Source organism: Schistocerca gregaria, chromosome 6, assembly GCF_023897955.1.
Source record: "Schistocerca gregaria isolate iqSchGreg1 chromosome 6, iqSchGreg1.2, whole genome shotgun sequence".
Taxonomy (NCBI): Eukaryota; Metazoa; Arthropoda; class Insecta; order Orthoptera; family Acrididae; genus Schistocerca; species Schistocerca gregaria.
The window spans coordinates 355,839,103-355,911,191 of NC_064925.1; positions in this window are offsets into that span (position 1 = coordinate 355,839,103).

Genomic DNA, 72,089 nt, shown 5'->3' on the forward strand with positions numbered 1-72,089 from the left:
CTTGTCTACGTACATGCTGCGAGCTCACATTTGTCTTCGTCGGATGAAGGTTCGTAAAGAAACTCGCGCAGACACGGGGTGCGGATGAGGGTTGCAGCAGCAACAGCGACTGGCTCGGCGCTCGTGAAGGACTAGCCGTCGGACGGAAATGAGAGCCGCGGAATTTAATCTCTGCCCCGGGTGCCGCGGCATGCGCTCCTGATCCACGGCTTCTGCCAGGAACAAGTGGCGGCCGCGACGTTCCGCTGCTAGCTGAGCTGAGCGCCCGTCCAGACACCCCCTCCCCCCCCCCCCCCCCCCTGCCTGTCGCCCACTTCTGTTAATCTGCGAACTCTTGCGTCAGTCGTCGCAGAGCTGACGCCGAAACACGAGCACGAAGCATTAGGGTCGAGGCGTATTAGCGACTAGCTCAGACCGCTAGAGATTCATTTGTTTACAACGAAATTAAATACAGATTATCTACAAAAACTTACAGGTGTACCTCGATTCTCTTATCCAGCTCGGAAACTATAATATGAGCTGCTGCAAGTCCTTCCATGAACAGTTAGTTAAGATGAAACAGCCTGCTCTGGCTTGAGCGTTCCCGGAGCACGTCACAATATGATTCAGTGTAACCGACATTCACAACCACCCTTTATTTCGTTCCATAACCGCAGATGATTCACAGATTCCAGTCCCCATTCAGTACACTCCTCCAGACGACAGTGCCACTTGCGCTAAATTGAAAGAGACATATCTATTAATGTCAATTAAAACCAATTAGCACTGTACAAAAACAGAAGCAACAAACTAACATATAGGGCAAAATCTGAAACGTAACACTTAACTAAACGGAGTAGTAGTAAAACATTGTGGAAAGCAAGATATTTAAGACCAATGCATATTAACTATGCAAAAGCGCACTACTACAAAGCAGGGCAGAGACGTTCAAAGAGGGATTCGAAAAATTTGGAAAGTTTTGATAAAGTCTTATGGGACAAAACTGCTGAGGTCATCGATCCCCAAGCCTACACACTACTTAATCTAAATTAAAATAACTTATACTATGGACAACACAGGCATCCATGCCCGAGGAAGGACTCGAACCTCCGACGGAGGGAGCCGCACGAACCGTCCAAGGCGCCCTAAACCGCGCTGCTACCCCGCGCGGCGAAGAGGGATTACACCGTAGAATATTTTTTCAGATTTTCTTCTCTGACTAGTACTATAATAAAAGTTAAGAATACTTTCTCATTCCATTTTTAAATGATGGCATTCATTTTTTTCGTGCTTCAATCTTTTTCTGAAATCACGAAAGCTACTCCGGAAAAGGTTTTTTAAGATGTGAAAAATGTTGCAAGTTGCAGCATTGTTTGTTCTAAACTAAAATCCTTCAGGTGAAATTCAAAAGAGCTGCAACGAAGAAAATATGGTCAGTGCCATTTTAAATTGTCGATTTGTTAAATTATTACTTAGTTACAAGTGAATATTTATAAGCGAATAATCTCTAAGTGAAAACACATTAATTATAATTATTTTCAGAACCCAGTTACAAGTTAAATATAATGTGGGTAAACTGGTGCCACTTCGGGAAACAACGCCCCTTTTATCTTTGGTTATACCGACCTCCAATGTTATAAAAGTGTCAACTACATCTTTGGGAACTGAGAGACATATCAACCTGGATGTCTCCATCAAAACGACGTCGTAATACGTTATTAGAGGCAATAAGACATGGTACACATATACAATGATGCCTTTAGTTCTTTCTAGTGATTTTGAAGACTTTAAAAAACTGATTACTAATATTAATAAGTCAATATGTATTCTTTTCATACTAATACGCCATACATTTGGTTTCATTACTAATAAATAGCAGTAACTATAGAACTAAAGATCTTATAGTGCAAATTATTTTTTCAGATGACGCTCTGGACCTCTGATAACGAGCTACGCAAAAGATTGTGATGCACTTGATGAGGCTGGCTGTAACATTGAATATTAACCATAATTAATACAAACTAGTTTCTTGATGAGTTAAATTTAAAAAATAAATGTTTAAGAATGAAGACTCAAAGATATGTAAGTCATTCCTCATTGACTGACGGTGATGCATTAAGCTCCGGAGCACCCTCTCTCAATCCTTTATAACTCGTGGCTGATTAGCTATTAGCATCAGTTACAGTAACCGAGTCATCCACAGCGGGTCAAGTGCCATCGCCGTCAGTCATATGGGTAAAGATTCATCTGTTTAGAGTATACTTTTATAACATCGGCTTCTCTATGTAATACAGCACTCTTACTTTTGTTATTACAGTGCAAACGCCGATAATGATCCATAATTAAAGGACAGGAACAGGTCAGAAGTTAACACTGGCTGCGATCAAGGCTGCTTCTAAATAATTTTAGAATGGAAAGATTTGGTTGCGCCTACCTGGTTGGTAAGCTTGATTATTACAAGGATCGTATAAAGAATTTCAGACATTTACGGCATAGAATTCATTGTTCATAACCATTTGAGTTGGTCAGTTTGTGAACTACGACTGAAAATGGAGAAAACAGACTTTCGTGCTGTTACTGAACACCTTCATTTGAAGCGCCGGATACAACCCAAATCGAAATAGAACTGGATGAAGTGAACTGAGCACCATCACTGAAGACCATTTACGTCTGTATTAATTAATTTAAATGTGCTCGGACAAGCACAAAGATGGATCGCGTTCCTGCCATCCAACTGAGGACACCACAAAGGAACCATTTACAAAACCCAAAGTACTTTAATACAAGACAGCAGATTGAGACTGTACGCAACCTCAGCTGAGCGAGTGGCTGACATCCTGCATGGAGAACTGACTATGAAGAAGCAGTTTGCTAAATGGATCTCGCGATTGCACACAGTCGACCAAAAACTTATTTGAAACGCTTCAGCTCAATGTCTAACGATGTTCAGTCGCAATCCACAATACTTTTTCCACCGGTTTGTGAATGTTGTTGAAACCTGGGTTCTTCATTACACACCAGAGTCAAATCGGCAGTCAGAACAATTGACGAAGGCTGGTGAAATAGCACTGAAGAAGGTAAATAACATTTTGTGAACTGGTAAAGAGATGGTCATTGTTTTTTAGAATTCCCAAGAAATAATCCACATGGATTACGTGGGAAAAAACAAAACCATAACTGGATCCTACCATGTTACATTGCTGGGTCGATTGAAACTTCTGTTGTCTGAAAAAAAAAGGTTGGCACACCAAAATGTGCTTTTTCACTAGCACAACGTACCATCTCACACATCAGCGCTAACAATGGCGAAAGAGCACGAACTGAACTTTAAATTGGTTCCTCATCCACATAATGCACCAGAGTTAGCTCTAAATGAAAACTTCCTGTTCCCTCAATCGAAACTTTGTCTTCCTGGGAAGATATTTTAATTAAAAGAGGAAATGACAGTTGTAGTCAATTACTATTTTGCACAGTTTGATAAGACGTATTTTTCCGAAGGGGTGGAAAAGCTGGAAGATTGCTGGATCAAGTGCATTTCCGTCAAAGGAGACATTTCGAAAAACAAGTTGAGATTTTGCACAACAAGCATTTTCTCTTGGTTTTCTGCCACACTTATCAAGCCACCGTCTAACAGTGATAACGGCAATGATTCTAATGGCTTCAGAGATCAGTTATTATCAATATGAAATCATCATCAATACGTATGAATGAAGAAATCTAACGTAAAAACAATAAAAGAATGTGAATGAAAAATGGCAAAGCATGTACCTCGATTAAAACTACTAGAGTGATTGGTCGTGTTAAATATACGTAGCTTCCATACCCAACAACTGCTTGCCTATAATCTTCCAGCTCAGGACACCCCTGAAGACTCTGAAAATATACAGCCTATTTTCCGTATAAGAAGCCGTTTTATGTATTGACTAAATAACATTGGGCGACATCGTAAAGTTCAAACTGCCTACCACACCCATATAACGAAATGAGCACCGGTCCTAGGACGGCGATGTATCCGGCACGAGCTTCGACAGAACACACTGCTTCAGCGTGTCAGATTTCCTTAGTTACCCTCGTTCCATTCCGAAACCTAAAGTATATGTTTCACAGATTGCAGTTCCCATACAGCACACAATGTAAAGAAAAATATGGTTTCATGGCGTTAAACTATAGAGTAATTATCACCACTTGTACAAAATAAAAAGGAGACACACAAGGTTAAAATGGTTCAAATGGCTCTGAGCACTATGCGACTTAACAGCTGAGGTGATCAGACCCCTACAACTTAGTACTACTTAAACCTAACTAACCTAACGACATCACACACATCCATGCCCGAGGCAGGATTCGAATCTACGACCGTCGCGGTCGCGCGGTCCCAGACTGAATCCCCTAGAATCGCTCATCCACACCGACTCCAGAGGTTAAAATATAATAAAACAGCAATAATCTCTCAAACGAAACAGGAGAACCTGTATTTTTTATGGTAGATGTCCTACAGCCACTGTCATTATATTGGTAACACTTGGTAATGTGCAGGGATTGGGCAAAAATATCAAAAGACCAAAAACGCAAACACATTACCGTGCCCAATAAGGTGTAGGTAAGTCATCGTTATTCAAATTTTCCCTCGGTATGTATAATTATGGGTCCTGCATGCTTTTAAAGGTATTCTTGTATCATTCCTGCAAAACAGCATCAAGTTCAGTTAGCGATAATGGAGGTGAAGAGCGATCAAGTACTTTTATCTCCGAAGTAAACGACATAACAGGTTAATGTGGTGGCCGGGGGGGGATGTGACAGTTGATCCTCATGCTCACAGAAATATACTTGGGCCTTTATGAAAGGCGCCACATCGTTTTGGAACAAAGCACCAATTTTAAGGAACGAATATTGTACCATGGGAAGGACCTGATAAACGAAATCGTTCCGTGGCTGTAATGCGATCTTGCGGAGTAATCATAGCGCTCATAGAATGGCGCAGTATGGCTGTCCGAATTATTGGCGAACACCAGTCATATGTAGCACTAGTTCGAAATTGGAGGCAAGACTCAGCCTGCCAAATGACTTCCTTTCATTGCAACACAGTACACGTTTTTGGTTTCGACACCACGTTTTCCTGTTACGAGCATTTGTACCACTGATGAGTGGTTTTGAGGTTCCCTGCGTATGGATCTCCCTTCGTGTCGTTTTTGTTCCGATAGCGTTTGCGAGCGCGACATTCAGTTCTGCAAGGACAGTAGCACCTGTCGCCCTCTTATATTTGGTCACAATTCTCATCAATGACTGTCTGTCATGAGGGCTCACCATACGCTTCCGTCCAGATTGTGTCTTAGCGGATGAAGTTTTTCTGATTTCCCTGTGTGCGGTATAAATCTTCAGGACAGTGCCCCGTGATATATTGAATAAGCAGCAACTACCAAGCCGCGTTCGAGTTCACTTATCTCTGAAATAATGCGCTCACAATACACATAGTACCGTTCTAACCACGACTGGCAGTAGAAACCTAATGCGTACATTGAACACGAGCCGTTAGTGGTCAAATACAACAGCGCAGTTTGCATACATGGTTAGCATCTCCACCTATGTTTAGGCAGGCATTTCTCGCAACCCCTGTGTATAGCGTCCGCCGTTTAAGCGTTTTGACTTACTATACAGGGTGTTACAAAAAGGTACGGCCAAACTTTCACGAAACATTCCTCACACATAAATAAAGAAAAGATGTTATGGGGACAAGTGTCCGGAAACGCTTAATTTCCATGTTAGAGCTAATTTTAGTTTCGTCAGTATGGACTGTACTTCCTCGATTCACCGCCAGTTGGCCCAATTGAAGGAAGGTAATGTTGACTTCGGTGCTTGTGCTGACATGCGATTCATTGCTTTACTGTTTGGGCAGGCATCTTTGGTGATGTCTTGATTGGGACCCATGTTCTTCCACCTACGCTCAATGGTGAAACATAAGCTGATTTACCAAAATCCTTATTAGCCAATTCAGAAATATGGTACGTGCGAAATGCAATAACGTCTCTGTCATCAAAACTTTCAAGTCCAGCAACACTTGGTACTCCTGTACCACCACGAACAATGGCTACGGTAAACCAACCGTTACCATGACCAAACGAATCGTTTATATCTAAACTAAAATTAAGTATACAACTGACGAAAACAGCAGGACCATCCAGCAGAGCTTGTGCAGCGACAGACTTAACTGGAATTCGATTCTTCTTGTCTCCAGCTGTTGAAGCGAATTCGATGTTCTCGATGGTCTTGTAGACTGTTTGTTTCGAACGGCGAAGATATCGCCGCCGTACGCTGTGCGCCAGACAGGCGCGCTGCCAAGATTACGTAAGTTGGTCGGCGGGTTGCGTCAGACGCCTTTGTGGCGTGACATGCTGTTGCCTCCTTGAGCCCCCCGGTTATAGATGTACCCATGTCCGGTTCTCAGCTACGCTACAGATCAGTTTGCAAAATACTTTGTTCTAAACAAACAGTCTACAAGACCATCGAGAACATCGAATTTGCTACAACAGCTGGAGACAAGAAGAATCGTATTCCAGTGAAGTCTGTGGCTGCACAAGCTCTGCTCGATGGTCCCGCTGTTTTCGTTAGTTGCAGACTTAATTTTAGTTTAGATATAAACGATTCCTTTGGTCATGGTAACGGATGGTTCACCGTAGCCATTGTTCGTGGTGGTACAGGAGTACCAAGTGTTGCTGGACTTGAAAGTTTTGTTGACAGAGACGTTATTGCATTTCGCACGTACCATATTTCTGAATTGGCTAATAAGGATTTTGGTAAATCAGATTATGTTTCACCATCTTCTTTGTCATTGTATACTCGTAACAGGAGGAAAATATCTGTAAACGAATCTGTATTTATATGGGTTAAAGGCAAAGGTGTATGTGAATATGTAAAGCTTGGTGGTGATTGTACTCTATATTTTCATAAATAAATTATTTTGCAAACTGATCTGTAGCGTAGCTGAGAACCGGACATGGGTACATCTATAACCGGGGGGCTCAAGGAGGCAACAGCATGTCACGCCACAAAGGCGTCTGACGCAACCCGCCGACCAACTTACGTAATCTTGGCAGCGCGCCTGTGTGGCGATTTCGTACGGGATACTCTACCTGTGCTGCTAGAACATGTGCCTTTACAAGTACAGCACAACATGTGGTTCATGCACATGGAGCTCCTGCTCATTTCAGTCGAAGTGTTTGTACGCTTCTCAACAACAGACTAGGTGACCGAGGGATTGATAGAGACGGATCAATTCGATGGCCTCCACGCTCTCCTGACCTCAACCCTCTTGACTTTCATTTATGGGGGCATTTGAAAGCTCTTGTCAACGCAACCCCGGTACCAAATGTAGAGACTCTTCGTGCTCGTGCCGCGGACTGCTGTGATATAATACGCCATTCTCCAGGGCTGCATCAGCGCATCAGGGATTCCATGCTACGGAGGGTGGATGCATGTCTCCTCGTTAACGGAGGACATTTTGAACATTTCCTGTAACAAAGTGTTTGAAGTCACGCTGGTACGTTCTGTTGCTGTGTGTTTCCATTCCATGATTAATGTGATTTGAAGAGAAGTAACAAAATGAGCTCTAACATGGAAAGTAAGCGTTTCCGGACATATGTCCACATAACATATCTTCTTTCTTTGTCGTGAGGAATGTTTCCTGAAAGTTTGGCCGTACCTTTTTGTAACACCCTGTAGATGCACGACCAGCTTCGTTTTTGTTAGGTACCGTCGAAGGTGAATGTTGGCGAGAATATGCGCACCTAACTGTGGGATTAGAAGCCTCACACCTATAATGATACTGAATACGTCCCTGCGATCAAGATATATTCACTGGGTTCTGGCAATATGGGGGAAGTATATCCGCACCTTTTAAAAGGAATCATTGTGCCATCCGTGTAAGGCGTTTTAGAGAAATCACGGTTAAAGTAAACGTAGATATTCGGGTAGGAATTTGAACCGCAGTCCTCCCGAACTTGACTATGTCTCAGGAACAGCGATATCTTGCACGGTGTGTGTCAGGAACAATCCCCTAACATTGCTCCTAACTTCCAGCCACTGAGCGTCCGACCAACACACGTCTCCCCATGTCATTTAGTTGGAGATTTCTAGCTGGGATACTGAACATGAGCAGAAGTTCTAAGAGAACAGGCCTACTTGATGACTGCATCTGGAAGGTCATTTCCCGGACATACAGCTTTAGCCAAAAATACGTATTCAACAAACATAAATTAGCTTTCACGAACACGCCTACTTCTGATTCTATATTTCAGGTATAGTGTCATTCGATGACCTTCTCAGGATAGCTCGCTGGCTATGAAGTTGGTGATGAAACTTACGTGTGACTTGACTGTGGCATTCCTCATTTTGACCTACCTTCCTTTAGTACCCATGCGGAGACAGGCGGAAAAACCGATATTCTTTGCATTAATGACTAATCAACTGATACAGTCTCTCGTGTTCCAACAAGTTCTTTCCATTCTTGTCTGAAAAACATACATCTACTAGTGAGTATGGAAGCCAAATCCCTCACTTCGTCATTAAGCCACCTTTTCTAAAACCATTAATAAATCCGGAACCATATTATACACATACCAAAAAAACTTTTGCAACTCCCTGATTCCAAGAACTCCTGAAGATAGACGTTGACTGTGGAATCGTATCACAGTCCCTTTGACTGTTTAGAGATGTCACTAAACCCACCCAAAGATGTAAACAACCATGCCGCCGTTGGATAAGCAGCTGCCAGCAGCAAGTCGTATAGCCCTAGCTTACTTATTTGTTACATAGTTCAATTGTTAATTTCTGTGTGGTGTGGACAGGGTGGCTATTTAGGTGAGAAGGCCTCGGGAAAGTACGGGGTGGGCTGCAATCTCAAAGGGTGCATGGAAAATACAGGACGAGCTTGGATCAAGGAACAGTCGGAATTGTAGTTGTAAATTGTTGTAGTTGTGCTGGGAAAGCCCCTGAGCTTCAAGCGCTAAAAGAAAGCACAGAAGCAGAAATCGTTACAGGTACAGAAAGCTGGCTAAAGCCCGATATAAGTTCTGAAGAAATTTTTACGAACTCTCAGACGGTGTTCAGGAAAGATAGATTAGGCAGAATTGCTGGTGGAGTGTTTGTGTCTGTCAGTAGTGGTTAACTCATACGGTTATAATTGGTGGGGACTTCAAATTTCCCTCGATATGTTGGCAAAAATACTTGTTCAAAACCGGTGGTAGGCAGAAAACATCTTCCGAGATTGTCCTAAATGCTTTCTCCGAAAATTATTTCCAGCAGTTAGTCCACTATTCCACGCAATTGTAAATGGTTGCGAAAACACACTTGACCTCTTAGCCACAAACAATCCAGAGCTGATAGAGAGCATCATGACTGATCCAGGTATTAGTGATCACAAGGTCGTTGTAGCTAGGCTCAATACCGTTTCTTCCAAATCCACCAGAAACAAATAAAAAATAATTTTGTTTAAAAAAGAGGATAAAGTGTCACAAGAAGCTTTCCGAACTGACTAATCAAATGTAGACGAGATGTGACTCAAATTCAAAGATATAGTAGCAACAGAAATTGAGAGATTCATACCTCATAAATTGTAAGAGATGGAACGGATCCCCGGGGTACACGAAACAGGTCCGAACGCTGTTGCAGAGGCAACGGTAAAAGCATGCGAAGTTCAGAAGGATGCGAAATCCCGAAGATTGGCAAAAATTTACAGACGCGCGAAATTTGGCACCGACTTCAATGCGAGATGCCTTTAATTGGTTCCACAACGAAACATTCTCTCGAAATTTGGTAGAAAATCCGAAGAAAATCTGGTCGTATATAAAGTACACAAGCAGCAAGACGCAGTCAATACCTTCGCTTCGCAGTGCCGATGGTACTGGTACCGACGACTTTGTCGCTAAAACGGAGTTATTGAACGCAGCTTTCCGAAATTCCTTCGCCAGGGAAGACGAATGGAACATTCCAGAATTTGAAACACGTGCAGCTGCTAGCTTGAGTTTCTTAGAAGTACATACCTTAGGGGTTGCGAAGCAAATCAAATCGCTTGCTAAGGGCAAGACTTCAGGTCCAGATTGTATACCGATTAGGTTCCTTTCAGATTACGCTGATACAATAGCTCCCTACTTAGCACGCATATACAACCGCTTGCTGTATGGTGTGTCAGGTGGCAGTTGACGCTAAATAACGAAAGGTGTGAGGTGATACACATGAGTTCCACAAGAAATCCGTTGGAATTCGATTACTCGATAAATAGTACAGTTCTCAAGGCTGTCAATTCAACTAAGTACCTGGGTGTTAAAATTACGGGCAACTTCAGTCCGAAAGACCACACAGATAATATTGTGGGGAAGGCGAGCCAAAGGTTGCGTTTCATTGGCAGGACACTTAGAAGATGCAACAGGTCCACTAAAGAGACAGCTTACACTACACTCGTTCGTCCTCTGTTAAAATATTGCTGCTCGGTGTGGGATCCTTACCAGGTGGGACTGACGGAGGACATCAAAAGGGTGAAAAAAAGAGCAGCTCGTTTTGTATTATCACGTAATAGGGGAGAGAGTGTGGCAGATATAATACGCGAGTTGGGATGGAATTCATTAAAGCAAAGACGTTTTTCGGCGCTGCGAGATCTATTTACTAAATTTCAGTCACCAACTTTCTCTTCCGAATGCGATAATATTTTGTTGAGCCCAACCTACATAGGTAGGAATGATCATCAAAATAAAATAAGATAAATCAGAGCTCGAACAGAAAGGTTTAGCTGTTCGTTTTTCCCCCGCGATGTTAGGGAGTGGAATGGTGGACATATAGTTTGATTGTGGTTCGATGAACCCTCTGCCAAGCACTTAAATGTGAATTGCAGAGTAGTCATGTAGATGTAGATGTAGATGCATGAGCAGCGTCTATTAAACGGAGGGGGTCCGACAGCCGATTAGTGCGAGTCATTCCGCCAGGAAGGAGGTACACGGCTCTAATTGTCTGTAGTTCAACTATGCCTAGACAGTCAATACCGCTGTTCGATCTCTTCGCATTGTTACTTTGTGCCACGAAGGGCTCTCAGCAAGAGGTGTCCAGGCGTCTCGGGGTGAACCAAAGCGAAGTTGTTCGGACAGGGAGGAGATACAGAGAGACACAGGAACTGTCGATGACATGCCTCTCTCATGCCACCAAAGGCTACTACTGCATTGGATGGTCACTACCTACAGATTATAGCTCGAAGGAATCCTGACAGCAACGTCACCATGTTGAAAAATACTTTTCGTGCAGCTGCCAGACGAAGTGTTACGACTCAAACCGTGCGCCATTACTTGCATGATGCGCAACTTCACTCGCGATATCTTCGCATCCACTCCATACAGAGCGCTACAGATGGGCCCAACTGGCATTTCCTTCTCTTCACCGATGAGTGTCTTATATGCCTTCCACCACACAATCGTCAGAGATGTGTTTGGAGGCAAAGCCGTCAGGTTGAACGTCTCAGACACACTGTCCTGCGAGTATAGCAAGGTGGAGGTTCCCTGCTGTTTTGGGGTGGCCATGGAAATCGCTGGAATGGCTGTACGATACGTGAATGCTATCCTATGACCGATAGTGCAACCACGTCAGCAGCATATTGGCGAGGCATTCGTCTTCTTGGAGAACAATTCGCGCCCCATCATGCACGTCTTGTGAATGACTTCCTTCAGGAGAATGACATCGCTCGACTAGAGTGGATAGCATGTTCTCCAGACATGAATCCTATTGAACGTGCCGTTGATAGATTGAAAAGGGTCACTCGTGATGTCCATGGATAGGGCCATCTTCGCAACCTCCCCATGCAGAGCGCTACAGATGGGCCCAACAACATGGCGAATGAACCGCTCTTCTCCAATGAGTGTCGCATATGCCTTCCACCACACAATCGTACCACCAACCACCCTGAGGAATATACGCCTAGTCGCCGTTGAGGTGTGGGACAATCCGAACCTACAGTTCCTTGATGAACTTGTGGATAGTATGCCACGGCGAACACAGACATGCATCAAGGCTACTAGGTATTTGGTGTACGTATGTGTACAGCAATCTGGACAACCACCTCTGAAGGTCTCGCTGTATGGTGGTACAACATGCAATGTGTGGTTTTCATGAGCAATAAAAAGGGCTGAAATGATGTTTATGTTGATCTCTATTACAGTTTTCTGTACGGGTTTCGGAACTCTCGGAACCTTTTTCATGCAAAACTTTTTTGTGTGTGTATCTTAGATCTAGATGTATAGTGCAACTAAATACCTACCGATGCGATTGGCAGCTTCCCTTGTCTCCCTCAATTTTTGTGATGTATGATTCGCTTTATCATAATATTTGCTAATTGCACGCTTACTTATCATTAAATTAATTTTGGTACTGACACTACATTATCATTTATAGAATTACAGTTAATTTCACTACTTATTTACATTGTTAAGCAAAATATTAGTTCTCCTAAAGAAAAGTTGGATGTAAGACAGGAAACAGAAAACTACGGACAAACTTACAAAACTCGATCTCTTTCCATAAATGCATTATTGCGCCAACGTTAAACTGGAGGCAAAGAAAGCATGTGAAACACTACTTAAAATAAACACAACAATTGATAAATTGCAGAAAGTTAATATTATTGCTACTATGTGAAAAACAGGGATTGCGTATTTTAGCCACATTTCTCGCCTGCCTAATGCTACACCCCTGAAATTATTTTCTTCTACTTTTGGAACAATAAGACAAACAACTGATTTAAATAGGTCAAAAGGAACGAAGAAATTATTGTCTGCTAGGATCTAAACTTATTCATTGCAGACTCTGCAGCAAAATGTTTTATTTTAGTGTCACAATCTAGGCTTAAAATGTGTAAATAAAGAAATATTACCTGGTGACAGTAATACCATCAGGTGAAACGACAAATGAACAAACATCTTCACAGATTAAATATTTCGCTGTCCAAAAGCTTAACAATCTGTTTAAGAACACCTATTTACGGATGTGTCGCAAAATGTTTGCTAACCTAGCTTCTACATCTACATTTATACTCCGCAAGCCACCCAACGGTGTGTGGCGGAGGGCACTTTACGTGCCACTTCTGATTCGTAATTTTCTACCGTAATATTGGATATTTACTCTCAAACTGTTCGTAATAATTATTTCAACGAGTATAGTTAGCTTTTTAATGGGACGTAAATCGTAAACGGAAACTAAACAGAAATTGCTAAATTTCGCGACCAACGTGATTCGTTCAGAGGAATCAGTTTCATGCATCTTTACAACGTGATTGCTTTACTTACGAATTAGTTCGTTTTATGTTCTTCCGACCAATAGTTTGAGAACTATGTGAAGCTACCCACCCGTACACATCGAACTGTCAGCCGATATACAGCGGGATCAGGGAAGGCTGAAAGGCTTGCAGCAATGTCGCAAGCTAGGTTTCCAGAGAAGTAACTATGAAAAAAACAACTGGATGCGATACGACGTTTCCGAGTTTATTCGCACTGAGATTATCCAATCAGGACTCTGCGCACGTAAATTCAAGTGGCACTCCCAGTATCTACTGCAGCCTACATCCTTCTGAATCTGCTTCATGTATTCATCTCTTGGTCTCCCTCTACGATTTTTACCCTCCACGCTGCTCTCCAATACTAAACTGGTGATCCGTTGATGCCTCAGAATATGTCCTACTAACCAGTCCCTTCTTCTTGTCAAGTTGTGCCACAAACTTCTCTTCTCCCCAATCCTATTCAGTACCTCCTCATCAGTTACGTGATCTACCCGTCTAATCTTCAGCATTCTTCTGTAGCACCACATTTCGACAGCTTCTATTCTCTTCTTGTCTAAACTATTTATCGTCCATGTTTCACCTCCATACATGGCTACACTCCATACAAATACTTTCAGAAAGGACTTCCTGACACTTAAGTCTATACTCGATGATAACAAATTTCTCTTCTTCAGAAACGCTTTCCTTAACATTGCCAGTCTACATTATATATCCCCTCTACTTCGACCATCATCAGTTATTTTGCTCCCCAAATAGCAAAACTCCTTTACTACTTTAAGTGTCTCATTACCTAATCTAATTCCCTCAACATCACACGATTTAATTCGACTACATTCCACTATCCTAGTTTTGTTTTTGTTGATGTTCATCTCATTTCCTCCTTTCAAGACATTACCTCCGTTCAACTGCTCTTCCAAGTCCTCTGCTGTCTCTGACAGAATTACAATGTCATCGGCGAACCTCAAAATTTTTATTTCTTCTGCATGGATTTTAATACCTACTCCGAATTTTTCTTTTGTTTCCTTCACCGCTTGCTCAAAATACAGATTGAATAACATCGGGGAGAGGCTACAACGCTGTATCACTCCCTTCCCAACAACTGCTTCCCTTTCATGTCCATCGACTCTTACAACAAGTAGAACAGAGAAAATTACAAGTCGCAGATATTTCAGAAAAACGTGATCACAAATTTGTGCAAGAAAAGTCTTGAACGAAGGAAGTAATAGTAGTACATATTTAGAAGGAAGGGCAGCAACAAGAAATTAACCGGGTATACGGTGAGCCCCGGCGTCTCTCTAGATATCGACCCTTGGGCTCTGTTTTGATCTTTGGTCGTCGGTTGCGAAAGGAGCGCGAGGGGGCTCGCTCTGGCGGACAGAAGAAGGGGTCGCTGGAGAGAAGTGAGAGCATCTCCTACCTCAGCAGTTCAACAACCGTAAATCTGCCATTTTTGTCTCCCTTGACCTAGAGAAAGCGCACGACCGCGTATGACATTCCGGTCTCCTTTCGAAACTCCAGACTTACGCACATCCTATCAACTCTGTCCGCCTCATAGCGCCCTTCCCCTCCTATCACCTTTTCTATGTCATAACATCAGTTCCCATCCCTTACACCCAATTGCAGAAGCGTCCCAAGGTTCTGTTCTCTCCCCCTCCTTCACCTCTTACACAATGCTGACAATATGTCGGAAAACCAGTCCAAAGTTGCGAATTTCACTTTTATATTCAGTCAATGACTAGTTTGCGGCCAGAACCCTTAATCAAAGCACTATAACAGGGTCGAAAATGGTATTTCCGAAAAACAAAAACATGTCAGAAATGTGCAAACGAACAGTTACAGAGCATAAAGTTTGCTCGTACATTTTCTCATGGTCTTGCATTTTCCTAAATACCATTTGAAAATGGGTCCCGGCCGAAAACTAGTGATCGAGTGAATAAAAAAAGTGAAATTTGCAAATTCGGGCTTGTTTTTCGTAGCTCTAATTAACAGAAGTCGCTGACCCACAGGAATTCCAGCGTGCTGAAAGTTCATATACACCGCTGATATGCCCAAATCAACTCCTCCCATCCACATCCTTCATTATGATGGTGACACCATTTTCCTCGCCCTCTGTCCTACGCTCCAGAAGGCCCAACGATCCCTCCTAATCCATCTCAAGCAGTTTACCCCACGATATAACCAATGGCTCCTTAAGATTAACATTTCCAAAACGCAACCAATAACTATAGAATGCACCACTCGCATGTTCTATCTCTCTACCATACTAAAATACCTTAGACTAACGTTCTACCGACACTTAACATGGGAATGGCACCTACTATCCATCCAACAGAAAGCCCACCACAGACTAAAATTACTAAAACTATTACCTGCTGAACATAGAGACTATGCCCTTCCACTGTCATTCACAAGTACATATCCCTGATTCGCCGTATTCTTTCTATGCAAATTCTGTGTGGCTCCCCGCACTTTGTAATTCCTACAAATGCCTCCAGATTCTTGAACGAAATGTGCTCATCCTCGCTTTTCGCATTTGCTTACCTTTCCCCCACGAGGATCCTTTGCCAATTCATCTGATTCCCACCTCTCCTCACTCCCATTGAACACCTCCTAATAACCAAAAAATCCGTAAGCTTCACTCTGAAACACCTGCTGTGTCCCCTTTCCTTTCCAATCCTAGTGTGCTGCCACACATCTATCTACACAGGCACCAGACCTTCAGCTGCACACCCTCCAAGCCCTGTCCCAAAGATATTTCAACTGTATTTCTTTCCTGGACCCCGATCATGAACTCCGCCTCGACATGTACCCATCCTAACAACTCAGATCCTTGATACCCTATCCCCCCCCCCCATAAGGACTCCCTCCTCTTTTTCTCCTACCACATCTCATTCAATTCCCCATCCTTGCCTCCGGACGCCTCCATCCCGTTTTACTCGCCAATCTACAGTTCCCAATACCAGTTGCCCCTCTATACCTGACCCTCACAGCACGTCTTTGTAGTCATTTCTTCCCGGTTCGCCATCCTCATCAACAACACCTTCCTAACTCCCTCCATACCCCTCCTTTTCCTCTACAGTCCACTGTCGCAGGTCAGGTCCTTTTCCAATTACAGTGAAGGTGCACGTTGCTCCGTTTTTGTTGGTCACTATCTGTTCTGTAATGCGCAGTGTTTTTCCTGGCCTTTTTAAATTCTTTTCGTGTTCACGTGTCGCTCAAGTGTTTTAACTGTACTGTCTGTACACCTTTTTATTACAGTTTTTAAAACGATTCATGAAGACAACATTTTATTATTTATATTTCTCCCATTCCTGTCACCTTTTCAATTATTTTGAAATTCATAATATGTGTGTCTTCACGTTCCTGTTTTTAGCATCTATGTTAACATTACGTTCTACTGGCTGAAGAGCGAGTTACCAGTACCGCTGCCAGCCCAAACCCACCACCCCCATCCACGCCTAACTGGGGCGAGGGAGGGGAGGGGGTTGGGGAATGGAGTAACAATAACGAAAAAAAGTTGAGAGCAGTATGAAACCAGCAAGTGCCTCGCAAAGTGTTCTGTGATTTAGCTAGCGTCGGCTGTAATTGCTGTGTTTCCATGGACGTTGACAGCTTTTGCTATGTGGACCTGGTTCACTTACCAGCCAATAGGGGAACTTATGCTGCCAAACGTGGACGCTTCGAAATTTTTCATGTAATTCTCCTGTGTTTACGTCATTTTATATAACATATTTTCTGGCCTCTTCACCTGCAGTTGTGTTTGCTCCTCAGCTCTGAATACATATTCACGATTTATTGAGCTTCTCGGTTTTATGATCTGTTAAGTTCAGAGCCGTGTGGAATAGTAATTCAGGTTATCCGCACAGGGTTTGAGTTGCTTTATTAACTTCGTCACCTTAAAAATATGTAATTATTTTGAGTATTTATTGTTTTATCCTTTCTTACTTCTCGCATTTACACTCCTGGAAATGGAAAAAAGAACACATTGACACCGGTGTGTCAGACCCACCATACTTGCTCCGGACACTGCGAGAGGGCTGTACAAGGAATGACCACACGCACGGCACAGCGGACACACTAGGAACCGCGGTGTTGGCCGTCGAATGGCGCTAGCTGCGCAGCATTTGTGCACCGCCGCCGTCAATGTCAGCCAGTTTGCCGTGGCATACGGAGCTCCATCGCAGCCTTTAACACTGGTAGCATGCCGCGACAGCGTGGACGTGAACCGTATGTGCAATTGAGGGACTTTGAGCGAGGGCGTATAGTGGGCATGCGGGTGGCCCGGTGGACGTACCGCCGAATTGCTCAACACGTGGGGCGTGAGGTCTCCACAGTACATCGATGTTGTCGCCAGTGGTCGGCGGAAGGTGCACGTGCCCGTCGACCTGGGACAGGACCGCAGTGAAGCACGGATGCACGCCAAGACCGTAGGATCCTACGCAGTGCCGTAGGGGACCGCACCGCCACTTCCCAGCAAATTAGGGACACTGCTGATCCTGGGGTATCGGAGAGGACCATTCGCAACCGTCTCCATGAAGCTGGGCTACGGTCCCGCACACCGTTAGGCCGTCTTCCGCTCACGCCCCAACATCGTGCAGCCCGTCTCCAGTGGTGTCGCGACAGGCGTGAATGGAGGGACGAATTGGGACGTGTCGTCTTCAGCGATGAGAGTCGCTTCTGCCTTGGTGCCAGTGATGGTCGTGGGCGTGTTTGGCGCCGTGCAGGTGAGCGCCACAATCAGGACTGTATACGTCCAAGGCACACTGGGCCAACACCCGGCATCATGGTGTGGGGAGCGATCTCCTACAATGACCGTACACCTCTGGTGATCGTCGAGGGGACACTGAATAGCGCACGGTACATCCAAACTGTCATCGAACCCATCGTTCTACCATTCCTAGAGCGGCAAGGGAACTTGCTGTTCCAACAGGACAATGCACGTCCGCATGTATCCCATGCCACCCAACGTGCTGTAGAAGGTGTAAGTCAACTACCCTGTCCAGCAAGATCTCCGCATCTGTCCCCCATTGAACATGTTTGGGACTGGATGAAGCGTCGTCTCACGCGGTCTGCACGTCCAGCACGAACGCTGGTCTAACTGAGGCGCCAGGTGGAAATGGCTTGGCAAGCCGTTCCACAGGACCACATCCAGCATCTCTACGATCGTCTCCATGGGAGAATGGCAGCCTGCATTGCTGCGAAAGGTGGATATACACTGTACTAGTGCCGACATTGTGCATGCTCTGTTGCCTGTGTCTATTTGCCTGTGGTTCTGTCAGTGTGATCATGTGATGTATCTGACCCCAGGAATGTGTCAATAAAGTTTCCCCTTCCTGGGACAATGAATTCACGGTGTTCTTATTTCAATTTCCAGGAGTGTAGTCTGCTCCAGGCAGCACTTGTGGGCCTTGCACTGGATAAACAATGCCCGCAAGACATATTTATGCTTGTATATTTTGTTAACTATTTTAATGACAAATTAAAATTTGGATTTGACTCATGCCTCTTAAGATTTAAATTTCGCTGAGTTGTTCACTTAAATATAGGTGCAGCCCACCATATAGTCGTAATTTATACAATGTACACTCAGTTGAAGTAGTCACGTAGCCCTCCATATATTTGAAACTTATAATTTGTGCACTCAGTTTAAATTGTCACCGCCTTTAGGGGTTCATTGGAGTGTTCTGTGCTTATTTGTGTTAATTTGATTGAAAACGTATTCGTTAGGACAGAGCGATGAAATCTGTCTTTAATGGGCTATAACAGCAGACGACCGACGCGAATACGTTTGCTAAACGCACGGTATTTAGAATAAATTAGTTTCATTAATTATTAAGAGAAATTAAATAAAAATATTAAAGTATCGCTACTGGCACATCTACAGTTGACATACACACTGAAGTGAGGCGAACCATTAATTACAGTGGTTACAGGTAAGTAAAAATAGGCAGTAGTTGTTCAAATGTTCAGAAGGACCCACCTAAACAAGGGAGCAGATATGACAGACTAACAGACCACAAGTAATTCCTACATGATTGGCTTGTTCGGAAATCAGTTAATAATAAGTAATGTGGATTTACTATAATGACCTGCGCAGCTGTCATTCCATAGTAGGTACATCTTTAACAGATGTATGAGAAATTTACATTAGAAAATTGTGTGGTGAATGGCAAAACACCAAACAAAGCGTCCCGTTAAACCCCTTCCAAGGATTACTCATGAATTTAAGAAATGAAGCATTGAATAATGGTTAATATCTCCTGTGACACACACATAAGCAGAATACTTTTCTAATTAAATGCAAATACCAGTGAATAAACAAGGTTGAAATGCACTGAATGCATTAACTCTATTCCAATCAAAAGGAAACACAAATGCATTAAAGAAGGCTGGTGAGCACAAATAAGTAATAGGCCAGGCTTATAGTCTATAGTAAACTTTGCAGAAAAATTTGACAGATGGTGCGGGCTTACGTACACAAACAACGAATGCACGCTACACAGTAACACATGGAGTAAGCAACAACAGACGCACTTCCCCAATGGTAGAGTTACACGCAAACCGGCGTGATGCTATCTATAATACTCCAAACGCCAGGCCACCGACTTGCAGCTGTGCTTGGTCCAACAGAGCGCAACGCAAAATTGACGAATACGAAGCAGGTTTAGAATCCAACAGATCTTGCTCGAACAAGTTTTAGTTCTGAAACTTTCAGCTCCGAAAATTTACAATAACGAAGTTCTCTCTCACTTTGTAGATTTTAAAAAAGCTTGTGACCCAATAGACCATAAAATATCTTGTGAAATACGAAATTATAATGAATAGACCGTCAAAATCACTGCAGTTATTAGTGAATCAACTAAATCTAATGTGTATTTTGGAGAAGAGGATTCGGATTATTTTGAACTTAAAACTGGAGTGATCGTCTCTCTCCATGGCTTCTCTGTATCGTAGAGCAAGTAATCATAGGGTGTCAGCAGCTAAAATCCGCGTTGTGGGAAGACTGATTTGTGGGAAGACTGTGCGATTCATAGAAAAACAAACACACGGATGGGTGTACATATTAAGGATCTACGTATAAAAACATCCGCGCTCTTACATCCGTTGAACCTTATATATGAATATTTCTAGAGGAAGAACACTAAATTGTTGAAGACACTAATCAAAAGAAAACATAAAACTTGACTGGCCTCGCGAATGAAGTTCAGAAGGTAATATGTTGCTGCGAGACTCCCAGGAAATGCAAATACAACTGATGGAACACAGTTTCTGCTCAGGTCAATTGGAAAGTATGTTTTGTGATAGAAAGTACACAGCACATTCCATCGGCCCTGAACCTTTAAGTTGTGTGATGAATTTTACGATCCAGAATTTTTTTTTAAAAGAAAATCAGTGTAGCTACTGTTTGAATACTAATTCAAGAATTATTACTCATCAAGAAAGTGATTAAGAGCTGAACGAGTGTTAGACTTCTGATTATGGCGTCTAGCTGTACTAATGAGAATGTTTCCACAGTTCTGTAATAATAAGTAAGACATCAGAACCAACCTACTATCATAGTAAAATGCGAGATAACATCGCAGCACATTCAGCAAGCAGACAACATAGAATCTGCCTAGTCTGCAGATACATTAGAATATTCACGGACGGTGAGTCGAATCAATATACATTATAAGATGGTGGTCATGTAACGTGGTACTGTCTGAGCGAAATAATTCAGAAAGAAATTGGTTAAAAGTCGTATGTATTGTCACCGCATGAAATAAATCTATTTACAAACTTCAACGGGTTCTCAAATCGACAGAGACCAAATTCAGCTTCACAGAGAACGATCGAATTCATAACTTAGGATTGAGTGAGAAATGAATAACACGGAACATTGAAAAGAAAACATGCTTCGCTCTACGATGAACTGAAAAGATAATATACCTCACCATAATCAGCTTTCATTCTATCAAGTTTGAGTGATATACAAAGTTCCATTTTACTGTGCTTGCCTAGCCACGAAGTAATCACGATCAAGCAATGCCTAAGTACTTCACATTAAGATTCACAGCAGAAAACAACTGAAAATGGACGGACGACTCCTTCACCATGTCCACACCACGCCAGGCAGCTTCCAGACAAAACCAATCTTCCTTCCACGTCAGAACATACCGACTCAGCATCAGAATGATAAGGTATGCTATAATAAATTTGTCGCTGGTTGTATTTTCCGTAACTATTGATCTGGGCTTGCACAGTAATATTTGTAGGTCTGAAGCATGTAAGACATATCACGCACTTGTGTACATAATGGCGTGTCATGGCGTAAATATGATCTCTTTGCATGTAAGCATCGAATGCACCTGCTAAGTATGACAACAGAGTGTTAGGGCTACTGTACGATTTTGTAATTATTATTTCCCTATGCTTATCTTGTCATGTAAAAGAACCAGTGACTCTTACGGACAAGGAAAATAAGATAAAAACTTCAGATCGGTGAAATCTATACATTATTATTATTGTCGTCGTTAGTACATATTTTTCCCTTTAGACAGTGTTTGTAGTTGAATGCTACATGATTGTTAAATTGTTTTTTTTTATTTCCTTCTTTGTCTCTTCCATAATCTCTCCAACCACCAACTGCTTTCCTGTTTCTTTTGTTGCGTCATATTTTCACCGTTATTCCTCCTATTTTTTCTTCGAATTTCTTGTCCATAATTTTGTTACTGAAGCGTCTCATATATCATGTTCTGACTGTCTTCTGCTTGTTTACGTCTTCCTTTATTTTTGAAGCCTGATGGGTTTCTTGATTAAGCCGTTTACATGAAAAGTCTTCCATGTGACTCTGATCTTGCTCATTCTGTATATGTGTTCATGGAACATTAGTCTGCGTTTCTTGATTATGTGCGTGTATATGTCTATGTGTTGGTATAATTATGTGGTTGATTTCTTCATCATTGTACTATATATACGTATTGGTAAAAAATCTTTTCGTGGGATTTTAGTTTCTATTTATTTGTCTTAAGTGATACCTAATGCTGTCTGAAGCGTAGAGCGCTTCTCGTAAAACAATTTTATGGTAATGCCTGAGTTTGGCCTGTCTTGATATGTTTCTCGTATTGTAGTGTATCCATGTGAGTTTATACGCTTTCGGAAGTTTTTCTGTTGTTTTTACGTTGGATGCAATGTTTTATTCTGCTGTTTGTACATTTTCTTTCCTTGTTCAGCGTTTTCTCATATTATCTCCGTACTGGCAGAAACTTCACGTAAGTGATCCAGTGCTGTTGAGGCTCTTGTCTATTGTTGCAGAATACTATCATGTCACTAGACAATGCCAGCCATTTTGTGATTGTTTTGCTTCCACATGTTCGTCCTAACTGAATCCCCCTTTATTTTAGCTTCAGCCGATTCATAATTTTGGCGAGACGTGCCTGGAAACACAAAGAGAGGTGCATGAGTAGGAAGATTGCTTTGAGGCATGCTATTTCTCAACCAAGAGGTCGTCGAAGAACCTCTGCCTCTCCTTCAGCGACCGTTACACCAGCCTTCATTGCAGACGTCCGTCCGGCCTGTCCCAGAGTTTATAAAGTATCCCGCAACTGCCACTTCAACCCAGCGTTAGCCGGGCCGCGATATTTCCCCAGGGATGCGACGTCCCGAGACGAGGCCTCTGGATGAAGAAGTCCAATTGGCCGTTAGGAGTCCGGCCGGACTCACATCTGGACTTCTCAAAGTCGCTGTTTTTTAAAATTAAAAGTACAAATGAAAATTATGAAAGAATATCGTAGTAAGGAATACTTTAAAAATACTGATGTACTTACTCGCAAATATAGTAACGCAATGAAAAGAAAACATCATTGTCATTCAACAAGTTTTCTTCACAAGTATTAGTCAAAGTTATGTATCAAAATTGAATGGACATTGTCGAGATTACACTAGTAAATGTAAATCTCCAAATGCGTGGCACCAGTCCATGAATTACGTGTCAAAAATTAACCTTAGTAATTGGGCGAAAGAAAGCTATCAGACTATCGGAAGCAGATCACTAAAAATGTAATTATACACACATTTATATTTTACAGAGAACGAGTACTCCCCTGTCAAGGCGTTTGTGCACACATTACAGCGGCAATAAAATTTTCGTGGTAGAAAATTTATAACATTTGAGTTTCATATCTCGTTGACGACGAGGTAATTAGAGCTCGAGAACATGCTTGGATTTTGGAAGGAACATAAATAACAATTTTCTTTGGTCTAATTTTTTAATTGTACCTTCGATTTTTGAACCATTAAGCCATCGACTTATTTAGTTACATGTTCCAGAGATCATTAGATCGACTCTTTTATCAAAGTAATGTGGAACGAGTCGGTTTCCGGAATATGTACAGATGATGTTAAATTTTAGAGCATTATACTTCTAGTCATGCAACTACACTTACATACAAGTTTTACTTTTATTATATTTCGTGGTACCAGTTTTAAGTCATTTTATGTATTTGGGCAAATTATCAAACATTTATGTTGCTGCATATTGAACTCATCTCTCAGCCACTAACAGCTTTAATTACGGGTAATAAAGGTCCTTTTCATCTTTGGTTTTGCAGGCGTGGACCTGACTGTACTTCTTAAACAACGAATTTCATTAGCGAATATGTGTCGTGACAGTCTGTTAATATACCAAGGTCCTTGAAGATACGCTGACATCCCTGGACGCACATCTCATACTATTATTACTGCTCGCTTTTTCCGCACTATATACATTAATTGCTTTTTTGACTATTTGTTGCAGAGAACTGAATATGATGTGTTTTTCAAAATTTCGGTAGAGACCAATTTCTAAGAAACATTTAATACCTCCTCGGAAAACATCAGTAACAACCTCTTCTGTTGCTTTGTCTCTAAAGGGACTTATTATTTCACTAGCCCTTTGTGCAAAAAGTAGCACCTCTGCTTGTTGAATGTTAAGTGGATGGACATTCACATGTACAGACAAGAAATCTTGTAACGATGTGGCGCTTAGAAATAATCGTTACAAAAATTTAGATACGTTGCGCGGTTCCAGAGTTAATTAGCATTGACATTAGCCAATGAGGCCGTTCAGCATGCAAATTCAAACTGCTCGCCGAGACGATGTCGCCAAAAGTATTCCTCGTTTCGTTTGCTAAAACCGAACAAGAGACAATACAGCAATTTGACAAGGGCGCTAGTAAGGATCGAATCTGATCCAAAGACTGAATAGTCTCGTGCACTATCATCTATAGCCTACACTGTTCGGAAAACTGACATTAATTTTATCTGGGATGAAGTTTTTCCGCTCACAGTCTGATTGCTAACTTCAATATTTTAATTAACTCGGAAACTACGTAATGCATCCTACTCTTTTCTTAGCACTTATTTCTCAGCTTAACCTCTCCCTCTACTACTGTTTGAATAATTCAGTACAGCGTTTGGCATTCTGTTTGTTCCGTATGTTCCAAACGAGCTGTGTGTAAAGCCATCAATTCCATAAAATTTGAGTTTCTCCAAGAGAGTAGCATGATAAAAAATCAAATCCCTCATAATGATCACAAAAAATACCAGCTGGCGATATTATGTTATTTAAGGCTAATGTTACTTAATGAGTGAATGTGTAAGTTGAGTAACCTTTCTGGTATGCAAGCTGTGATATACCACCTAAATTGTTTTCACTTATGTATGAAACTGCTCTTAAGTACATTACTTTCTTGAATATTTTGGAAATGGATGTGAGATAGGTAAATTGGACTGTAATTGTTTAAGTCTTTGTTGTGATTTCTCTTATGAACAGTTGCATATCTTTACCGGTATAGAAAGATTCTTGTTCTGACATGCTTTACATATATCACTAAGTCACTACTTATTATGTTAGAACAGCTTTCCACAATTCTGTCTGAAATTAAATTAACACCATATGAGCTTTTTTAGTGTTTATAACTCTGTTAATTTCAGGGATGGTTGTTTGTGCTACTTCTGATTGTTTAATATATTATACAACGACATTGTTAGTATAGTCTCTTGCTTCTTCAATTAAAGCGTTTAATTACAAAATCTCTCTCCTGGGTTAAGTAAAAATTATTGCATCTAAAATGTTATGATCAATAAAATCTTATACAGTTGACACACTTTCTCGTATTTAAGATACATTTAAATAGTCTGAAATAGTTAAAAATATGCAAGTTGTTTGGTAGTATATGGGACTGAAATTTGCCTTGTCCTACTCTAAAGCAACCATCCCAGTATTTATCTTACGCACGTCGGATACATTAATGTTGTACGGTTAGTCCAAATCTAATCCTCCCACATATGAGAACTGTGCCTTAATCTCTGTACCACTTCTACTCGATTGTTCTTCCAAATAGAAGAAAGGCTGTCTGTGGGCACCGATTTGTCCAACCATTACTTCTAATTCTTAAAGTATCCGTTTAACATCGATTAGTTGCCTGTAAATGTTTTATGGTTGTTAGAATGAAACTTTTCTTTGTTATATAGTCTGTGATTCCAATGAGCGATGACGAAAGACATAATCGACGTATAGTGACTGGAAAATGTAATTTTGCTGTTTTGCGTTACACATCACAGTGTGACCCAAACTTTTGTCTGTGATTCCAATGAGCGATGACGAAAGACATAATCGACGTATAGTGACTGGAAAATGTAATTTTGCTGTTTTGCGTTACACATCACAGTGTGACCCAAACTTTCAGTCTGCAGTTCGTAGGCTGGTGAACAAGTTAATCAGGAGAGTCTCAGCGGTGTTACTCATCAATTATAGATGCATTTAATTTTTAAAAACAGTTAGGTAATTCCCAAGGGTTTAACTGAATTCACCACAAGCATCAATTCACGCCTGGTCTCTTGAGATAGTGCCGTGCACAAATTTTTTTCTGTCACTGTGTTTCATTACACACGCATTCCATAGGGACAGAAATTTTAACAATAAGAGATTCCGGTTTGTTTGGCATGTTGATCCCTGTGTGTATTTAGCTTTCCGTCAGGAGCCAGGTAGACGAGTGTATCTATAGAGATAGTTCCCCGAAAAAAAAGACGAGAGTCAGACTTACGCGCATACCACAACCATCACGACTTCAATCGTTCTGTAACATTAGCTGTGTACTGGACACACATAGACATCTACACCCATCCTCTCCAATCCACTGAGAACTACATGCATATGGTACGTCTCATTGTAGTCTATCTTGTAACACACATTCGCATAGGTTGCGGGGAAGAATAACAACTTATATCCTCCGTGCATGGTGTAATTAACCTAAACTTGTCTTTGTAATACCTAAGGATGCGATACGTATGAGGCTGCAATGTATTCTTAGATTCCTGACTTAATACTGAAACTTTGGATGTGGGTTGGCTTTCGCAGTGAAGTAGACGGCTGTCTTCCAGTGTTTGCAAGGCCAGGTTTCTAAGAATTTCGATAACACACCTCAGTGACTTCAACAAATTAGTGGCCACATCTCCTGCCCTTGTTTGTAGCGTTTAGTTTTTCCTGCGCGTATTGGTCTATCACTCTTGTGTCAAATTATAAGTAGGCTGCTCGAATGGTTTGCCCGCGAGTTCCTTTTTGGACTGCGTTTTTACAGTGTCCTGCCAATGAACCGATGTCTCTCACCACTTGCCAGCTACCAAAGGCGATCATTCTATTACTTTTTCGCATAAACTGTAATACCCAGGCATTAGTTTATGTATACACACACATTTATTCCATCGTGAAAGAGTGAGGCCCTCTAGCCATACCACCTTATTTAACCAACATTATAATAACTGTAGTCGGTAAGCAATATATAATTATAAAGATAATGACTATAATATTAACATTGTATTAAATATTAATGGAATTTAAGATATGTCAGTGTCGTTAATGATGTGTTATAACGTTTCTTCGTCATGTTTTTGTCGAGTGTACAAACTTTAATATAAATGTAGTAGGAATCGATGTGAAGCCGATGTTGGTTGGCCAGAGGAAGAGACAGAAATAGTAGCGCAAATTATCAGATGAGGTGGAAGGAGGAAAACAAAGTAGGAAGTATAACGATAAAACATTGACTACAGTGTCACGGAGATACTGAATCCCAATTGGAAAAACGAAAGCAAGTGAAGTTATATGGATGATTACAGATAAGACTTCATCCTCTTCGTCAGTTCAAAGCAGTTTTGGATAACCGACAGGTTACAGATAACTTTGGACCGGATTCGTACGGATGAAATTGAGAACAACATGGAGGAAGATTTAGTTCCGTGAAAAGATACAGGCAAGAAGCTGAAAGTATCCGCTCAGGTACTGCAGTTACGGAATGATGATAGATGTTTGATGTGTTAGTTGAGGTATGTCCTTTCAGACGTGTATTTGTAAGAGTTTGGTAGCAATTGTGGCTTTTTGATATTGTAGTCATAGAATTCTAAGCTTATGGATTTCAAATTTACGATTATTTATAGCTAGTAGCCAATTTTTGGCCCACTTTGACATGTTAACAAAATCTGACACGACATTTTTGTAGATAGTAGTCTGTTACAGATAACTGCATCATCTGCTAAATATCAGAGTCCTCTAAAAATATTGCCTGCGAGTCCACCTATATGCAGTTTGATCAACAAGGGTTCGTACACACTTCCATGGGGAACGACGGATGTTATTCTTATGTCTGTCGATGACACACCATCTGACGTAACACGCTGCATTCTCCTTTCCAAGAAATCCATAGTTCACTCACAAGTGTCATTAGATGTTGCATAGATCATATTTTTGTTAAGAACCGTTGACAGGATATCAACACCAAAGCTTTTAGAAGCTTGAGGGCTACTACTTCAATATTATTTCCTTCATTTACGGCTTTTAGGATGTCATGTGGGTAAGGAGTGAGAAGGATTTCGCATGACAAGTGCACTGGAATCCGTCACCGTAGTTCATCACACCAGCAGTAGTCCGTTCACAGCACGGACGTTACTGAGTAGGTTTAAGTTTCAATCGGTATACGTCATGTGTGACTAATGAAAGTTATCTCTTTCGTTCAGGAAGTTAGCGAAATGTTATAACGTAGCTACAGGGAGAAAAATGGTTGGTTTCATCGCAACACTGTGCTTTAACCTGCCTGGCTGATGACGGTGGGGGTTGTTGCCAGTCAATAGGGGCTAGGATGGCGGACACACAACAAGTAGATACTTCCAGACCACGATAACTCCAGCCGTGACTACGCTATAGAGGAGCAATTAGTAACTGTACTGAAGAGCCAAAGAAGCTGATGCTAATGCTTAATGCCGTGTAGGGCTCCCGCGAGCATTCAGAAGTGTCACCACACGACGTGGCATGGACTCGACTAATGTCTGAAGTTGTGCTGAAGGGAAATGACAACATGAATCCTGCAGGGGTGTTTATAAATCTGAAAGTGTACAAGGGGGTGGAGATCTATTCTGAACAGCACGTTGCAAGCTTAATAATGTTCACGTCTGGGGAGTTTGGTGGCCAGTGAAAGTGTGTTCCTAGAAGCATTCTGTAGCAATTCTAAATGTGTCGGTGTCGCATTGTGATGCTGGACTAGCCCACGTACGTCGGAGTGTGCAAAGAATATGAATGAATGAAATTCATCAGGCAGGATGGCGTACGAACGTGTCACCTATCTGAATCGTATCTAGACGTATCGTAATTTCCATGTCACTGCGACTGCACACTCACCATTACACAGTTTCCACCAGCTGGAACAGTCTCCTGCTGACATACAGCGTCCATGGATTCGGAGGTTGTCTCCAAAACCGTACACCTCCATCCGCTCACCTACAACTTGGAACGAGACTCATCCCGTCAGGCGACACGTTTACAGTCATCGACAGTCCAATTTCGGTATTGACGGACCAAGGCCAGGTGTAAAGCTTTGAGTCGTGCAGTCATCAAGAGTATATGAGTGGGCCATCGGCTCTGAAAGCCCATATCGATGATGTTTCGTTGAATGTTTCGCACGCTGACACGTGTTGATTGCCCATCATTGAAATCTGCAGCAATCTCGGGAAGGGTTGCATTTTAGTCGTCTATGGTCCCTTCTTGCATGATGTTTTCTTCGGCAGCAGCGATGTCGTAGAGTTGATGTTGTTACCGAACTCGTGATATTCACGGTACACTTGTGATATGGTCGTGCGGGAAAATCCCCACTTCGTCGCTACCTCAGAGATTCTGTCTTCCATCAATCGTGCGCCGACTACAGCACCAAGTTCAAACTCGTTTCAATCTTTACAACCTGCCGTTGTAGCAGCATTAACCGATATAACAACTGGGTCAGAAAATTGTTTTCTTACACAGGCATTGCCGACCGCAGCGCCATGTTCTGCCTGATTAGATATTCCTGTATTTGAATACACATGCCTATACCAGTTTCATTGGCACTTCAGTGTACTATCAGAGCCAAACAACCACATCAACGATGGAACTGCCGAAGAACAACATGTAGATATTTGCAGAGAGAGCCAAATTTGTCATCACCCCCGAATTCCCTTGACGTGGATTCAGTGACGTCTTCTTCTTTCCTTCGATGAAAAAAGCTTTGTGTGGCAGGAATTTCTAGAATGACGATGCAGTGATTACGACGGGGAACGTTTCATTGAAGAGCCGAGATGCGGACGTCTATGACCAAGCCATCCATCGTTTGGAGTAGTTTGTCGCGTTAGAGACTGAATACGTAGAGAAGGAATTTCGCGGTCGCCGCTCGATTTTTCTGATTAACCACATCAAAAAATATTTTGCATCACAGCGGTTCCCCGAAATCCTGAAGACAGACATTGACTGTGGTTACTGTAACACACACACAGTCCCTTCAGAGATGTCACTAAACCCGCCCATAAATGTAAACAACCTTCTATGAGCAGTGCCTATTAGACGTAGGGGGTCCGACACATGATCAGTTCCAGTCATCCACCCAGGAAGGAGGTACAGGCTCGTGTTGTCTGTAGTCCAACCAAGCCTAGACGGTCAATACCGCGGTTCAATCGCGTCCGCATTGTTACTTCTTGCCACGAATGTCTCTTAACAAGGGAAGTGTCCAGGCGTCTCGGATTGAATGAAAACGATGTTCTTCGGACATGGATGAGATAGAGTGGGACAGAAACTGTCGATGACATGCCCCGCTTAGACCACTCAAGGGCTACTACTGCAGTGGATGATCGCTACCTACGGATTATGACTCGGAGGAACCCTGGCGGAATCGCCACCATGTTGAATAATGCTTTTCGCGCAGCCTCACGACGTCGTGTTTCGAGTCAAACTGTGGACCACATGCTGCATGATACTCCACTTCACTCCCGACGTCCGTGGCGAAGTTCGTTTGTGCAACTACGACAAGATGCAGCGTGGTACAGATGAGCCCAACAACATACCAAATGGACCGCTCAGGATTGGAATTACGTTCTCTTCACCGATGAGTGCCGTCTATGCCTTCAACGATACAATCGTCGGAGACGTGTTCGGAGGCAACACGCTCAGGCTGAACGCTTTAGACACACTGTCCAGCGAGTGACGCAAGAAGGAGGTTCCCTGCTGTTTTGAGGTTGCATTATGTGAGGCCGACGTACGCTATTCGTGTTAGTGAAAGGCGCCGTAACGGCTGTACGATACGTGACTGCCATTCTCCGACAGATAATGCAATAATATCGGCATCTTATTGGTGAGGCATTCGTCTTCATGGGCGTCAATTCGCGCCCCCATCAAGCAGATTTTGTGAATGATAAAGGATAAAGACATCGCTCGACTATAGTCGCCAGCATGTTCTTCAGACATAAACCCTATCGCACATGCCTGGGATAGACTGAAAAGGGCTGTTTATGGACGTCGTGGCCCACCAACCACTCTGAGGGATCTACACACAATCACTGTTGAGGAGTGGGACAACCTGGACCAACAGTGCCTTGATGAACGTGCGGATAGTATGCCACGACGGATACAAGCATGCGTCAATGCAAGAGCACGTGCTACTGGGTATAAGAGGTACCGGTGCGTACAGAAATTTGGTCCACCAACTCTGAAGGCCGTGCAGTCTGCTGGTACATCATGCAATATGTGGTTTTCATGAGGAATAGAAGAGGCGGAAAAGAAGTTTATTTTGAATTCTATTCCAATTTTCTGTACAGGTTCCGGAACTCTCGGAACCGAGGTGATGCAAACCTTTCTTTTCGATGTCTGTAGAACGTTATTACTGGCCGTCGTTGGTTCTTTAGTGTCCATGTCTACTACTACTTCCCAAACATTTGATTCTCATAGTTTCCCCTTTCCCCGAGGTGCATGATACATTTCAGCAGAAAATATTACACGCCATATGTCTTTTAAATCAGTTGTGTACATTCTTCCTTTCTTTATCAAAACGGAATTCTCAGGAAAAATCATTTTGATGGGGGCCTGGTCCACAGACAATGTAGTTATTGACTATAGTCATTCCATAAGGTCGGCCGCTGTGACCGAGCGGTTCTTGGCCCTTCAGTCCGGAACCGCGCTGCTGCTACGGTCGTAGGTTCGAATGCTGCCTCGAGCATGGATGTGTGTGATGTTCTTTGGTTTGTTAGGTTTAAGTAGTTAAGTCCAGGAGACTGAAGACCTTATATGTTATGTCCAATAGTGCTTAGAGCCATTTGAACCATTTGAACCATTTCACATATGACTCTTGAAAACATGAATTGCTATTGCAGTTAAGGGGTTTTGTTATTTTTACACATTATGAAAGCAAACATTGGCACCGTATGAAATATGCTGACATTGAAAACAGTGTAATAGAACTACAGAGAAGTAAAGTGAAGTCGTGCCATGCTCGATGGCTGCAGATTTGGTGCAAAAATTTTACTTAAGTACTACTTACGTTTGCAGTTTTAACTTTCAGTCACATTATTTTCAGCACAAGTTAGTATCTCCACATTCCTCTGATTACGTGCATTCACTGCCCCATCATACTCAACTGAGACCACCAAGGCCCCTTTCGGAGCCGGTGTCACAGGGGAAGCAACCGACGAGAAATTTAAATTGTACCGCTCCGTCAACACCTCCTCTGTCTGTCTACATTTATTGTCTAGAAGCCTCTATGCGGTGTGTGGAGGAGGGTGCTTTGGGTACCCCCACCTTCGTGTATTCTTTCTTTACAGTTCCAATTGGGAATGGCGCTCTCCATCTGAGCTCATATTTCTTCAGCTGAATTATTGGTGTGTCGCATGACTGACTGTTCTGATACTCTATGCGCTTGGAACCTTAATCATATACAACACCATTATGCGCATTACGTATCTGGTAGCGTAAGACACAGGAGTTGGATGTACATCTTCGTAACGTTTTCGTGCTTACTAAACGAACACGTGAAGAAACACACACCTCTTCTTTGTATATTCTCTATTTTCTGTATTAGTACTTAAATCTATCCTATATTGATTATTAATAGTCAGTTAATGGATGAATGAATGTTTTGTAAGTTGTTTCAGTCGCTGTTCGTGGAAATTCTTTCACTTTATCTGGCTCGCATCTGTCTTTACTTTTATACGGTCTTTGAACTTTAAGTACCTTCATACGCATACTCAAAGATTTTAAGCATATGAGTACTTCTTATGAACCACATGGAAAGATTTTGCAATTGCGATTAAGGTCTACAATCAGATGTGGAATAGAATGACGACAACAAAAATTTGTCCTGGACTGGTACTCGAACCCGGATTTCCCGCTAATCGCGATGGGTCACATTATCATTTGGCTATGCCAAACTTGCACATATGTCGTCAACCATTTGCTTGCACGTCAAAAGAAAGCTTATATCTTAATCAGAATAACAAAGGCATTGCAATATCGCACTTCTAATGTGTGCGGCAACCGTTCAACTAAATAATAACGGGTCATTTGTAAATTTTTTGCGAAATTTGCTACATTTATTTGTGTTGAAGATCATCTGCGAAGCCCTGCGTCATATGTGATTCCTCTACAGGTCTCCCTCCTTTTTTCTCCAGTAGCCATCATCACAAGTTGCCTTGTGGAGTTTTCTGCCTGATCCATTATATCGTTAACATGTATTGCGAACAAATGTATAAAATACTCTTTGGCTACTTTCGAATCTAAGTTTACGTCAAAGTTTCCTCTCCATTAATGAAATATTTTGATTTACTAGGAAAGTTTCATTTCAGTCGCTACGCTGGTCTAATATCCCGTGCAGTCGTACGTTATTCACTATATAACAGCGTTGAAAAATACTTCACGTTCACCAGACGTCAAAGAATGAGCCTTCGGAGTCTCCTAAATCGACAGATGAATTTCACAACTTAACTGCTTGTGGTAGCAGTTTCTACAGAGTAGATTTTTGCTAATCAGATCATGGAACATTTTTGTGAATTCTACAACAGACTGTCGTCATCGATATTGGCTTACAAGAGCGTGCCTCAAGACTATTGTTTCCCGTATCAACTTCTGTGGAGTAGATGTTTAGTAGCAACTAAGCGTTCGGTTGAAATTGAATTATATTCAGTATACAGCTATTCCATTAGCTTCATGGTAGCTTAAAAGAGTGTTTCTCAGGAGTAGATAAAGAAGTGAATAAAGTAGTTTAGCCCCTTCTATGCACCACACATAAATTACAAGGAAGAATCATTTTCACCTCCTCCTTCTACCCTGTCTCTAATAAAGTGCTTGTGTATTCTTATATATATATATATATATGTGTGTGTGTGTGTGTGTGTGTGTGTGTGTGTGTGTGTGTATGTGTTTGTGTTTGTGTTTGTATGTGCGAGTGTGCGTTAGTCTTTCAACCAATCGTTGTCAGCATACCTCGCTCCCTCCCTCCTTCCCTCCCTCACCGCACTCGACCTCTTCTTTCTGTATGTCTGCTTTCCTTCTATAACGTCCCTAAGTCACTACATTTGTCTCTAAGTTGTAGTGAAAACAGTGGAATATGACAAACTTGAGGAATGATTGTGAAAATTCTGCTACGAGTATACTCCGAAGTATTTTTACTTCTTTTTTCTTCCTTTAACGTCGAAAACCGGATTTGCAACTGTTTGCATCAGCTTTTGTGTTTCCTTCTGTGTACGTCTTCTAGCACTCCTCTACAAAATCACTATTTTCATGTCATGCTATTGTGTGCATACACATTAAATAACATACACACAGAGCAAAATTTTGCTGTGTGCACAAAACTGTACGCTAGTCTAGGAAGTTTAAACGATTTTGAATACGGAGTTCTTTGGGAGAGAGACGAACTTTGCAGCAAATCGATAGGTAGCGTTGTGATGCCGTAACGAAGAAGTCGAGGCAGAGACATGCATGCATAGCTGAAAGATGTTGCATAGTACTATAAAGACACTGTAATATGCAGACCATGCAAAACTGTATTACATGCCAAGAGAGGACGAAACGAGAAGAACAACACTGTCTCTTCCAGTGCTGGAGTCACAGATTGCGAACGCTAGGGCACGAAGAAGCGGTGATACAGAGTAACGGAAAAAAATTACAGTCCCATATAGTAATAAACATTGAGCAGTGAAGTGTTGGGAATCTATTTACTTGATAACATATTAAAGTGATTGATATTGTAAGGTCACTAGGTAATGTAAGAGCGAGGTAAGACAATGGAAATGTGTAATGCTGGCACATTAATAACCTGTGAAAAAGGCAGAATGTTAAATGCAAGCGTGCAGACGTGAAAAGGTGCCGAATGTCAGTTTCTGGGATGGAGTTCCATGTCTGTTGCAATTTTTCGTTCAACACAGAGACGTTAATGCTGTTTGTGGATGACACTGAAGTTATCGTTTAATGATGCCCCACATGTTCTCGATGGCAAACAGATCTGGTAATCGAGCAGGCCAAGGAGACACGTCGACAATGCGTAGAGCATGTTGGAGTAAAACAGCGGTATGCAGGCGAGCGTTATCCTGTAGGAAAACACCCCCTATAATGCTGTTCATGAATGGCAGTGCAATAAGTCGAATCAGAAGACTGACTAACAGATTTTCAGTTAGAGTGCGAGGGATCACCACGAGAGTGCTCCTACTCTCATACAAATCGCATTCCAGACCATAGCTCCAGGCGTAAGTCCAGTGTGTCTAGCACGCAGACAGGCTGATGTTCAGGTCCTCAATTGTCCTCCTTCTAACCAACATATGGCCATCACTGGCATAGAGGCAGGAGCTACTTCATTATAAAACACAACAGACTTCCACCCAGCCCTCCAAGGAGCTCTCGCTTGACACGACTGAAGTCGCAGATGGCGGTCGTTTGGGGTCAGTGGAATGCACGCTACGGGGCGTATGGCCCGGAGCTGCTCTTGGAGTAACGGATTTTTAACATTTCAGTGTGTTACTTGGTGCCAACCGCTGCCCAAACTGGTGCTCCAGATGCAGTACGATGCTGCAGATCCGAACACGATGTTCTTCGCTCTCGCCAGTGTCACGTGGCCGTCCGGAACCAAGTCTCCTGCGACCGTATATTCTAGTGACCACCGCTGCCTGGTATCGCCTACAGTGGCTACATTCCTGAGAAATCTGTCTGCACTGTCGCAGAAGGAACATCCAGCTTTTGGTAGCCCTATTACACGACGTCGTTTAAGCTCAGTGAGGTGTTGGTAATGGCGTGTTGGCGTGTTAGTAGCCTTAAAGGCTTTCTTGAGTGAAATCAACTGACCTCATCCACTCTCAGAGGTAACTAAAGCTCACGACCGTTACAGCATGTATTTAAACAATTCCTGATTTCCATCCCCATTTTGTCCACAAGTTCCACTCTGATGCGATTGGTGCGAAATTTTGATAGGCGTCATCTTTCAGACGTACGTACTTTCTTTTATGCCACACAGCTCCTTCGTAGTGTTGCTATTTGCCGTCTGTGAACATTTTATTTAAAAAAGCGGAGAAATTGCCACTAGAAGCCTTCCTAAAAGACAATTTCCATTCCTTCCGAACTGACGATGCGAATGTAGACGAGATGTGGCTCAAATTCAAAGATATAGTTGCAACAGCAATTGAGAGATTCATACCTCATAAATTGGTAAGAGATGGAACGGATCCCCCGTGGTACACAAAAAAGGTCCGAACGCTGTTGCAGAGGCAACGGAAAAAGCATGCGAAGTTCAGAAGAACGCGAAATCCCGAAGATGGGCTAAAATTTACAGACGCGCGAACTTTGGCACGTACTTCGATGCGAGATGCCTTTAATAGGCTCCACAACGAAACATTGTCTTGAAATTTGGTAGAAAATCGGAAGAAATTCTGGTCGTATGTAAAGTACACAAGCGGCAAGACGCAGTCAATACCTTCGCTGCGCAGTGCCGATGGTACTGTTATCGATGACTGTGCCGCTAAAGCGGAGTTATTGAACGCAGTTTTCCGAAATTCCTTCACCAGGGAAGACGAATCGAATACTCCAGAATTTGAAACACGAACATCTGCTAGCATGAGTTTCTTAGAAGTAGATACCTTAGGGGTTGCGAAGCAACTCAAATCGCTTGATACGGGCAAGTCTTCAGGTCCAGATTGTATACCGATTAGGTTCCTTTCAGATTACGCTGATACTATAGCTCCCTACTTAGCACTCATATACAACCGCTCGCTCACCGATAGATCTGTACCTACAGATTGGAAAAATGCGCAGGTCGCACCAGTGTTCAAGGAGGGTAGTAGGAGTAATCCATTTAACTACAGACCTATATCATTGACGTCGGTTTGCAGTAGGGTTTTGGAGCATATACTGTATTCAAACATTATGAATCACCTCGAAGGGAACGATCTATTGACACGTAATCAGCATGGCTTCAGAAAACATCGCTCTTGTGCAACGCAGCTAGCTCTTTATTCGCACGAAGTAATGGCCGCTATCGACAGGGGATCTCAAGTTGATTCCGTATTTCTAGATTTCCGGAAAGCTTTTGACACCGTTCCTCACAAGCGAAATCTAATCAAGGTGCGGAGCTATGGGGTATCGTCTCAATTGTGCGACTGGATTCGTGATTTCCTGTCAGGAAGGTCGCAGTTCGTAGTAATAGACGGCAAATCATCGAGTAAAACTGAAGTGATATCAGGTGTTCCCCAGGGAAGCGTCCTGGGACCTCTACTGTTCCTGATCTATATAAATGACCTGGGTGACAATCTGAGCAGTTCTCTTAGACTGTTGGCAGATGATGCTGTAATTTACCGTCTAGTAAGGTCATCCGAAGACCAGTATCAGCTGCAAAGCGATTTAGAAAATATTGCTGTATGGTGTGTCAGGTGGCAGTTGACGCTAAATAACGAAAAGTGTGAGATGATCCACATGAGTTCTAAAAGAAATCCTTTGGAATTCGATTACTCGATAAATAGTACAATTCTCAAGGCTGTCAATTCAACTAAGTACCTGGGTGTTAAAATTACGAACAACTTCAGTTGGAAGGACCACATAGATAATATTGTCGGGAAGGCGAGCCAAAGGTTGCGTTTCATTGGCAGGACACTTAGAAGATGCAACAAGTCCACTAAAGAGACAGCTTACACTACACTCGTTCGTCCTCTGGTAGAATATTGCTGCGCGGTGTGGGATCCTTACCAGGTGGGATTGACGGAGGACATCGAAAGGGTGCAAAAAGGGCAGCTCGTTTTGTACTATCGCGTTATAGGGGAGAGAGTGTGGCAGATATGATACACGAGTTGGGATGGAAGTCATTACAGCATAGACGTTTTTCGTCGCGGCGAGACCTTTTTACGAAATTTCAGTCACCAACTTTCTCTTCCGAATGCGAAAATATTTTGTTGAGCCCAACCTACATAGGTAGGAATGATCATCGGAATAAAATAAGAGAAATCAGAGCTCGAAAGGAAAGGTTTAGGTGTTCGTTTTTCCCGCTCGCTGTTCGGGAGTGGAATAGTAGAGAGATAGTATGATTGTGGTTCGATGAACCCTCTGCCAAGCACTTAAATGTGAATTGCAGAGTAGTCATGTAGATGTAGATGTAGATGTAGATGTAGATGTAGATAGAGGCCTGGATCGGTCCAGAAGATAATTTGTTACATTAAACACCGATGCCGAAGTTTGAAACTCAACTTCAGGCCTCTGCTCACAGTCAGTCAATCAGTCACAGTGTTTCCCAGTGCACTTTGTAACCTACAGAACAATTCGAGTGTTTTCGTTACTAAATTTCGTACCATAGAAGACTGAGCTATGAATCAATCTAGCCGTAGCGTATTTCTTTCTACGATTTGTACGCATCACATGACTGTTATGTTGGTTCTTTTCAGACTTGCAAATGCGGCTATAACGCCATTGTAGGTCTTCCATGTTTTCGTATGTAAGCCAACTGACGACTGTGATTCCATAAAATGTTTACCCCTTCTTCTCGTATTCCGAAACTCTCAGGCATGCGTGATTGAATGAATGTGCGTGTGTTTCTTTTGCCATACGGTGGTTTAGCGTGCTGCAGAGAATCAGCGGTAGTCATACAGTATGGCTAACCCTCGACGTTTTCAGGTAGGCAAAGCGGATAATTACCCTTGTGTGAACGTTACCGGTGTTAGACTGCGCTTTCCTAGCCACGGCGTCTTGTCAAGTAGCTGAGTACCATTGCATATACCAGCTATTCACCTTAAACTTTGCGGTATGACAGGTCTATCACATATAAATCTGACAACAGTACATTAACATAATCGAGCTCACGCCGAGCTAATGGAGGAGGAGGAAGACGAGAAGATTAGTGTTTAAAGTCCTGCAAACAAAGTTGTTTTTAGAGACGGAGCACAGTCTCGGATTAAGGAAGGATGGAGAAGAAAAGCAGTCGTGTCCTATCCAAATGAAAGTTTTAATATTTGCTTTAACCGATTTAGGATATCATGGAAAGCGCAAATCTGAATTGCCGGAATCGGGTTTGAATAGTCATTCTCCCGGATGCGGTGCAAACCACTGAGCTACCACGCTTGGTGAGCGACTAGTCACACACGCCACAAGCCACTACTGCGTGCAGTAAAAACGGTACCATCCATGCAGCAGGAAACTTGGAGAGGACTACATGGTAACTGTTGGACTAACAGCTCAGACTCTAATCCCAGTTCACACACTCCGGTAAACGCACAAGACGGACTGCTTTAATTAAACGCCACCGGCGGTGCTATACAACTAAGAAGCACACTCCTACCGTCATCCGTGCACCAGCCGATGCTCGTCCAAGCGTTCTTCCAAGATTCCTACTTGACCGTACCACAGCACACTCTCTTCTCGTGGTCACTGAACTGTCTTCTCGGTGACAACCAGCGGCCGCCCGAGGTAGCCGAGAGGTCCTAGGCGCTACAGTCTGGAACCACGCGACCGCTACGTTCATAGGTTCGAACACTGCCTTGGGCATGGATGTATGTGATGTCCTTAGGTTAGTTAGGTTTAACTAGTTCTAAGTTCCAGGGCACTGATAACTTCAGAAGTAGTGCTCAGAGCCATTTGAACCACTTTTTATTTTATTTATTTATTTATTTATTTATTTATTTATTTTTTTATAACCAGCGTCCTGACTCTCCGTCAAAGGCGGCTTCCCACAGGTCCCCGTATTGTGCTGATTTAGTGTCGCTGTTACTGACAGCGCGTTCAGGGTGTAGGACTGACATAGCCACAGCCCTATTCACGGGACCCGGGACCTTTCAAATTGCCACAGACGCGTGACAGCTAATGACGGCAAAATCTCTCACTCGACAACAGTATTCTTTATTAAGCACAGCTTCCATACAAAGATGTCTGTTTCTGTCAGCTAATAGACGTAACCATGTACAACAGTACATTGTTTTTGTGCCATGTGACGCACATGAGTGAGATGTATTACTGTCGACATGTACCGATGGCATATTATAATGGAAAATATTGCTGGCAGTTTAAGATAAGTGCTTGAAAATGACCAAAGATCTGAACAGACCAAAGGCTTAGGTAATAAAAAATAATATAGCATACAGCCTACCTATACCGTGTCTTCATTCACAAAATACCATAGGAGAGGTCGTTGTCTGCATCCGAGATACATGCAGCGAATGCGTACTCCAGATGGCGGAGTGCTGTCTCAGCACCACAGGGCCGGCAGCATGCGTGGCTTTGCTGATTCACGCCTAGAGTCGGCTCGGCGGCCCGTGAGATTACCGCCGGCCTCGTGCATACTGCATGTAGCTCCAGGCGGCCTGTAAGGCTGGGGAAATGCGACGCATTGAACGCAGGCTCTTTGGAGGCGGCAGGAGTGTCATTTCATGACACTCAGAGAGGGGCCTCCTCGTGGGGCTACCATTTATAGGCATTACGTCTAGTTGGCGCCTCATAGACCAGTGACTTCACACCGTACGACTTGGTGGAGCTGCAATGGTTCGCGCACACATTGATCTGTCCATTGGCGTCGAGATTGTCATGCCGATGGCGGACGTCTGAAGCCTGAGAAAAGGTGTTGCTAGTAGCCGAACGAGAAGTTTTGCTAATCACTGGGCTTCCCATCACCTAGGTTCAAAATGGCTCTGAGCACTATGGGACTCAACTGCTGTGGTTATTAGTCCCCTAGAACTTAGAACTACTTAAACCTAACTAACCTAAGGACATCACACACATCCATGCCCGAGGCAGGATTCGAACCTGCGACCGTAGCAGACGCACGGTTCCGGACTGCGCGCCTAGAACCGCGAGACCACCGCGGCCGGCCCATCACCTAGGTGGCCGCTGAGATCCAGTGCTGTGCCATTTCACGCAACAACCCACCGGAGCCCTACAGCAGACCGCTGACTTGCAGAGTGTTGCACCAGCACAGTTTTAGCCACCCAGCTGCAGTACTTCGGTCTGGAGGGCTTTCACATCCCTCAGCTGGTTGCAAAGTTTTGCTTGTGGCGGCAGTAATACGAAGTATAGAATGACAAGTCGAGAACTGTGTTTACTGTATACAAACAAATTGGCATACATGAAGGCACCCATTTTAAGTGGACATTTATCCGAACTGCAACAAAACTGAGGTTCGAACATTTTCATGTGACTTGTCCTGTGGTTGTCATTTCCACGTTCCCGCTTAATTGATTTATAGGGTGCCTCACAAAATATAAAAGACGTTTTAAATACAGTCTTATCTATATGGAATGTGGTTTAAACAAAAACAGGTGTTTCATGAATTGGTAGTTAATAGATTTGCTTAACGCAGTGATCGCTGTTACTGTAGGCAGTTTAATAATGACTTCAAATTTAGAGTAGGATGTGAGGTCCGCCAGTTACGCCAAACACCCTTTTTTTTCTGTACCCACACATGTTTCGGCACCACTGTGCCATCATCAGTGGGTTTTCGTTTTTGTTTATTCTGATGATGGCACAGTGGTGCCGAAACATGTTTGGGTACTGAGAAAAAAAAGGTGTTTTAAATAACTGGCGGACCTCACATCCAACAATTTTAACTGCAAACACGCCCAACACAAGGAGCTGCAAATCAAAATGATGAATATTAAATCTAGACTTTTGTGCTGCGGTCCAAAAACTGTGAGTCGGTTGCTTACACTTAGTCCCGAGCAGTAGCGGACTTGTTTTGTACTATACCACATGCAGACTTTAAAATAAACGACGTTTTATATGAACTATTTTCCTAGTTCATATGACAAAGAAATCACGAAATAAGTGTCTTGCAGGAGAAAGTGGTTATCGATACAAATTAACCTTTGGTGACATTGGTAAATTTTGCTGTCTGGATGAATGTAACCTATCAAAAAGCTAAAACATTTTTGTACACTGCATGAATGGCAATTTTTAAGAGGATACCTATGTTTACGGTATCAACTACGACTGTCGCCAACGCATTACGATATACAGTTTGTCGTCAAGGGGCCCCACAAGGCTGCTTACGCCAGTTAATGAGATGCAGTGAACATTTTGGCTAAGACGTTCTCGCTCCAAACAGTTTAAAATCTCCCTCTGTCTTTAATGTATTCTGTTTGCCTATAAATTTAACTAATAAATGTATTAATCATTTGCTGAAACTCTCTGCTTCTCATTGTGATATCCTAAACCACGTACTGTTTGTTGCAATATCTTTTCAACCGCTTTCAATAAATACCAATAAATATTCCGTCGTGGAAACTAGCTCTCTAGTTAAATTCTTTTTTCACAGTAATAGCTGAATGAGAAAAATAATTCAGTTTAGCGATCTACTTTCTCTTCCAAGTCACTTACCATTAGAGAAATTTCTTACCGTATTCTCATTATATCCACCTCTTACTTTCAATATAATTGTGTATTTTCCAGTCCTTGTGTATGTGTATCTACCAAGCTGTAAAGTGTTTGTAACACTGAGACGAAGTATTAGTAGAACACATACGACATACCTACTTAATCCATCATTGGGTGCTTTACATTCAGACTGTCAGGAGCTTATCGTGTTTCTCCCAGCACTAGTGAAACATGTTTCTCCGGCATTATTGCAATCTTTATGTCATTCTTCATTATCCGAAAGATAATTTCAACAAATTTTTTAAATGTATTCGTTGTCGTTTTCCTGTCGAAGCTTAGTTAGACATTCATTTTACTACAAGCTGAGGCAAGTACTCATATTTCCAGGCGATCACGCCATCCACCATTCAAGCAGAAAGACTGCCTATTGGTAGACAAACTGGAAAAAGATCTACAAGAATGGAAATTTTTGTTTTAGTGCTAATGTATGTATCATGCTACTGGGCGTATGAATTTTGCGTTTTTTCGAAACATTGTTTCCATATTTAATGTTGTCTCTAGTATTACACATTTTTTCCGTCCCTCTCAGCAGGAAAAGAGAGCAAAACTTACCATCCCGTCGATTGTGAAGTCGTTGGAGAGGAGCACTTGCGCCGTTGGAGGAAGGAAATTGGCCTTATGCTGTCACAGTAACCTTCTGGAAAATACCTTAAGCTATTGACGGAAATCACCGAAAGCCAAAATGTGACCTACTTCGGTTGTTATCCACCTCGCTCGATGTGTTTATTAAGCGTACAAAGATTAGCTTCTAAATATTTCATTTGCGATGAATATCTTTCCCATAAAAACAAAACATGGCCAAAAACTACCTTTTTCTCACAGACGCACTCTTCTCTTAGCCAAATTCATCCACATTGAGTTTGAGGCTATCAGTTGCAAATTTCGTCCAGCTTCGCAGTCGTATCCTAGCATCAGAACTGAATGTCCTGCGATTTAGGAAGACATTAATCCTATATTGATCTCTGAGTGACGTCTTGCCAAAAAATGAATTTTAATACCTAGCTTTTGACATTCGTGACCAGTTACACTAACGTGTTCGGAAAACGTTATTTTGCAGCGTTTTCATTATTGCCAACACACTTCCCAGTTTGCCTAACAACAGCAGACCGTATCTCAAAGAATATATAACGAAAGTGTAATTTTGTGGTATCATAGCATTTACGTTCGGAATATAGGGATACTAAATTGTGGTGCAATTACTCGGCGTAATTGTTCTCTCTATTAAACGCTCATTTTCCTCTGGTTTCAAGGCGCGATGAGAACTTTGTACTATTCCAAAACAACAGCTGAATAGAAATTTCCAGTATAGAATCAAGAGATAAGCGGATACATGAAACAGCTACGTATAAACAGAAGACTATCAGTTTGGCATCAAAGAGGAATCACTTAATCTCTCACTATGATGAAAAGTAACGTCCGACCGATTTTATAAAAATTAGAAACCGATTCCAGATTTCCATACACTTTCAATGAAAACTGAACTTTTAGTTCACCAAATTTTAAGATTTGCTGAAACACAACGATAATTATAGACTGCGTAGTAATCGTCATTTCTATAAGTCATTTCAGTGACACGAACGTACATTTTTCTCAATATTACAAGTAAACATTACATTTCCGGTGGAGTGAAAGCAAAAGTTTTGTCTTCATAGTACCTAAATTTCTGTTAGATCTTGCGAATGCTTGGAGAAGCACTATGACAACGTAAAATTATTTATTTAATACCCGTAATATTAATCATCATATTTATCGTTCAGCTATATTAACAGGCCCTTTGCATCTCTATTTTCTGCTGCATGTCCTGCCATCCATAGAATCATCCAGTATCTGAAATATATTTAACCCTCTCGTCCCCTCCCACATATCCCTCTAAAACTGTTTCTATAAGCCTTTCTGTCTGTATGCCATATGTCCATTCCAGTTTCGTTTCCTTCGTTTCATTACATCGAGTAATTAGTTTTTGCTCTCCCATTCTGTGTAATGCCTCTTTATTTTTCATTCTATCCATCCAAATTATTCTTTCCATCCTCTTTCACATCCACATCACAATGTATAGCATTGCTTTCCTCCTTCCCCAGTGCCCACGTTTTAGCACTATAGAGGAGAACATTGCATTCAAACAGTTTTACTAATCTTTCCCTCACATCTTTGCCTTTGTTCCTGCAGAATTCTGTCATTTTCTTAAAATTCCACTTTGACTATTAAACTTCTATTTTTACTTCCTCTGTTGCTCTTACAGTCGCCTTCTATACTGATTCCGATGTATTTAAAATTTTGCACATCTTCTAATACATCTCCATTCAACTTTATTATTTCTTTCTAGTAACATTGCTTTTGTTTTCATTCTAATGATTTCCTTCAGGTATAGTGGTATCCTCTATATCCTGTGATTCATATTCAAATGGTTCGAATGGCTCTGAGCACTATGGGACTTAACATCTATGGTCATCAGTCCCCTAGAACTTAGAACTACTTAAACCTAACTAACCTAAGGACAACACACAACACCCAGCCATCACGAGGCAGAGAAAATCCCTGACCCCGCCGGGAATCGAACCCGGGAACCCGGGAGCGGGAAGCGAGAACGCTACCGCGCGACCACGAGATGCGAGCGATTCATATTCATAAGTTGCTAGACGGACTACTTAATCTGCAACTTTCACACCATATTGCTTTTTCTCCTATTTTCACCCTCTTTTTCATCTAATGGACAATCATTTTCTTTTAAGTATAAATATTGAAAAGTATAGGAAACCATTCTTTTCTTAATCGTTACCCCAGTTTTATCCAAATTTTATGATACGGCCCGCCAAGAATTCCTCTCCTGTGCCAACCAGCTCAGAGTTGCAATTGCGACCTATGTCCTAAATTATTTGCTAGATACATTCCAGTCCCTGTCTTTCTCTACAGTTTTCGCCCTTTACAGATTCATCTAGTACCATTGAAGTCATTCCCTTTGGCTAGATGTCCTGTCATCCTGTCCCTTCTCCCTATCCACATACTGCTTTCCTCTCCGATTCTGCTCAGAACCTCCTCAATCCTCACGTTATCAGTCCATCTAATTTTCAACATTCATCTTTAGCATAAACATCTCAATTTCTTCGATTCTTTTCTGTTCCGATTTTCCCGCAGTCCAAGTTTCACTACTACACAATGCTGTGCTTCATGCGTACATTCTCAGAAATTTCTCCGTCAAATTAAGAGCTATGTTTGATACTACCAGACTTCTCTGGGCCGGGAATGGCCTTTTTACCAGTGCTAGATTGCTCCTAATGCCCTCATTGCCGCGTTCGTCATAGGTTATTTTGCTGCCTAGGCATCAGAATTCCTAAGCCTCATCTACTTCTTGACTATCAATCCTGATGTTAAGTTTCTTGCTGTTCTCATTTCTAGTACTTCCCATTACCTTCGCCTTTCTTCGATTCACTCTCAATCCACACTATGTACCCATTTGACTGTTCATTCTGTTCAGCAGATCATTTAATTCTTCTTCACTTTCGCTTAGGATAACAATGTCATCAGCAAATCGTATCACTGTTATCCTTTCACCTTGAATTTTAAATCCACTTCTGAACCTTTCTTTTATTTCCACCATTGCATCCTCAATGTACAGATTGAACAGTAGGGGCGAAAGACTACAATCTAGTCTTACACCCTCTTCAGTACGAGCACTTCGTTCTCTGTCGTCTACTCTTATTATTTCCTCTTAGCTGTTGTACGTATTGTATATGACCCGTCTCTCTCTACAGCTTACCCCTACTTTTTTTCAAAATTTGGAACATCTTGCACCATTTTACATTGTCGAAAGCTTTTTCCTGGTTAACAAATCCTATGAATGTGTTTTAATTTCTCTTCAGTTTTGCTTCCATTACTAGCCGCAACGTGACAATTTCCTTTACCTTTCCTACAGCCAAATGATCGTCATCTAACGCATCCTTAATTTTCTTTTCCACTCCTCTGCATATTATTATTTTAAGCAACTTGGATGCATGAGCTATTAAGCTGATCGTTCGGTAATTCTCCCACTTGTCGCCTCTTGCCGTCTTCTAAAATGTGTGGATGACTCTTTTCCAAAAGTCAGATAGTATTGACCACACATTCTACACTCCAACGTGAATTGTCGGATTGTTGTCACTTCCCATAATGATTTTAGAAATTCTGATGGAATGTTATTTATCACTTGTGCCTTATTTGATCTTAAGTCCTTCAAAAATGTTTTAAATTCTGATTTTAATACTCGACCATCTATCTCTTCTAAATTGACTCTTTTTTTCTTCTTCCATCAGACAAATCTTCCCCCTCGTAGAAACTGTATTCTTTCCACTTATTCGCTCTCTTCTCTGCATTTAACAGTGGAATTCCCGTTGCGCTGTTAATGTTATCACCCTTGCCTTTAATGTCACCGAATATTGTTTTGTCTTTCCTGTATGTTGAGTCTGTCGGGACAATCATTTAGTTTTCGATGACTTCAGATTTTTCCTGCGCCCATTTCGTCTTAGTTTCCCTGCGTTTCCAATTTGCTTCATTTCTCTGTGACTTGTAATTCTCTATTCCTGAGTTTCCCGGAACATTTTTTTCCTTCCTCCTTTCATTGACCAACTGTTCTTTTAATCATCTTGGGGTTGAAACTCTTTTTTCCCATATTCGCTTTAACAATACACTTGTTTTGGATAGGTTCCACATTTAACAAACATACACACACAGACAGAATTAATTAATTTCACACATAGCCATAACAAATTTGAAATCGTAATTTTGGCTTGGATTATTTATCTACTTTAAGGTGCAAGTGGTTGCAGATGACAATCTGTGAAAGAAAACAATAACTGTAGAAACGTAATAAATAAGGAAAACCACACCATGTGGTAAAAAGGTATGAATTCGTATTTTTATGTGTTTTTTTCATATGTCTGCAATTACGATTTAAAACTAATATTTACATGTATACAAACAAAGATGCTGCAACTACAGTGAAACATGTTTGAGTTAAAAAGCATATGAACTGTTCTTCTGTTATCCATGGTTTCTTCGCAACTACATTCTTTGTACCCACGTTTTTCTTCCCAACTTCTGTGATGGCTCTTTTTAGAAATTTCGTTTCCTCTTCAACTATACTGCATACTGAGCTATTCCTGATTGCTGTCTCTATAGCCTCAGAGAACTTTCACCATATCTCGTCATTCCTTAATACTTCTGTATCCCACTTCTTTGCGTATTCTATTCGTCCTGACTAATGTCTTAAAATTCAGCCTACTCTTCACCACTAATATATTGTACCTGAGTCTATGTCTGCTCCTGGGCACGCCTTACAATCCAGTATCTGATTCCGGAATCTCTATCAGGCCATGATATAATCTAACTCAAACCTTCCCGTATCGCCTGGCCTTCTCCAAGTATACGTTCTCCTCTTGTGATTCTTGAACAGTGTATTCGCTATTAGTAGCTGAAACTTGTTACAGCTCAATTAGTCTTTCTCCAATCTCATTCATTGTCCCAAGCCCATACTCTCCTGTAACCTTTTCTTCTACTCCTTCCCCTACAACTGCATTCTAGTGTCCCATGACTATTAGATTTTCATATTATCCCGTTACATACTGTATTACCCTTTCAATATCCTCATAGACCTGCTCTGTCTCTTCATCTTCAGCTTGCGACGTCGGCATGTATATCTGAACTATCGTTGTCGGTGTTGGTTTGCTGTCGATTCTGATAAGAACCACCCAATCACTGAACTGTTCACAGTAACACACTCTCTGTCCCACCTTCCTATTGATAACGAATGCTACTCCCATTATACCATTTTCTACTGCTGTTGATATTACCCTACACTCATCTAACAAGAAATTATTGTTTTCTTTCCACTTAACTTCACTGTCCCATACTATATGTAGATTGAAGCTTTGCATTTCCGTTTTCAGATTTTCTAGTTTCTCTAACACGTTCACGCTTCTGACATTCCACTCCCCGACTCGTAGAATGTTATCCTTCCGTTGATTATTCAATCTTTTTCTCGTGATAACCTCCCACTTGGCAGTTCCCTCCCGCAGATTCGAATGGCGGCTATTCCGCAATCTTTTGTCAATGGAGGGATCATCATGACACTTCTTCATTTACAGGCCACAGTTCCTGTGGATACAAGTTACGTGTCTTTAATGTAGTGGTTTCCATTGCCTTCTACATCCTCATGCCATTGATCATTGCTGATTCTTCCGCCTTTGGGGGCAGCTTCCCACCACTGGAACAAGAGAGTGCTGTGAACTTCTTTCCGTTCCTCCGCCACTTTTGGGAAGTTCGTTGGCAGAATGAGGGGTGATTTCTCATGCCGGAAGTATTCGGGCGCCAATGCTGATTATTAATTAAAATTTAAGCAACGGTGCGATTCATACTGTGGACCGACGACACTCTGAATCAATGACTTTCCTACTAGATCACGACTGTCGTTTGTTTGTTCACACCTAGGGCTTCCTTAATTAATCATCTGCATGATTTATGATGTTCGATTGCGTAACTACCAGTTACATTAAAATATATAAGTTCGTTCGCATCAATTTCAACAGAATCATCTATTCCCATGCATGTTTTGTGCTGTCCACATTTTTAAAGTAAAGGCCTTGGCAGTTTCTATTCAGATTTGAAAATTTTTCTTCATTTAGTAATAAGGAATTTGACTCAAATTTTTGAAACTTTTGGTGAATGCCCAGGTGTCGTGGTCTTCTTTGGCCACTGGTATGGAAAACCCCTAAACACCACAGAACCCCCTCTAGCATGGAATGTACCCTCCATACTTCTGATTAAACGTCTGACGCCACAATGTTCACTCAAAATTGCTTCAAATGACCTGCGTTCAGTTACAATTGTCATTTGTGTCGGATTCGAAATCGATTGTCGTTAACACCAGTGACATTCGCCTCTAATATTGGGGTGGATCATTTTACGACCATTGTTTTGACCATGTGTAACATGGATACATTTGGCACAAAACGCCTCATAGATACGTTGAATAGTCCGCGCTGATGTATCAGAACACAGGACACGTCCAAACATGGTAATTTTTTTTTTTCAGCTATCTGGTTTCACTTTCGTTTCGAACAACCTTACTGTACTGACTCTATAGAATTAGGACTTGTCATTTCGTGAAACTGGCTTCATACTCAGAATTTGACAATGAAAGTCATCAACTGCCATGTAAAATTAAGTACTGAAACTATGGCCTTGTCGGTAACATTACACAAAATACGAAAAAATAATTTGCCTCACAGTTCGTTTGGAAACAATTCGTCTGGTATTTTGTGTGACCGTGAAATGAAATGAATATTTCTTTCAGAATAATTGTACTCAAATTGCAAATAGCAATTACATACAAACTGAAGCTTAAAATAACCACGAATTAAACGAAAAGCCTCTACATTCAACTAGTTCACTTTTACTACAAATCATTAACTTTTGTTTTGCTTTGATTGAAAGGATTTTTTAAATGATGTAACCGTGAAGTAATAATTATTTTTACTACACTTACTTGACACTGTCCTTCTGAAATTTTCCCGGCGTATTTGTTCTTCTAATAATTTCCGGGTATGCAGCCGGATCCCGTCGACATTCTGCCACGATATTTCGGCCCAGAGACGTCCGGCCATCATCAGGCGAGTACACAACTACTGAAGAGCCCAGGTGCGACTGCACCTGGGCTCTTCAGTAGTTGTGTACTCGCCTGATGATGGCCGGACGTCTCTGGGCCGAAATATCGTGGCAGAATGTCGACGGGATTCGGCTGCATACCCGGAAATTATTAGGAGAAAATCTTTAAATAACGCTGTCAGGTTACAACACCATACAGTTCACTGGCACATGCTCAACACGACTAGTCGAGAGTTACACCAGCTACCACGTCTACACCATCTACAGGGCTCCTAAGCGACCAGTGTGCGGTGAATTTTGCTGAGCGAGGTTGTCAGTACTTCAGCGCTATATACGCTACATGTTTCTAAGAAATAAGTTAAGCTTACTTGGACACGTTTCCTAGTAGGAAGAAATTTATTTCTGTCGGCACGCATTTTATATCGCTATATACAGTACACTACTGGCCATTAAAACTGCTACACCACGAAGATGACGTGCTACAGACGTTAAATTTAACCGACAGCAAGAAGATGCTGTGCTATGCAAATGATTAGCTTTTCAGAGCATTCACATAATACTGGCGCCGGTGGTGACACCTACAGCGTGCTGAGACGAGGAACGTTTCCCACCAATCTCTCATACACAAACAGCCGTTAACCGGCGTTGCATGGTGAAACATTGTTGTGATGACTCGTCTAAGGAGGAGAAATGCCTACCATCACGTTTCCGACTTTTATAATGGTCGGATTGTAGCCTATCGCGATTGCGGTTTATCGTATCGCGACATTTCTGCTCGCGTTGGTCGAGATCTAATGACTGTTAGCAAAATATGGAATCGGTGGGTTCAGGAGGGTAATACGGAACGTCGTGCTGGATCCCAACGGCCTCGTATCACTAGAAGTCGAGATGAAAGGCTTCTCGTCCGCATGGCTGTAACGGATCGTGCAGCCAAGTCTCGAGCCCTGAGTCAACTGATGGGGACATTTTCAAGACAACAACCGTCTGCACGAACAGCCTGACGACGTTTGCAGCATCATGGACTATCAGCTCGCAGACCATGGCTGCGGTTACCCTTGACGCTGCATCACAGACAGGAGCGCCTGCTATTGTGAACTCAATGACGAACCTGGGTGCACGAATGGCAAAACGTCATTTTTTCGGATGAATCCCGGTTCTGTTTACAGCATCATGATGGTCGCATCCGTGTTGGGCTACATAGCGGTGAACGCAAATTGGAAGCATGTATTTGTCATCGCCATACTGGCGTATCACCCAACCTACATAGGTAGGAATGATCATCAAAATAAAATAAGAGAAATCAGAGCTCCAACAGAAAGGTTTAGGTGTTCATTTTTCCCGCGCGCTGTTCGGGAGTGGAATAGTAGAGAGATAGTATGATTGTGGTTCGATGAACCCTCTGCCAAGCACTTAAATGTGAATTGCAGAGTAGTCATGTAGATGTAGATGTAGATGTATGGGGTGCCATTGGTTACACGTCTCGGTCACATCTTCTTCGCATTGACGGCACTTTGAACAGTGGACGTTACAGTTCAGATGTGTTACCACCCGTGGCTCCACCCTTCATTCGACCCCTGCGAAACCCTACATTTCAGGAGGATAATGCACGACTGCATGTTGCAGGTCTTGTACGGGGCTTTCTGCATACAAAAAATGTTCGACTGCTGCCCTGGCCAACACATTCTCCAGATCTCTGACCAATTGAAAACGTCTAGTCAATGATGGCCGAGTAACTGGCCAGTCACTACTCTTGATGAACTGTGGTATCGTGTTGAGGCTGCATGGGCAATTGTACTTGTACACGCCATCCAAGCTCTGACTCAATGCCCAGGCGTATCAAGGCCGTTATTACGGCTAGAGGTGGTAGTTCTGGGTACGGATCTCTCAGGATCTATGCACCCAAATAGCGTGAGAATGTAATCATATGTCAGTTCTAGTATGATATATTGATCCAATGAAAACCCGTTTACCACCAGCATTTCTTCTTGGTGTAGCAATTTTAATGGCCAGTAGTGTATGTGAACGTAGATTCCTTACAACGAATTTATTCAACACTTTATGAAGTTAATAGTCTTGTAACGAAGAGTAATAAAAGCAACGTTTCGTTCTCATACTGCATCTGTGAACTGTGGTGCATCTTGTACAGAAAGAGCTGTGTTTTGGAGAAAAATTAATAATCTAGGTTAGTCGGTTGGTTGATGTGAAGGAGGGGACCAAACAGCAAGGTCACTGGTTCCATTAGATTGGGGAACGTAGACGGCCGTGCCCTTCCTAAGGAACCATCGAGGCATTTGTCTGAAGTGATTTAGGGAAATCACGGGAAACCTAAATCAGGATGGCCGTACGCAGGGATTCGAATCGTCGTCCTCCCGAATGCGAATCCAGTGTGCTAACCACCGTGCCACCTTGCTCAGTAGTTATGCAGGTAGCAAATGCACTACATTCAAAAATACTACAACTCTTTTCTTTACACTAGGTATGAAAATATATCGTCACGTTTCATGTAGACAGTAAAAACTATTCCTTACCTTGCAGTTCAATGCTACACTTATATTCCCGTTAGACTAGTACCTGTGCGACATTTAGAGGGAAAATATGACGAATGTAATTTTTAGACAGAAGACTGAGATCTCTCCCTGAAACGAGACATTAATATGATTTCCATGTATTATTATCGACCGATTCCTAATAAAAAATCAATACATAAAACAGTTTAAAAAAAACGTATCATTTGATGAAACGAGCTGATCGCCGCTCAGCCTCTGGTGAGCCTGTATATCTTACAGATCACTTTACTGAGGAGCAAGAGCTGCGCAGGCGGCAGTTCCGTAAAAGAGAGCCTTCATTGAGTCAGCAGCGTAAAAGCAGTTACGAAGCACCGGAGTCTCCCTTCCACAGCGACGATGACACGTGTGTGCACCGCTTTATTTCGGAGATCGTAATTACATAAATAACAGCCAGCGGAGCCGAACCAATATTCGAGTGATAATTGAGTCCGCGTTTACAAATTGGAATGCCGTTGCGTAAAATAACATTTGAAAGTCCCGTTCCAGCTGTTTAGAGTTTCAGCGCATACCGTTCACTGCGTTATGATACGAAATATTTTCTGATGTGTACAGTGCTACAACTACACGAAACCCAAATTGTTCGATTCACACAACTATTTACTTACCAACTGTGCACCTAAAAACACTTGTTTGCGTTTTCACTTTAATATAATAACAACAGCAGTTTTAAGCATAAAAAATTCAGGAGACGCAGATGAACTCTTGTCAGCATGCTTTCAGCGTTTCCATACCTGAAACGCAAAATTTGTTTTCTCGTATATATTTACACAACTTGGTCATTCAGTTTGTGATACAGAAGGTGACATTAATATTAACTGGTATAACATTTTATTCGAGTATGTCACCGTCACGAGTTTCGATAAAATAAAATTGTAAGTTTCAGTCCATGATTATATTAATTCCACCCAGTTAATTCTTAAGTTCATGTTCCCTAGCAATAACAGACTGAGCAAAGATCAGCTTTTAAAAGTCGTCATTGGGTGAAAGTTCCTACACTAGACACATTCGTCAGATTTTTGTCACTAAGGCTACGCCCAACACATTTAAGTGTATATTTACATTGCATTGAATTGTAAATGTTTTTAATTATTTAAAGCAATCCAAAGCCGTTCTACCTTGTGTATGTTGTTATTTTTCAATTTTCTTTGAGAAGGGAATACATTGGTTCATCCGAAAATATACCGCAGTTTCAAGGAATGCGGAAAGCAAGTTCTACATCTACATCTACGTATTTACTGTGATATACACAGTTAAGTGCCCTGCAGAGGGTTCAATGGACCACCTCCAAGCTGTCTCTCTACCGTTCCACTCTCTAAGGGCGCGCGGGAAAAACGATCACTTAACTTTTTCTGTGCGAACCATGATTTCCCATATTTCGTCATGATGACCATTTCTCCCTATGAAGTTGGGTGAAAACAAAATGTTTTAGCTATCGGAGGGGAACACTGGTGATTGAAATTTCATGAGAAGATCAGGTCGCAACCAAAACCACCTTTGTTTTAATGATTTCCACTCCAATTCACGTATCATGTCTGTAACACTATCTTCCCTATTTCTCGATAATGGAAAACTACTTGCCCTTCTTTGAACTTTTTCGATATCATCCTCCAGTCCCACCTGACGTGAATCCCACACCGCACAGCAATACTCCGGAATAGGGCGGAAAAGTGTAGTGTAAACAGTCTCTTTAGTAGATCCGTTGCACCAATGAATCGCAGTCTTTGATTTGCTCTACCCACAATATTATCTGTCCAATTTAGATTATTTGTAATTGTAATCACTAAGTATTTAGTTGAATTTACAGCCTTCAGATTTGTGTGACTTATCGCTTAATCGAAATTTAGCTGATTTCTTTTAGTACTCATGTAAATAACTTCATACTTTTCTTTATTCAGGGTCAGCTGAGACATTTCGCACAACACAGATATCTTACATAATCATTTTTCTATCCTTTTTGGTCATCTGATGACTTCACAAGACGGTAAATAACAGCATCATCTTCAAATAATCTAAGAAGGCTACTATGATTATCTCCCATGTCGTTAACATAGATCAGGAACATTAGAGGGCATGTAACACTTCCTTCGGGAACGCCTAATATTACTTCTGTTTTTGTCGATTCCATTCCGTCTATTACTGCGAACTCTGACCTTTCTGACAGGAAATCACGAATAGAGTCACACTACTGAGGAGATATTCCATAGGCACGCGGTTTGGTTAGGAGACGCTTGTAAGGAACGATCTCGAAAGCTTTCTGGAAATCCAAAAATATGGACTCAGTTTGACATCCCCTCTCGATAGCAGTCATTACCTCATAAGTATAAAGAGGTAGTTGTGTTTCGCGAGAACCATGTCTCCTGAATCCGTGCTAACTGTGTGTCAATAAATCGTTTTCTTCGAAATAATTCGTGATGTCCGAACACAGTATATGTTCCAAAACTCTTTTGCAAATCGATGTTAGTGATATGGGCCTGTAATTCAGCGGATTACTCCAATGTCCCGTTTTGGGTATTGGTGTGGTGTTGTATATAATTGCTAAATATGGAACTGTTGTATCAACATACTCTAATTGCAATATTATCAGCTTTTCTTGATTAGGTGTACATTGGGTTTGTTTTTGATGGTTGTGGATGTTACAGTATTCGGCCTTGCTGCGACTGCCTTGTGATCGCTAATCTCTTATTCGACATTATACTCTCTATTTGTCCAGGATTATTTGTCGCTAAGAGATCAAGTATGCTTTCGTAACCATTTACGCTTCGAGTGGGCTCATGAACCAATTGTTCAAAATATTTTCTGAGAAAGTATTCAGTACGATTTTGAATGACGTTTTATGTCTGCCGCTGGCTTTAAACGTATAATTCTCCCAGCATACTGAGGGTACATTGAAGTTGCCACCGACCACAATTGTACGAGTGGGATTCCTATTTGAAATGAAGCTCAAGTTTTCTTTGAACTGTTCACCTACTGTATCTTCTGAGTCTGGGATCGGTAAAACGAATCAATTAATAGTTTAGTCCTTTTGCCATGTATAACCACTACGCATACTGTTTCGAAGATACTATGTAATTCAATTTCACTGCAAGGCAAACTACTTCCCACTACAATAAATTCTCCTCGACCAACAGTATTTAAATTATCCTTTCTGAACACTGTTAGGTCGTTTGAAAAAATTTTGTCTGTTCTTATTTCCGGCTTTAGCTATCTTTCTGCACCTTTAACTATTTGAGCTTCTGTGCTTTCTATTAAGTCTTGGAAATAAGGTTTTTTTTTCCAAACACAGCTACAGCAATTTACATCTACAATACGATCGTTTCCTCTACTATATTACTGTGTTTTACCTGCCCACATTTAGACGGACGCCCTTTGTGTGCTTTCCTGAGACCCTTTAACCTAAAAAACCGCCCAGTCCATTAAATACAGCTCCCTCTGCTCGTGTAGGCGCTTCCTGTGTGTAATGGGCTCCTGGCCTATTAAGCGGAACCCAGAGACCCACCACCCGCTGGAGTAAGTCAAGGAATCTGCAGCCTAAATTGTCACAAGACCGCCTAAGCCTCTGATTCAGACTCTCCACTCGGCTCTGCACCAAAGGACCACAGTCAGTTCTATCGACGCTGCTACAGGTGGTGAGCTCCGCCTCAATCTCGCAAGCAAGGTTGGCAGTCTTTACCATTTCCGCTGGCCACCCGAAACCAGAATGAATCTTCTCCGATCCAAAGTGACACACATCATTGGTACCGACATGAGCCACCACCTGCAATTGGCTGAATGCTATACTCTTGATGGCATCCGGAAGCCCACATCTGGAATGATTCCCCCTGGAATGCACACAGAGTGCACACTGGATTCATTCCTGTCCTCGGCAGCTACGTTACTAAGGGGCCACATTACGTGCCTAATGTTGGAGCCCCCAACTACCAGCAAACCCACCCTCTGTGAATGCCCAGACCTTGTGGGCCCAGAAGCTTCCTTTGCAACAGGGTAGACGACTGCATCTGGTTCAGATACTTCTTCAGCCACAGATAACGCCCAAAACCTGTTTGTGAAACTAACTGGGGAAGCCCTACGATCGGCCCCCCAGAAATACTTTTGCTGCCTGCCCGATTTCAGTGCAGGCAGTACACAGGGCGGCCACAGCAGTGGACCGATCGGGGGACATGCGTGTCGTGCTCGAAGTCCCTCACATCCCCGTGTCCGCGTCCAACAGTGATGCCCCTTGGCAGCAGCCACTAGCTGTGTGACGGAAGCTATATGTAGGCGGTTTAGGTTTTTATGTTGGCAATGCCACGCAGCGCTCTTTATGAAAATCACTGACTGTGCTGTGTGCAGTCGGTGGCTGGTTTGCATTGTCGGAATATTTGCTACTGTAGTGTTGGGCAGTTGGATGTGAATAGCGAGTGGCGTTGCGCAGTTTGAGGTGAGACGGCAGCAGAGGTGGATGTGGGGAGAGAGATGCCGGACTTTTGAGAGCGGATGATCTGGACATGTGTCCATTAGAAAGAGTAATTTTGTAAGACTGGACGTCATGAACTGATATATATATATATATATATATATATATATATATATATATATATATATATATATGTTGTTGTCTTCAGTCCTGAGACTGGTTTGATGCAGCTCTCGATATATATATATATATATATATATATATATATATATATATATATATATATATATAATGACTTTTGAACACTATTAAGGTAAATACACTGTTAGTTCTCTATCAAAATCTTTCATTTGCTAAGTATGCCTATCAGTAGTTTGTGCCTTCAGTAGTGAGAATCTTTTATTTATCTGGCAGTAGTGGCGCTCGCTGTATTGCAGTAGTTCGAATAACGAAGATTTATGTGAGGTAAGTGATTCATGACAGGTATAGGTTATTGTTAGCCATAGCCATTCTTTTGGAGGCATTATTCAAAGCCAGATTGCGTTGCGCTAAAAATATTGTGTGTCAGTTTAGTGATGATCACAATAAGTAAAAATAGAAATGCCTGAATATGTTCAGTTTGGCTCATCTGTTTGAAAATCAAATAACGTAAGAGGTTTATCAGTAAAGTCATTTATCTTTATTGATAAAGCCAACACTGCCTGCAGCTGTGAGTGAAGGGTCTCTAACTCAGTTCGAATCTGTACACAATAGTCACAGTGCCTATCCATTTCTGAAGTTGCTTCTGTTTGAAACTCGTAAAAACACTGATCTGTTCTAAGCAAAACAAACAAATGCCCGTACAATACAAGGGTCGATATCAAAGGCGGTACTGTACGCTACACTGTTTTAAAAATAAAAGGTTATGCCTAGTAAGCACTCAGACACGCAAGAAATTACATAAATAAACTAGTAACTACAGATAACGAAAAAAGTCGCTCCTGTGACCAGCTCGTAAAAATATGTAATAAACGAATGGTGTACTTACCTTATTAGCGGCAGGAACTCGCGATGCACTCCCACTGACAGTCTAACTGTTATAATCTGTTACCTTAAAGGTAACCCTTTTTTAACATAGGTGGAACTGTTCTTTTATTGCTCTGATACTTCAATATAATAATCACCTTAGATACAACTTGAAATTTTTCAACTTCATCCATCCTGTACGACAAACATTCGACACAGAAGAGCTATAGGAGGCGACGACACTGGCACGTTGCTTTCCCCCTCCCCTCTCCACCTGTTTTTCTATATTTATTAAATACTAGATTAAAGTGTGACTCTGCATGAGTTTTCCAGAGCAGTACGTGACTCAGATCGATTTATCTTCTCATAATATTCCATATAAACATAATTTCCGCCCTTTTTCTTTGCTCGTGAAAACCACGCATTCCGTGTTGTACCACCGTACAGTGACACCTTCAGAGCGTTTCTAAGCGCTTCAGTCTAGAACTGGGTGACCGCTATGGTCACATCTTCGAATCCAGCCTCTGGCATCGATGTTAGTTATGTTTAAGTACTTCGAAGTTCTAGCGGACTGATGACCTCATATGTTAAGTCCAATAGTGCTCAGAGCCATTGGAACCATTTTTGAGACCTTCAGAGGTGGAGGTGATGGTTCAGATTGCTGTTCACACCGATATTTCTTATACCCAATAGCACGTCCTCTTGAATTGATGTGTGCATACTATGCACAAGTTCATCAAGGCACTTTTGATCCAGATTGACCTACTCCTTAATGGCGATTCGGCGGAGAACCCTTGAGTGGTTTGTTGGTCACTTCGTTAGTAAACAGCCCTTTTCAATCAATCCCAGGCATGTTCGATAGGGTTCATGTCTGGGAAACATGAAGGTAGGGGGTGCGAATTGTCGTCCATGAAGACGAATGCCTCGCCAATATGCTGTCGATATGGTTGCGCTGTCGGTCGGAGCGTGGCATTCACGTATCATAAAGCCGTTATGGCGTCTTCCATGACCACCAGCGTCATATGGCGGCACCACATAATGCCACCCCAAAACAGCAGGTAGCCTCGACCTTGCTGCACTCGCTGGACAATGTATCGTCTCCGACGATTGTCTGTTTGAAGGCATATGCGACACTCATCTTTGACGAGAACGTGATGCCAGACCTGAAAGGTCCACTCAGCATGTTGTTGGGCCCATCTGTACCACGCTGCAAGGTGTCGCGCTTGCAAAGGTGGACCTCGCCATGGACGTTGGGAGTGAAGTTGCGTATCATGCAGGCTATTGCACACAGTTTGAGTCGTAACACGACGTTCTGTACCTGCACTAGAAGCATTATTCGACATGGTTTAGTTGCAGTCAGGCTTTCACCAAGTCATATTCCGTAGGCAGTGGTCATCCACTGCAGTAGTCGCCTTTGGGCGGCCTGAGCGATGCATGCGATCTACTGTTCCTCACTCTCTGTATCTCCTCCATGTCGTAAGTACACTCCAACGACTGGACACATCCCTTGTTGAGAGCCCTTCCTGGCACAAAGTAACAATGCGGCCGCGATCGAAACAGTGGTACGTATCTTCTATGCATGGTTGAACTGCAGACAACACGAGCTTTGTAGTCCCTTCCTGTAGAAATGACTGGAACTGATCGGCGGTCGGACCCCTTGCGTCTAATACTAGCTGCTGATGCTGGGTTGCTTACATCTTTGGCTGGGTTTAATGACATCTCCGGACAGTCAAACGGACTGTGTCTGTGATACAGTATCCACAGTAAACGTCTATCTTGTCCTGGGTATCGGGGTGATGTCAAACATACTTTGGTGTGTGCTCTTAATCTAGCAAATTTTGTCTTCAATAAAATGAATTGTGATTTCTAGAATACAATTTGCTGGATAACTTCTGAAAATTACAAAACTTCAAACATTTATGCAAAACATGGAGATGAGATCAGATATACATAAGTTTCAAACTATCCTTTTCTGACTAAGTACACAGACATTTCTCAAAACAAATCTTACTTGCAAATAGACTCATTCGAAATATTATTAATATGGAGGTCAGACACGTGTAACTTCCTAAACAATCTTTTTTGCCGGCCAGTGTGGCCGAGCGGTTCTAGGCGCTTCAGTCTGGAACCGCGCGACCGTTACGGTCGCAGGTTCGAATCATGCCTCGGGCATGGATGTGTCTGATGTCCTTGGGTTAGTTAGGTTTAAGTAGTTCTAATTTCTAGGGGACTTACGACCTCAGATTTTGAGTCCCATAGTGCTCAGAGCCATCTGAACCAATCTCTCTTTCTAACTAGGCACACAAATCCTTATCTAAACACATGTTGCTTCCATGGCCTCGCGTACTTTCCCGATTTACCCAAAGTTTTATTCCTCGCCCTCTTCTCTCTCATATCATGATATTTAGAACTTTGTGCCGATTTATGGACATTCCTCTGTCAGCCCTGCCGCAGTGGTATCACCGGTTCCCGTAAGTATACCGAAGCTAAGCGGGCTGGGCTAACAATTGGATGGGTGACCATACGGTCTGCCGAGCGCTGTTGGCAAGCGGAGTACACTCAGCCCTTGTTAGGCAAACCGAGGAGCTACTTGATTGAGAAGTAGCGGTTCCGATGTCGTAAACTGACATACTGTCGGGAGAGCGGTGTGCTTACCAAATGCCCCTCCATAGCCCCATCCGACTTCGACTGTGGGCTGAGGTTGACAAAGCGCCCGGTCGGTACCGTTGGGCCTTCCGATGCCTGGTCGGACGGAGCTTAGTTTCTGTCAGCAGTACTGATGTGGCGTTGTCACGAAGGAAGACATGGCCGACCAGATGGTGCATAATGACTATACTTATTCGGTACCGCTAATACTTTTATCTTGCAGTCTTCGTAACGGCAGTGAACCATTCTCATCATACAAACTATACTCGTATGATCCAAAATATCCGCATACGTTAATATAGAGTGTGCATACGCTTTGACTTTGTGATAACTTGAACACCGCTGGGGACGCTTTCACTGAGGTGTCTGGAAGTATGTGAATAAAAGGCAACCCATTCTTCTTCAAGAGCCGAAATGAGAGAAGGTATGAATATGACGCTTTGGTCTGAATTTGATGTTGTACATCGTTTCTAAGATGTTCCATTGGATGAAGATCTGGGCTCTGATCATTCCAGTCCGTTTCAGGAAAATCACTGTACTCAAACCATTGCCCGACAGAAGCTACTTATGACAGGGTGCATCAGTCATCGTCATAGCAATACGTAATGCTGTAAAATGTATTTCTGTCTTTCCGCATTTATAATTTTCTCAAGTGCTGCAGGGAGACAACTCCATACCGTAACCTTCCCCCCCCCCCCCCCCCAAGAAAAAAGAGAAGTTCACTGTTGGCTTTACATGATGGTAGGTAAAGTTCTTAAGGCACTTGTTAAACACAAACCCCTTAATCGGACAGACAGACGCTACCAATCATCTACTGTGAAGTGACCTCGCTCTTTCATCCATTTGCTGCAATGCTTGATGGCACATGTTCGTCAGTACACGAAGTCTGCCTTCTCTTGATTTAGCGTCATTTTTCCTTCGTGTTCCCACTTCACGGTCGCATCACCAACAGCCGGATTTTGCGGCTTTGAATGGGTAACATCCATTAACTAGTCCAAGTACAAAGTCATTGAGCTCTTCTGACCAAACCTCTCTTCCTTAACTGCTTCTCTATTGATGACACAGTGCTCCTCGCCTTCTTTTATACTGACATGGCCGCCTCTCGTGACATCTAATAATGAAATCTGTATTTCACACTGGATTCCGGATACTTTTGATCAGAGACCATAGCATGCGTCACAAAATCTTGTAAGCCTTTATAAATTTGCCTTTGAAATTTGCATAAAGAAACAATGATACGATGCTTGAAAACTTTGCAATACAGGTGATCATCATTAAAAACTCAGGACACGTGTATGCTTATTGTAGAGTCGTAGTAAAATACAGACGTGCGTACATTCGTATCTGCATTCACTACAACAATAACTTCATATCTGGGGATTATGGCACTAGGAGTCGTAATGCAAACAGTCACGAGAAATTATAAGCTTTAATTTTCAGAGATCTTCAGCGTCACGACAGGTAGAAATACGAAAGACTGGTCGCGTAAAGTGCTGCTGCCTTCATCTTCTAAAAACTGTAATTTTCAATTTTTAGATATCAGTATAATCAGCAATGGATCAGATCTATCAGATTAATGTTTTGTTACAGTACCTGCACGATCACCCTGTCGCCATTATATGTACAGTACAAACAGTTGCCTTCGAAGTCTTCACAGCTCCTAAGAGGAAAGATCTCAGGACAAGAACGTAAGGTTCGGTACATGCTAACCTCATGCCGATATCTGATGTCGCTGCACTTACGTACAAATCATACTTCGCTAACTGGTGTTGTCATTGCTGTGGTACTCAGTCCGAACGCTATTATAAAGCGATCTGAAATGTTTCAAATGGTTCTGAGCACTATGGGACTTAACGTCTCAGGCCATCAGTCCCCTAGAACTTAGAACTACTTAAACCTAACTAACCTAAGGACATCACACACATCCATGCCAAAGGCAGGATTCGAACCTACTACCGTAGCGGTCGCGTGGTTCCAGACTGAAGCGCGTAGAACCGCTCGGCCACCAAAGGCCGGCAAAGCGATCTAAGCGGGAGTCTCTACGTCTTTGGATATTCACTGCAGCCAACATCCATCAGTCAAAATTGCTTAATGTAGTCAAGCCTGGTCTCAATCTACAACTTCAATCATTCCCACCCGCTTCCCACCCCCGCTCCCCATATACACATATTTCCGTTTAAGAGACAGGTTTAAACTCGTCCTATCATACGTGATACCATAAATCGCTTACAGTGAATGGAATGATAGTTCCTTTTTCCATTATTCCACAATTCGTGCTCTGCCAAGCTCGCCGTCAACTGGACCCACAGTCCTAATCTCTATTATTACTTCACTCACATTTATCCAGCACACTAACTGTAACAGCTTTACCATTATTAGTTCTTCCGAGCATATTAACAACGTTGAGGACGGGTTGTTCACTTCAGGAGCCTTGTTTCGATTTTTTTCGGTCACAATTTTGTTTCCCCTTTCTCATCTTCGTTATCATTAACTCGTCTTACTTTTCCATAATACTCTACCAACATTTTTTGCCTGTATTTCTCCTAATTACTGATTCCGTTTATGAATTTTCCCTCTCTTGCTTATTGCCGGCTTGGCATCTGAACTCTCGATATTCTTACACTTGATTCTCTTTACTATAGACTGCACTGCTCCTCTTGCTGTTCCTATTATCTTATTTGCACCTTCCCTCTTTTTCGTGCCATAGACTTCGTTACTCCTTGCAGACTGCTTAATTAGCTACAATATAATATTTTCTCCATTCGTCAGTTTAAATTAATATCTTGTGCCATCCAAAGATTTTAAATCGTTCTAATATGTTTTCTTCTACAGTATCAATAATGGTTCAGCATAATTTGTAGCGTCACTGCAGCATGGGACAATTAATAATGAAGCAGTAAGGAACTGCTTGCCGCAGCTGCTACTGCAAAATATGTTTCAGTAGCTGCTAATTCGACGACCCAGAACTCTGAAAAGGCACAACGCTTGCAACCAACGCGCACAGCTGCAAATTATTGCCAAACAGTATGAAGGCAGACGCGTAATTTCGTAGCAGCAACGTACGGCTGTCCTGCAAACATCAGTCAGCAGCTCTTGTTCTCCGGACTGCCTACGTATGCAACGCACAGGCAATTTGTCTGCAGTCGGTCGCGCATGTATGCAGACGTTCCTCGTTTGTCTTTATCACATGGAAAGCCGCCCCACTGCGTCTCTGCATTCCCACTGACCTCTTTTCGTTGAATTTCGAAAGCTGATGCCGTTGTCTATTACATTTCTACAAAACTGTAACAACTGTATTTATTTATTGTTCGTATACGTGTGAGTTGTCAGTCAGTATGAAAGATTCGGAGTGTCACTAGAATTAATGACAGTGAGCACTGATTTAAATGAATGGGAACGTTGGAAATTTGTGTCGGACGTTGGTTCGAATCAGATTCTCCGGCTTATTAGGCGATGTGCTAATCACTGCGCCATCCAGACGGACTGTCCTAACACACCTCCCGTCAGACAGCAATTCTCAACTTAGCCATACACTTGTGATGTAGTGACGCTTGCCTGTTAGCTTCATTATAAGCATTCCTGTAAGAATCCGGAAGAAGACGTCCGTGATCGCTTCAGAGCGGATTCACACCACGCTCCTGCTCTTACGGGTATCGACGAAGTGCCACTAGTATTGAGGATATGGCCAAGAGAAACTACATCAATAGTATGAGGATAAGTTGAGAATTTGTGTTTGACGGGAGGCGTACTAGAGAATTCCGTGCACGTTCGTTGTACCTTATCTCCGGACGGCGCAGTGATCAGCGCATCTTCTTAGAAAGCAAGAGTCCAGCGTTCGAATCCAACTTCAGCAGAAAAATTTTCAGCTTTCACCACTGATATAAATCAATGCCGACTGGTATCTATTGACGACATTTATTTGGTATGATTGGTTTGTTTATTAAACCGTCTGACTACCATTCTCATCTCTATAGCCACGAAACTCCACGAAACCTGTCGATAACACGACAGTGGTACCTCCGTAGTAAGTACTTGCCGTATAAGAGCATGTATACAACATTCCAAACATCAGTGTTACATCTGCTTGCGGAACGTCCTTGCGTTTTGTTACCTAGCTACAGTTTCTCTGGGACTCGGTATATGGTGCTCTCGTGGTGCCTCGAGCGGGACGGTTCACACTAGACGTCTGTCTGCTGGGTGTTGACCGCCTGGGAAGATGCCTCTCTGGATAGCGGCCTAGCCGTGGAGGTCTGCTCCCCACAATTTCGTCCTGGATGCTTATTTTCACAAGCGTGCCTGCTGCCGCAAAGCCGCTTCTTTCTTTTGCCTGTGCGGTAGCGGCCCATATTCTGGATTTCGACTACGCCTGTTTCGAGTTGCATTGGTCGGTGGTCGTGGCCACATTCACCGCCTTTAATTCTCCTAGGCGTGTGCTGTAAGGTATCCGGCAAGTCTAGAAAGACTTGTTTTAGGGTTATCAACGTGATCTATAGAGATACGTATTTACATCTGATACTCATCTGTGTGTTTTGTAAATTTAGATATCTATAATTTTTTTCTTTCCCAGTTGTTTTGATATAGAATGATTTACCTTTACCTGCACTAGAGGTGCATGTGCTCTGGAGGGTAAGGCATATTAATATTTCTTCATTTTCAGATACGATTATTGTGTATGTTGTAGTTTTTATTTATGTAAATTCGACTCTCATAACGCCAAGTAATTATAGGACAGATGGACTTAATTGTTTGCCCTCACTTTTTCTGTCATCGCTGGAACCCCATGTGTGTGGTACTACTTGTCACTTACATGAGATGTAAATTCTAAAAATTATTCAGATGGCTCTGAGCACTATGGGACTTAACAACTGAGGTTATCAGTCTCCTATAACTTAGAACCACTTATACCTAACTAACCCATGGACATTACACAGATCCATATCCGCGGCAGGATTCGAACCTGCGATCGTAGCAGTCGCGCGGTTCCAGACTGAAGTTTGTATAGAAGTATCTACTATCTTGCATAATCTGTTCTCTTGGAAGATTTTCTAATGATTAAAGTCTATGTACTCCATGGGCTTTGTAATATGTATTTAAAAGTAGCCTCTGAAGAGATTTTGAAATGATAAAGAGATCAAAGGAATTCTTTGGGTTTAAATTTCTCTGTACTAAAATAGAAAGAAAATTAATAAAATGGACATGTGTTTGAAATAAGTACAAGTATTTCTCATCTTTTTGATATTAAATTTGCCGTGTGGTAAACAAATATATTGAAAGGATTATTTCCTTAATGAGGAAGGATAGGAATACAACAATCAGTCGCAATCCCCTTGGTGTTTCATTGTTCTTACGTATTCACATTTGAGATATAAGTAGCCATCGTTAGTGTATCCGAGCGAGAATAAACCATCAGACTCGAGCGTCGAATGTACTGCTGTGACTCTGTTGGATTACAGCTCACTCAAATGCACTAAAGACGGCTATTTACAGCTGAAATCTGGATATGTAAGAAAAATAAAAACCCAAGTGGACTGTTGTATTCCTCTCCTTCCTTATAATTACATGTAGTCGTTATGCATATTGGTTTAGTGTGGAGTCAAATTTGATATTTTCTTATTACACACCAATTCCCGATCCCAGTCATCTCCCATTTCTAGTCATTATGACCCAGACAGTATACCCTCTCTTACTTGGAGACTCCACCACGGAAAATCGAACATCAGCAATCGGTTTTCTGTAAGAAACTGTTAACCTGAAACGTTATTGAGATTAGAGCTATGCCCCACGAGGGCAACCCGATTTCCTCAGATAATAGAAAAACGGGAAAAAGAAGTGGCCATGGACTTGGTCCCATACATTGGCACTTTGTCGGAAAAGACTGGGTGGATCCTCAGAAAACAGGGCTGACACATTATTCTTTCCGCCGACAAAAACTACGGCAATACTTGGGTGCGTAAAAGATGATCTCGAGCTACGTAAAGTGGAGTGTACCTAATTCCCGAGTAATGTGGAAAGAAGGACATAACTGAAGCGGTGCACACCTGCGGCTACCCTTGACGCTGCATCATAGACAGGAGCGACTGCGATGGTGTACTCAACAACGAACCTGGATGCACGAATGGCAAAACGTCATTTTTTCGAGTGAATCCAAGTTCTGTTTATAGCATCATGATGGTCACATCCGTGTTTGGCGACATCGCGGTGAACGCACATCGGAAGCGTGTATTCGGCATCGCCATACTGGCGTATCACCCGATGGGTGCCATTTGTTAGACGTCTCGGTCACCTCTTGTTCGCAATGACGGCACTTTGAACAGTAGACGGTACATTTCAGATGTGTTACGACCCCTGGCTCTACCCTTCATTCGGTTCCTGCGAAACCCTACATTTTAGCAGGATAATGCACGACCGCATGTTGCAGGTCCTGTACGGGGCTTTCTGCATACAGAAAATGTTCGACTGCTGTCCTGGCCAGCACATTCTCCAGATCTGTTACCAACTGAAAACGGCTGGTCAATGGTGGCCAAGCAATTGGTTCGTGACAATACGCCAGTCACTACTCTTGATGAACTGTGGTATAGTGTTGAAGCTGCATGGGCAGCTGTACCTCTACAAGCCATCCAAGCCCTTTTTGACTCAATGCCCAGGGGTATCAAGGCCGTTATTACGGCCAGAGGTATTTGTTCTGGGTACTGATTTCTCGGGATCTATGCACCCAAATTGCGTGAAACTGTTATCACATGTCAGTTCTAGTATAATATATTTGTCCATTGAATACCAGTTTATCATCTGCATTTCTTCTTTGTGTAGCAAATTTTAATGGCCAGTAGTGTACCTGCAACCTCATCTGTCTTTGACAACAAGGGTAGCTTATCACAAACAGTAAATACAAGTCAGTAAACACACGCACGCATTTGATAAAAAAAGACCTGTTTTGGTGTCGACACTATTTGGTAAAGAGAGAGGTTTCGTACTGATTAAGAAGTAATAGGACGCTGAAATCGTTACTCAAAGCAACACGATTACAGATGTGACCTGCATGACTTCATTGTTACGGTTTATCTGAGTGAAGATACTGGACTACTTCATAAACAATTGCGCCGTATCCACTTGTCTTATCTTACGGGGACCCAGCGAGTCAAGGCAGAACATTTACATACACTGTAATTGTCGCAGTGACTATGTAAATGTTTAACTACAGCTAGTAGCCTATCAGTTCAGTTCATATCGAAACCTGTAGATTAATTTTCATTGATACACGAACATATTTCTTCCTGCTACAATATTACCAACGTTGAAGGCAACGCAGAGTTTATCAGGACTCATTGAAAGCATTGTTCTTGGTTATTCAGAAGAATACTGAAATAATCATCCATGCATGCAGTCTAATGAGAAAAAATACACCATAAGCCAGCAAAGCACATGAAATAATAATTCAGTAACTATAATTATTCAAAATCTTCGCAAAAATATTTGAACTAAGAGGGATGAAAATGTGTAGTGTCTTCGACTACAATTAATATCAGTATTTTCTTTAAGCTGCCCTGATCAAATCAGTTGTTTGTACAAAAGTGTAATAGTTCTACTTATACTGTACCATTAAATAAGCAACTGAGAAACAACAATTGCCAGTTACAACAACATATTTTTATACTAGATAAGTAGCTGGTCAATCAGTTTCCGAGAGCATGAATAATTTAAGTAGTCAGTTTTGCAGCTGGACAATGTATGTCGAAAAATGCTCACTACAAAATTTTATGTTGTTGACGAATAGAATGGTCCCTATCACAATGTGTCTCTCCACGAAGTTGGCAGCCGTATTTACACCAACGTAAATGATAGGATACAGCTGGTTTCATTGAACAGAGGAATGAATTCGGCGGTAGTTAAGTGTTCCTCTATTCTTCGAAAACCTGCAGGAGAGAATGAAGGGTAGAAACGGTCAGTGAATTGCTTCTGACAAGATTAGCATTTCTGAACTCTAGAGCCAGTGGAGCCCCTCAAGCCCAGCTGCTGTACGAACTATGATGGGGAGGGAGGGGGGGGGGGGGGGGTTGCAGAACCCCTCCAAAGATTTCGAGTCAAAATAACAATCCATTTAGGGGTGCTGATAAGATATCTGCTGCTAATCGCTGCACAAATTTAACTTTGCGGTATGGAGTTTTCAAGCACGTAACAATCCTTTTTTGTAGTATTTTTAGTTATAGCTGATATTATACAGACATAAAAAAAACTGCATCATCTCGGTTCCGTGAGTTCCGGAACCTGAACAGAAAGTTGCAATAGACATCAACATAAACATCATTTGCACCCTTCTTATTGCTTATAAAACACACACATTGATTGTTGTTCAGATATGGTGGTCAAGATTGCCACACACACTGGCACTTCTAATACGCAGTAGCACGTCCTCTTACACTGATGCATACTTGTATTCGTCGTGACATACTAACCATAATTTTATGTAGGCGCTGTTGGTCCATAATGTCACACTCCTCAACGGCGATTAGGCATACATCCCTCAGAGTGGTTTATGGGTTACGTCGTCCATAAACAGCCCTTTTCAATCCATCCCAGGCATGTTCGATAGCCATGTCTGGAGAACATGCTGGCCACTCTAGTCGAGCGATGTCCTTATCCTGAAGGAGATCATTCAGATGTGCCAGATAGGGGGGCGAATTGTCGTCCATGAAGACGAATGCCTCTTCAATATGCTGCCGGTATGGTTGCACTATCGGTTGGAAGATGACAAGCACGTATCGTACAGCCATTACGGCACCTTCCGGACCACCAGTGGTGTACGTCGGCCCCACATAATGCCACCCCAAAACTGAAGGGAACCTTCACCTTGCTGCACTCGGACACGGTGTCTAAGACATTCAGCCTGACGGGTACTCCCCCAAAAACGTCTCCGACGGTTGTCTGGTTGATGGCATATGCGGCACTCATCTTTGAAGAGAATGTGATGCCTATCCTAAGCGTCCCATACGGAGTGTTGCTGGGCCCATCTGCACCGCGTTCCATGGTGTCGTGATTGCAAATATGGACCTCACCATGGTCGTCGGGAGTGAAGTTGCGCATCATTTTGAGCCTATTGCGCACAGTTTGAGTCGTAACGCCACGTCCTGTGGCTGCACGGAAAGCATCATCCAACCTGGTGGCGTGATGCCAGTGTTTCTCCGAGTCATAATCCATAGGTAGCGATCATGCACTGCAGTAGTAGCCCTTAGGTGGCCTGAACGAGGCATGTCATCGACAGTTCCTGTCTTTTTCTATCTCCTCCATGTCCTAACAACATTGCTTTGGTTTACTCCAAGACGCCTAGACATTTCCCTTGCTGAGAACCCTTCCTGGCACAAAGTAACAACGCGGATGTGATCGAACGGCCGTATTGACCATCTAGGTATAGTTGAACTACAGACCACATTATTGGTCGAATGACTTGAACTGATCAACTGTTGGACCTACTTCGTCTAATAGGCGCTGCTCGCATGGTTATTTTTTTCTTTGGCCGGGTTTAGAGACATCTCTGAACAGTCAAAGGGACTGTGTCTGTGATACAATACTCATAGTCAATGTCTGTCTTCAGGCGTTCTGGGAACCGGGACGATTCAAACCATTTTTTGATGTGTGTACTTCATATTGTAGGTTCTGACAGTGTCTAGGTGAGTAATAACTAAAGTGGTAGAGAGCAGGTGTCTGGGAGTGGTAATATGCTGGGGATAAACAAAACTATGCTGAACGTTTATTTATTACAGATTACTAATGCAAAATTAAGGTTACTGAAATAGTACAGATTTAAAGACAAATCACCCTTTGAATTTTATAACATTAGAAAATCGCCTCAGCGGCACTAACACAAAGTGGACGTTACAAAGATTCCAAAACACAAACACTTTCATCATAAAAGACACATTCATGATAACAGAATACACAAGCTAACAGACACTCTTGTACTGGATTAAAAGTGAAAGTTGAGCGTTAGTAGAGCAATAATCATAATTAAGCAAGGACAAATCCAAAATATTGGGGCTCACTGCTAGTATTAATCAAGAAGCACAGTAGCTGAATGGAAATCGACCGAGATGTCGAAGGTTTTCTCAGTCCTGTACAGTTTCTATGACGCACATGTAGAAAATATATTTAACTGATACAAGTGGCAAATCGCGTATGTGCCCACACATGACAGTGGAAATGACGGCATACAAGCGAGTCCTTTTGACACATAAGCACTTCAGCAGTGCAGATATTTATATAACTAAGTGAACTACGACATACACTGACCTTTCAGTCTTAACTGGAATTAAAGTTAAAGATGTCTGAAGTTAATTTAAAAAATCGTGCTGGAGTAGTGCAGGTAAAATTTTAGGACAGAAATATATCGACAGTAAAAAAGATTAAAAAACAGATTAAAAATTCAAAACCTAGAAACATACATGCACCAATAGCGCATATAAAACAAATCCCTCACAAACAGTTCCTATAGTAAAATCAATGAAGACGTTTCTATAAGCAAAATGCTTCAAAAATGGCTCTGAGCACTATGGTCTGAGGTCATCAGTTCTCTAGAACTTAGAACTACTTAAACCTAGATAACGTTAGGACATCATACAAACCATTGTCCGAGACAGGATTCGAACCTGCGACCCCAGCGGTCGCGCGGTTCCAGACCGAAGCGCATAGAACAGTTCGGCCACCATGGCCGGCCAAGATGCTTATCCACGTAAAAGGCATCGACCACATGAAGGCCAGTAGGATAAATAACGACAACTTACGGCAAGAACACTAAACCCAACAAATCAACAAAAGCATAGGAGTTTTCATGAACTACGATGGACCCTTTACAGCGTGATGCTTACCATTGTTTCTGAATGAGGCCTATGGGAAACAAGGAGGTCGTTATGTGGGCACGTCCACCAAATAAGGCCACACGGAGAGCAAGCCGGACTCACAACAAATTCGGTGGTCGGACGTTGATGGCGACTAAGTCCACGCCGCAATCTAGTAAGGATTTTTCTGACTTATTCAACTTCAGCGGACCGTGGAGCTCGATTCAATGTATCACCGGTTCGCGATCCTTGCATGCAGAATTGGCTGGCTAGTGGTATGAGGAAAGTCCAAGCGAGGACACGAATGGTACATTGGGAGCCAGTGAGGCTGCGGCATATAGAGGGGCCGTGGCGCTGTGAGAAGTGGAGGAAGTTTGAAACTTGGGGTGGATGCGGTGAGTGGCGTGAAGTACAGAGAGACCGTGCCCTTGATCGGTGGGGTTGCTGCCAACATGTTGGCGCCTGTGGTTTTTGGACGTCGATGTCGGCACCGGGAAGAGCGACAACTTTCAGGCTAAACTTCTCGGCAACCCATGTGGCCAGTTTCAGTTTC